The sequence below is a fragment of the Thermobia domestica genome, chromosome 16 (genome assembly GCF_964235325.1).
Source record: "Thermobia domestica chromosome 16, izTheDome1.hap1.1, whole genome shotgun sequence".
In the NCBI taxonomy this organism is placed as follows: domain Eukaryota; kingdom Metazoa; phylum Arthropoda; class Insecta; order Zygentoma; family Lepismatidae; genus Thermobia; species Thermobia domestica.
In genome coordinates this window covers 100,913,742-100,985,830 of record NC_137469.1, presented here as the reverse complement: position 1 = coordinate 100,985,830, position 72,089 = coordinate 100,913,742, and positions in this window count along the sequence as shown.

Below are 72,089 nucleotides of genomic sequence, written 5' to 3'. Positions count from 1 at the left end.
CCAGCCCACTTACATACAACACAACAACTTAGGAAAGCTAAGTCAGAGCTGCGTACTTCAAAGCGGTTTCACACAGACCCTCTCCATGCTGTTGCTGCCATGAAATATGATACGTCTCTACGAAATGTGATACATCAAATTGGCTTGTGTAACATGCTTGGCTTCTAGTAAATTTTGTAAATTTGACGGAAGCCAGCACAGGTTAAATAGTTAATATCGTGTGAAGTATATACGATTTGAAAATTAACAAATTTATTAACAAGAAAATTTTGCTTTTTTTTTTTTACACGTTGAGTAACAAATAGTGAATTCGTAACGAGTAACAACAAGTAATATATATATTTTAGTGCAATACCGAATTAGTAATTTAAATATAGTTTCATTCAAATATTTCTTTACCATAAATCCTTGAATACTCAATACTAGTAACAACTTGTAAAGAAGATAAAAGTGAGCACAAATGATTCGTATGCAAATGGCCTCTTTGCAGGTTCATAATTTAGAAGGTTTAAATCTCCAAAAATATATTTAAATGAAGCCTTTTTATGCCAGGATGATACCATAAGACTTCCTTTCCCATTTACATCGAATCTAAAAGTAACTGGTATCTTACATTATATAAATTCTAACCTGTTATAGACGCAAGCTTAATTCTAACTCTACGTCTTACCTGCTAGATCCAAAGTGAGGCAAATTCGTAACGGCCAGGCTTAGTTCCCGACCTGGTACCGAAATTGCCCACCAGATGGTAGCTCACTTCAGACATAGGCCTGTCAATTATAGACTATCTCTCCCTCTATGTAGTTTTTATCCTTTGCGCTCTTACAAATGTTCTATACAATATACATACAAAATACATTTATTGGGACTATTACGTTACATAATATATCCTACCCCTCTCTCTCTATAGGATACTAACCTTACTACAAAAGGAATAGTCCACAATAAATGGAATATGAATTGTTGACCAAAAATTTCCTACTTACAGTTTTCCAGAATCTTATAATAAACTACCCTCTTACATATTACATCTTATTGCCATGCCGGCTTTACAAAGTATTAGGAGGATATGGAATACTTCTCTCTGCAAAGAAAAAAATAATAAACCCACAGAAAATATCTAACAATGATTACAAGGTACATATACATATTAAAGTTCATTATTGTTATCAACATAAGGTTTAATATGATTTATGTGTCTTTTAATGATAACACTAGGTTGATCACATTTTCTTAACCAAAGAGTGTTTAACGTAGGTTTATTAATGACCTCAAATGGCCCATAAAATAAGGGGGATAACTTAGGCGTATAATGTTTAATTAATGAAGCCTTTTGAAACTTCCTAACCAAGACTTTCTGACCTTCCGAATAATTACAAGGTTCTCTATTTTTATTATAACATTTCTCCTTTCGACGCCAGGCTTTATCAATGTTGATGATGACTCTCCTCAACCTTTCTTCTTTATCCGGCGCCTTAGTTAACTCGTCGAAGTCTATTTCCCACAACACGTCCAAAGGTGTATAAAGTTTCCTTCCAAGAAACAATTCAGATGGCTCGTATCCCGTACTCTCACTCTTGCTGATATTTAAGGTGAATTGGATTCTATCCAACAGTTCAGCCCAATTATTCTGATGTTCATTACAATAAACACGGAGCATGTTCTTAAGCACTATATTCACTCTTTCACAAAGGTTACTGCTAGGATTGTACGGAGCTGTACTCACATCCTGGATACCTAAACTAAAGAGAAATTGTTTCATGTGATGACTACAGAACACCTGAGCACGATCATGAATGATTTTCTGAGGTTGTCCAACTAACATGAACAACTTCATTAAATGTTTGCATATAACCTTGGAATTCAAGGAACGCAAAGGTTGAAGCATGACGAATCGTGATGCTGCGTCCGTAATGACGAGGATATGACGATAAGGTCCAGAATTTGGAAGCTGGCCAACAGTGTCCAAATACCAACTGTTGTTTGGCGTAGTAACTTTCCTACTGTAGTAAATTCCTTGTTTTTTTCTGTTGGTGTCCTTGCAGAGTTGGCATCGCTGACATCCTTTCACGTATTCTCTGACGTCACGGTATAAGGTCTTCCAGGTACATCTAGAGGCTATCTTCGCTATCGTCTTGGAATATCCAGCGTGAAATCCGCCCATCTCATCACTGTGAAAATATTTCATTATAGGATATACCATTTCCTTAGGGATGACTATCCTCCAACCATGGTCTCTTCTGCCTCGGGTCTTCTTCATTAAGATTCCGTCCTTAAGACAGAATTCATCCGCCCTTTGACCTCGCCGCACTTCTTGGATAATATTCCGTACTTCAGGATCTTCCATTTGATGTTCCTTTAACGGTTTGCTAAACAAGGGTGAACTCCAAAAATTGGCGAAACTAAGGTTGACTGGTTTCCCTTCGAATTCTTCAATTTCATTAACTGAAGGATCATTAGTATAGAATTCCACACCATTGTTCGTGCGCGAAATAAAATCAGCTAGAAAGTTCTGCTTACTGCGGAGAAAAACAACCTTGAAGGAATATTTAGATAGTTTTTCAATTAGTGTACCATACTTACGTTGACGCTTATGATTCCGTAACAACCACGTGACTGATGAATTATCACAAAAAACAGTAAATGGTTTTATAAGATACATTTCAAATTTTTCGATAGCTAGAAGAAGAGAACGTAGTTCAAGTTCGTATATGCTTTTAGACCAATCTACTGATGAAATATTCTTAGAGAAAAATGATACGGGTCTAAGAAGGCCGTCATCATCATATTGAGAAAGTATAGCGGAATGTTTCTTGTAAGTGCTATCTACATGAATGACAAAGGATTTATTCATGTCTGGTAATTGTAATACAGCATGTTCAACAAATGCTTGCTTAATATTATTATAGGCTTCATCTTCCCTCTCACCCCATTGAAATTTTATTTTATTAGACCTTAAACGGTGAAGAGGTTCCATGATTTCAGCATAATCTTTCACATATTTTCGGAAATAATTAAAATACCCACAAATACGATTTACTCCTTTTTTATTTTTGGGCCTAGGTAATTTAAGAATTGTGTCAATCCTTTCCGGATCAATTCTAGTTTCTCCCGCTTCAAATTCATAACCTAGAAATTTGATTTTAGTTTGGAAGAGTTGTGTTTTCCTTTTTGAAACTGTAATTCCCCATTTTCGAAAACGTTCAAGAATTTCCTCTAATACTTTTTTATATGTTTCAATATCTGAGGCATGAATAAGGAAGTCATCTTGAAAAATTTCAAGATTTTTTCCTACTAAATCCCCAAAGATTTTGTACATGAAACTAGTAAGAACATATGGGCTCAAACGAAATCCCATTGGGAGAACTAAATGTTCTAGTAAACGGTTAGATGTACAAAACGTAGTATATTTTCTACTACTCTCAGAGATAGGGAATTGATAGAAACTTTGCTTTATATCTAATCTTCCGAAGATGGTATCCTTTCCTAAATTCGCTATAGTTGCCTCTACATGCGGGGATGGATAACTATTAACCCTTACTTTCTTGTTAATTTCAGAGTATGCTATAACAAGTCTAGGAGTACCGTCCTTATTGTGAACTAAAAAGCACGGAGACGAATAAGGAGAGAAATCGACCTCACGAACCACTCCCTTGTCAATAAGCTGATTTATATAATTATCAAGAGCTTTAAGTTTAGGGCCTGTAATTTGATATGGGGGGAGACGTACTGGAGTTTCATCCTCCATTTCTATTTCATAAGTGAACCCCTTTATTGTCCCCAGTTGTTCAGTGATGACGTCACTGTATCTCTCACAAAGATTTTCAACATAACATGGTAAATCTGGGTATTGTTCTACAAGTTTAACTGAAAGAGAGGAAGTATTATCAAAATTACAATTGTCAGAATCACATTCATCATATGTGTCATTAAAGCTATTTGATTTATTGTGATAATAAACGAGGTATTCACTACCTGGTTTCTTTGTTGTGGCCTGGTCCTCCGGTCCACCGGAATCTGCTGCCAGAAAGGTACAGTGCTGTTTCTGCTGGGCACCTTGTTTATTTGTTTTTGGTTTCCAGTGTCCTTCCCGAACGATCCTTTGTCCATTGCGCCTCTCTCTAGAGTGACTCCGGACCGCATCGTAGACGCTGGAATGAGATATAGGACGAGTAGTTTCCATTGGAGACAAATAATCCCTCCAAAATAGAGGAACAGTAAGATTCTTCTGTTCAATTATAAATTGTTTGGCACTCAATTTGATATCAGCTTTCCATTTTAAAAGAAAGTTATTTCCTAACAGCAAATCAAAATGTGGAGAGTTTATGATGTAAAATGTTTCACTGAATTCACAACCTTGAATTGAAAATTTAATTTCTGTGTTTTCATGAAGTTCAACCAAATGACCATCAACAGTGGTAGTCACTAATTCTGCTGAAGTAGGTTTTATAGGAACACGACACATAATTTGGCGTAAATATTTTCTGCTTATCAAATTGATACTAGAAGCTGTGTCCAATAAACAAGAGTTTGTGATGCCCGCAATTAGCACAATGATATATAATATTTGTTTATCACGCTGCATATTAATTAGCGTTTTTGAAGGTGGCACTGATGTACGCATAGTTTTTCCACTAACACAGAACCGCTGAGTATGTCCATAACCAGCACATTTATAGCATCTAATAAGATTACGTTTTTCATTTTGCAAGCCAGAAACTTGTTTTCGAATTTTAAAATGATTTTGTGATTCTTCAAAAATGTTCGGTATATTTATAGCAGGTGGCATTGTTTTAAGTGACATATAATCTCTTTGATATTTAACAAAATGATCGTAAGTTTGCGCTATGGTCAACAATTCAGAAACTGAAGATGGTATGGCTTCCCCAAAACAATTTTGGTATATTTCTGGTAAAACCAGACTAGTTACAATATTACAAAATATTTGTTCCGTGTATGTCATCCCAAGAACATTGGCAACACTGATTTTCTCTTGGAAAAATGTTCCAAGTTCTTCCCCATCATTCATTAATCGGTAGAAGAATTTTCGTACATATTGTGTACGCCCTACTGTGGATATATATTTACATAGCAAATTAGTACATATTTCCTCCCAATCATTACAACGTGTAAGGAAAGAATGAAAGGTTCTGTTAAATTCACCCCTAGTTTGGGTTAAACTTGCTACCAATATAGCTTCCTGTTCTAAGTCATACCTCCTTATAAGCTCATCTAACCTAACCAGAAAGATGAAACAAGAATGGCTATCTGTGCCATCTACTATAGATAATGACGTAATTTGCTGTTCCAATGAACGGAAAACACTTTGCCCTAGCAATTTATCAAAATTGCATTGAATAGTAGGACGTGCCATATTTGGCTGCATTAAATTCATCTGTGCCTGTGAAGGCGGAATTCTACTTTCATTATTAATGTACTGTTTACACTGCGTTTCATTTTCATTCCTATAAGACACAGTTCGTTCATTTTTCATGAACTGATCCTGCCTACCCTGTACATTGGGAGTACCTTTATTATGTTTTGAAAAATAAATGTTACGCTGATGTTCATCTGTGCCTTGTTCCAGATTATTTTGGCCTACAGACTGTACATTCACACCACGTCGCATCGGAACCTTAGTCCAAGATACCTTTGATTGACCTACATAAGGTTTACCTGCACCACTAATATTGCCACAACGTGGACATGGGTACCTAATTGTCTGTGAAAAATGTTCACTATTAAATGGCTCACTCGGAGCTTGTACATTTTGTTCAGAGCAGTATTGTTCTCTAAATGAGTGTGCATTAAATTCTGCACCATATAACCCACTCGCTCTTTGTGCAGTTTGTTCAGCACGAAATGGCTCCCGTGAACCTCGTGCATTAAACTCAACATTAAGTGGCTCTTTAAAAACCTGGGCGTTTGGGTAACCCACACCAACTTCACTTTCAGTTTCAATAGTTTGATTAAATTCACCTTTATCACTTACATTACTCTCAATTAAATCTTCATTATCAGAGAAAGAAATTAAATTATGTTCACTCATGTTTTACACTTAATAAAATCTCTAAAGTGCTCACAACTTTCAATGATTTTTTTTCCCCACACGATATCTCATCAAGAAGACAGCTGTAATTTTTGTGCTTGCCCACTTGATGGACTTTGGATCTAGCAGCCTTATATTTTATGTAACATGCTTGGCTTCTAGTAAATTTTGTAAATTTGACGGAAGCCAGCACAGGTTAAATAGTTAATATCGTGTGAAGTATATACGATTTGAAAATTAACAAATTTATTAACAAGAAAATGTTGCTTTTTTTTTACACGTTGAGTAACAAATAGTGAATTCGTAACGAGTAACAACAAGTAATATATATATTTTAGTGCAATACCGAAATAGTAATTTAAATATAGTTTCATTCAAATATTTCTTTACCATAAATCCTTGAATACTCAATACTAGTAACAACTTGTAAAGAAGATAAAAGTGAGCACAAATGATTCGTATGCAAATGGCCTCTTTGCAGGTTCATAATTTAGAAGGTTTAAATCTCCAAAAATATATTTAAATGAAGCCTTTTTATGCCAGGATGATACCATAAGACTTCCTTTCCCATTTACATCGAATCTAAAAGTAATTGGTATCTTACATTATATAAATTCTAACCTGTTATAGACGCAAGCTTAATTCTAACTCTACGTCTTACCTGCTAGATCCAAAGTGAGGCAAATTCGTAACGGCCAGGCTTAGTTCCCGACCTGGTACCGAAATTGCCCACCAGATGGTAGCTCACTTCAGACATAGGCCTGTCAATTATAGACTATCTCTCCCTCTATGTAGTTTTTATCCTTTGCGCTCTTACAAATGTTCTATACAATATACATACAAAATACATTTATTGGGACTATTACGTTACACTTGGCAGATCCATTTGTTCATTACTGGAGTGAAGAACAAGTGGACATTTGGAACAATCTGAAGGCATTTTACAAATTGATACAACTGGCTCTCTTTGTCGGAGACTAGATCTTCCAAATGGACAAAAATCATCCCGCATATTCCTCTACCAAGGTGTAGTGAATGATTCTGGAACACAATATCCCATGTTACAAATGATTTCCTCTCGTCACGACACAAATTGTACTTCATTTTGGCTTTCAGAGTGGGTTCGGACCGGAGCTACATTACCAAAGGTGGTAGTAGTAGATTTTTCACTTGCAATTCTTGGAGGATGTGCAAGAACATGTGCTTTATGTAGTAGTCTGCAGGATTATGTGCGCATTTGTGCTGATATATTGTTTGAAACTAACTGCGTGCTAGAGAATCCCTCGTGTTATATTCGAGTGGATACTGCTCACATTATGAAATTGTTTTCTCGTCTCGAGTGCTTAAGAAAAAAAGGTGGTCGTACAAAAAGGTTTTATCTTATGTGCATCGGATTGATTATGCAATGTGAAACAATTTATGAATTGAAGGAACTTTTACTTGCAGTGGCAATAGTTTCAGTGAGTGAGTCAGATGGTCATAATATTGGTGAGACTAGTGAAACTGCCTGTCTTAGACGGAAAAATGGCTAAAAATGAAAATGTCAAGGGAAGAAAGTTTGCTTGACATGGAAAACATAAATAATGAAGATCAAGAAGAAATGAGAGATTTAGTCGAAACAAAAGATGCAAACTTATTTGATGAATGGTTTTCCGGTATTATTGATAGAGCTAACCAGGAGATAGGAAATGATAATGGCGCAGAAGATAATGCACAATTTTTACCAGATTTTGTAGAGATCCTAAGAGGATTTGTGTCATATCTGCCTCTTTGGACAGCAATAATGTTACCGAAGTTCGATAGTGGTCGAAAAATTATGTCAACTAGTGATGCTGAGGGAAGCTTTAATGATCTTAAGCATCGAATTTTGCGTAATTTTTAATTGCCTCTCAGCATACATGAATTTCTCTCAGTCCATATTGATTCCTTATCAGGAACTTTAAAATTAGCAGCTGTCAAACAGCAAACGTTGCAGCAGAAGAAGGCAAAAGATAAAAGACCAAGTAAGGAAAGAATCTGTGAAACGGGAAATGAGAAGATGGAGAAAGCTAATGATTTAACACAGAAGAATTACCACGCAGTACATAATATGTCAACAAGTACATTTAATGCTGACACAGATGAAGTAACAAATACGTGCCCTGTGTGTGAAGGTGGAAATTATCCGGAAGGTGCACATCAATGTAAATTCTGTGACATAGCCGTGCATGCACTGGAGCCTTGTTCGTTTGCATTAAGTAACGACAAAAACAGCGAGGGCTACAGAAGTAGGAGGATCTGCGACTACTGCTACCATAAGCAACAAAAATCTCAGCAGAAGGAAAAAGGTTAAGGACAAAACAAGGAAAGAATACGCGAAACGTGGAATCAGAATATAGATAAAGCTAATGATTCAACGCAGAAGAATTACCGCAAAGTACATAATAATAAAATAAATACCTTTAATACTGACACAGAGGAAGAAACAAATACGTGCCCCGTGTGTAAAGATGGGAATTACCCGGAAGGCGCACATCGATGCAAATTCTGTGACACATCGATGCAAATTCTGTGACAGAGCTGTGCATACACTTGGGCCATGTTCGTTTGCATTAAGTAATGAAGAAAACAGCGAGGTCTACGGAAGTAGGAGGATCTGCAACTACTGCCACCACAATGCTAGACGTGAAAATTATACAGCTGAATTCTCAATTAAATATGCATTTCCGGAGAATGAATGTAGAACGAATTCTCAGCATGCTACTTCAGTACCTGAAGCTAACCTTTGTCAATCGAAAAAGAGAAAAATAGAACTTGTAATATATGAAAACAAATCATTTGAGAATTGTAGAGGAAGAGGAAATTCAGTATCAAAGACCTAAAAGACTCGTTATACGTATTTAGCCAAGCGACCAGAGTTTGAGACGTTGGACCTAACAGAGTCAAGCAAATCCATACCCATATTATTATTGAAAAATGGATCAGGCTCTGGATCCAAACCAATAAATATAAATAATGAGAAGTTAATGCTGGCAAACACCTGTGCTTTTGATTCGTTTTGTCAAGGTATCGCAGTCACCTATGTTGACTCTGAAATCTACCGTAATTTTATTGGTGTACATGCAAGTAAGTCGCAATTTTTTTTTCTCTGGTAAGGCAGATATGTTCCAAGTCTTTGAATCCTTCAGTGTACAGAAAAAGAGAGCTTTGTTTGACGCAGTTTTGTAAAACTCAAATTATGCCGAATAATTTAAAATTAATGATGTGTGAAACAACAGTGTCATATTTAGCTCAACATATTATGCATGATTTTCCAAGTCTTGTCGAAACTACAATTTGTGACTCCGAATTCTGTGAACAAAGCCCCACACATACACAAAGTGTACTTTTATCTACCGATCTTTATGAACTTAGAAATGGAATTGTTAACCTAGAAAAATCCATCCTTAATTGTATTGACAGAACACAAGACGTATTTAAATGTCCATATCCTATTACAAGGACGGAAACAATTCCAAGATCTGCTTGGATTTATGATGCTTCGCTTTCCAAGGAAAACGTCCTCTGTAGGGGATGGAGAAAAGTTTCTTCTTGTACAACAAATGAACATTTATTAATTCCATTTGGTGTCACCAATCATCTAACTCCCGATTCTCAAAGAACGATACAAGGGCAAGATTTTTAACCGTTATATTCAATACCATTAAATGAGGTTCCTATTCAAGTTGAAGTTTGAAACAAGACTTATATGCTGCCGTGTGTGGTTGTTTTTATTCCTCCTAAGACTCACTTAGAATCTCTAGGACATTATGTTTCGTACTGCAGAAGAAGAAATGGTATTTGTGAATTATATAACGACTTGTCAAGAAGAAAATTTGTAACAGAAGCTGTTTCTAGCTCAACAAATATTTGCCAAACCTCCTTTATTACACTGTATAAAGTAACATTTTATGCATTACGTGTTTGCGTTGTTCATTGTTCTTTAAAGATATTTATATTATTTTGGAAATTGTAATTATAAATATCTTTCAAGATATTACTGTTCTTTGAGGTCATGTGTGTCAAGGCTATAGTAATATAGTGAGTTGTGGCCTACTCAACGTAACTAATTCTATAAAATTAAAGAAGTATGAATATAAGAGGATCGATATTTTTAAACTTCAATATAATTGTCATAATTTGTATTTATGAGTGTCTGTACATACACTATGAAGTAGTTATGTACCTAACGAAGCAGAAAGTCTCAATGTATAAAATTATTGATCTCCGTACAATTATCTATCATAAACAAATATTTGCCACAAATCATCATTTCTCACTTTCCCCGTTCTGGGTATAGCACAAATTCTAAAACTTGCGGCACAAATCAGCACAAATTGAGCACTAAATATTGGCATACAGTAGGTTTGAATCGAATCCGACTTGATGGGGGGGGGGGGGCAACTTCACACTTCCACCAAATCATCGTTTCTCATTTCCCCCGTTCTGGGTATAGCACAAATTCTAAAACTTGCGGCACAAATCAGCACAAATTGAGCACTAAATATTGGCATAGGTTTAAATCGAATCCGACTTGGTGGGAGGGCCAAGTTCACACTTCTCCCAATTCATCGTTTCTCATTTCCCCCGTTCTGGGTATAGCACAAATTCTAAAACTTGCGGCACAAATCAGCACAAATTGAGCACTAAATATTGGCATAGGTTTGAATCGAATCCGACTTGGTGGGAGGGGGGGCAATTCACACCTCCCCCAAATCATCGTTTCTCATTTTCCCCGTTCTGGGTATAGCACAAATTCTAAAACTTGCGGCACAAATCAGCACAAATTGAGCACTAAATATTGGCATAGGTTTGAATCGAATCCGACTTGGTGGGGGGGCCAACTTCACACTTCCCCCAAATCATCGTTTTTCATTTCCCCCGTTCTGGGTATAGCACAAATTCTAAAACTTGCGGCACAAATCAGCACAAATTGAGCACTAAATATTGGCATAGGTTTGAATCGAATCCAACTTGGTGGGGGGGCCAACTTCACACTTCCCCCAAATCATCGTTTCTCATTTCCCCCGTTCTGGGTATAGCACAAATTCTAAAACTTGCGGCACAAATCAGCACAAATTGAGCACTAAATATTGGCATAGGTTTGAATCGAATCCGACTTGGTGGGGAGGCCAACTTCACACTTCCCCCAAATCATCGTTTCTCATTTCCCCCGTTCCGGGTATAGCACAAATTCTAAAACTTGCGGCACAAATCAGCACAAATTGAGCACTAAATATTGGCATAGGTTTGAATCGAATCCGACTTGGTGGGGGGGCCAACTTCACACTTCCCCCAAATCATCATTTCTCATTTCCCCCGTTCTGGGTATAGCACAAATTCTAAAACTTGCGGCACAAATCAGCACAAATTGAGCACTAAATATTAGTATTGGTTTGAATCCAGTTTGAGTTAGTGGGGGGGCTAGTGTGAAGTTAGCCCCCCCACCATTGTCGTCAAATTCCGTTGTTGGTAATGGAGCACAAATTCTAAATTTTACGGCACAAATTAGCACAAATTAAGCACTAATTTTTGATAGTATTCGCAATCTTTTATTGAGAGGTGGGGGGGGGCGAACTTCACGCACCCGTCTGGATGTACCCTATGGCATAAAAACTATAGTGCAAAAAGTACGAACCAACCTGTGTCCACATAAAAGCACAAACACTATCTAACCGAGTCAGAGACGCTCGAAAGTGTACGAGTGCATTTGAAGCAGAAATGTGCGTCTACGCGTAAAAAAGATAGTTTACGTTTACGTGTCAACAATGCGTAGACAATGTAAACAACGTAGACTATGTAGAATATGTCAACATCACGTAATTTAATATGGCGTCGTGGACAATAAAGGAGCTTTCTTTTGTCGTTACCTTGCCAAATTGCGTACAAAATAAAACGCCTAGACCAGCGAATAGTAACTTTCGAATACTTAGTTTCGTCTTGATGAAGGAAAATAACAAATGTTATGCATTTTGTAAAATATACAAGAAAAAATTGGCAAATACAGCAGCTTCAAGACTGAAAGCCCACAGGTGAGAATTAGTTCCGTACGTTTCATTATAAAAGCAGTGTTTGAAGTGGAAAATCTAAGGAAGTGGTATGCACAGACAAAGGATATAGGATTCATTCTTCTACCTTTCTTAAACACTACAGCAGCATCGACAGCGCAACTTCAGCGTTGTCATCCGTATCACTTTCAGATTAGATAATTCCCTCTACTTTTTATATGTTAGTCGTTTCCCTAATCTTTCGCTGCATCGAAGCAAAACAACTGAATGAGGAAATATGAACAAACGAACAACGAAATTCTTCCTTACATTTGATCGTGGTTGTCTACAAAGTCTACACGAGAAAAGGTGTAATGTAGATTACGTATAGATTACAGTAGATAATCGCGTAGACGTAAAATTATAGTTTACGGCACATCACTGATTTGAAGGGAGCTGACGCGTCAGCGGTGGAGGATGTGAAAGCCCAACCCCCCCTTTTTTTTTAATGATACGATTTCCAATAAAACTTCCCATGGTTTCACACTAGTAACGCTACACTTGTAAACATAAAATACAGCTGTTTTACTTAGTATTTAATTCTACAACCTGCAGAAAATTGTTCCTTATAAACACGCTTTTTCATGCAGAATGTTGAATTTTATTTGTAAATTTTGGAAAATGTTACTTGACCAATACCAATAACAATAGCTCTAATAAAGCAGCCCGGCACTGGTCCAGTGGTTAGTTCGTATTAGGGATGGCCAAAATTTTCCGGAATCCGGATTCCGGAAATTTTGTTTTCCGGAATCGGAAAATTTACTTTCCGAAATTCGGAAAAATTCCGTATTTCGGAAAAAATCCGGAATTCGGAAAAATTCCGGAATTCGGAAAAATTCCGGAATTCAGAAAAAATCCGGAATTCGGAAAAATTCCGGAATTCAGAAAAATTCCGGAATTCGGAAAAATTCCGGATTTCGGAAAAATTCCGGAATTCAGAAAAAATCCGGAATTCGGAAAAATTCCGGATTTCAGATAAATTCCGACATTCAGAAAAAATCCCGGAATTTAGAAAAATTCGGAATTTTTCCGATTTTACTTTCCGGATTCCGGAAAGTAAAAATTCTGGAATTGGCCATCCCTAGCTAGTAGCTGTTAAAAGAGAAACACAATAATGAATATATATACTGTATTAGTTTCTTGTAGTTGGATATGTCTTTATCACTTACGTAGACAATTGCTACTGCAGTTATTTACTGCTTTATGAGGAAGGTCTTATTTTCACACACAAAAAAGTCGCCGGTGTCTCAAACATTATCGCGTTTCCACCTGCAGCTGCTCCAAAGCACTGCAAACTACTTTTTAACCAGGCGAAAGGCAGTGAAGGAAAATAAATCTCAACAAATATTCTAATAACATTCGCTTATTGTCAACATACCTACAGTGAACGCAGAAAGTGTTCGTACACCGTGCATACTTTATATTGGAAACAGCTAGCATGAGAACGGGAGGTGGAAAATATATATATAACCAGAATTAAGACTACACATTTATACATTTTATTTCTATATACAAGAGAAAGGCCAAACAAAGACAATCACTGTTTTGTTCAGAAGAAAAGAGAGAATTCCTTTTTTGTAAACGCAAAAAGTCACCGTACACTTATGATTGAATTAATGCTTATAAAGTATATTACGTTATTTAATATTTTGTGGGATTACCCTGTGCGTTAATGATTGTCTGTAGTCTTCGTGGCATTGATTTCACCTGTAGTAGTTCGTAGTTCTGTAGCTTCGGGACTGATTATGTCCCATTCTTCTTGAATAGCTTTTCTTAGGCCTTCTTTGGTAGAGAAGCTGTGCCTTCTGATTCTTGTCTCCAGAACAGACCATAGATGTTATATGGGGTTCATGTCTGGGGATTGGGAAGATGTGCGAAGCTGTTTCAAGGTATTATAGAGTAGCCACAATCGAGTATTTTCCGCTGTATGTTTGGAGTTGTTGCCTTGCTGAACAATAAATTGTTTTCTGCGCACTAGTATGGAGATTTTCCTTTAATATGTTAATATACACTTTGTGGATCATCACTCCATCGATAAAGTGGAGACGACCCACTCCTGAGCAGGGGCGGATCCAGGACCGACTTCTGGGGGGGGCGGTAGGTTGTCATACTGTTACTTTTAAGGGCTCCAAACTATGGGATGGGTTTAATTTATATATATAAAATAAGAAAGTTTCCTCTTCTGGGGGGGGTGATCGCCCCGATCGCCCCCCCTGGATCCGCCCCTGCTCCTGAGGCACTCATACAACCCCAGGCGAGCACGGACCCTCCTCCGTGTCTTACTTTAGGGACGAGATTTTGAGGATTCATCTATGTATTCACCTTGCGCCATACCATACGCCTCCCATTGGATTCGATAAGATTAAATTTACTTTCGTCCGAAAATATGACCCTATTCCAGAAAGAAGCCTGATCCCTTATCTTTATACTCTTTTTCAAACTTTAGTATCTTTATACGATTTGTCTTGTTTACCCATAACATTTTCCTGGCTATCCGACCATGATACCCTGCAAATATTCCGCACTGTACTGGCTGATACTTTAACACCGCGTGTTTCCAGATCCATTGCCAATTGCACAGCACTACTTTTCGGAACCTTTTTTCTTTCCCTAATAATGTAACGTTTATCTTGTTCACTCAACACTCTTGGTCTTCCAGTTTTTTTTTTTTCGCACAGTGATAGAAACATTATGCATCGCAATTATTGTTTGTACTGTTGAACGAGGCCTGTCTGCATGGTTTGCTATCTTTCTCAAAGACTTACCTTTCTTATGCAATTTAATAATTACTTTTCTTGTCTCCTCATTTGTTTCTGTTCGGTTGCTTCCATTTTGACAGCCCACCGTGCAGTTTTTTCACTCCTATTCACAACCTAACTCATTCTGTTATTCGTCATGCTATACAGAGGTGTATACTCCGGTGAATACTAGTGAATCCCAGTTGTGGTATCTTTGTTTCGTATTCGTACGTCAGGTGTACGATCTTTGCGTCTACTCTATACACTTTCTACGGGATTTATTTACTTTCTGACCATTAAACTTGTCTTTGTGGTTCTTTATTGATATATTCATAAAGCTTAGTTTTCATTATTCATATTGTGTGTGTTATTACACTTCTTAAATTTTCTGTTTCTTTTTCGCAGGCATTCTCGTTTCAACAACATAGGTGTACGAACACTTTCTGCGCTCACTGTATGTACAGTAAATACAAATTTACAATTTTTGACTTTACGAAGTATACAATGTAATTGTTCAATAATTAACATAAGCAGGCATTCATTAATATATATTAATATAATAATTAATAAAACTAATAAGCGGGTGATTGATGACTCAGTGGTAGAGTTTTCATCTATGGAATTCTAACCCAGGACATGTGGGTTTTTGATGGCTAATTTTGTGTTCGAAAATTTTTCCGGTGGTGGACCTACTCTTGGTTCCCTTTCTTATATTTGTTCCATCATCACTCATTAACGAATTTAGCTTATCAAAACTCTATAGCCATATATTCATTCTGTCCGTCAGTGAAACAAACAGTCTCAAGAACTATCTGATAGATTACCATCAATTTTGGCCACGATGTACAGAGTCAATAGTTAAGAATCGAGTTCCCTGATGAATGTAATATTCAAACCGGAAGCGGTACAAATCAACCATTTCCGGTTTTAACGTTAATCATTATATAGTAAATATGGTAGTAGATAGCGAGAAGCGGTTTCCAGTAATCGACATATATAACATTCATGTAGATAGAATGTTACCCAATTTGTGCATCTGCTGAAAATAATGAGTTTTGGTATTTAGAGAGCATTTTCCGCTTTAGAAAATGTGTGCTTGGTAAAGAATGTAGAGAATTAGCTGAGTCAGGAACGTAGCTAGAATATGGTAATAGGAAGGGGGGGTCTGTCACGAAATACTGTGGTTATTTCCAGGGGCTCAATCATTCTAAACTATTTTATTGGCAACATATATTGTTTCGTTTAGCCAAGATTTCTAATGGAGGGATGATATGAAATACTGTGGTTACACACCACTAGGGATGGTATCGAGACGAGACGAGACGAGACTTTGTAAAGTCTCGGTCTCGTCTCGATTGATAAATAACGGTCTCGGTCTCGGTCTCGTCTCGAGTAAAAAATCACCGTCTCGGTCTCGGTCTCGTCTCGGTCAACAGATGCTTGTCTCGATCTCGGTCTCGGTCTCGAGTACCAAGTCTCGGTCTCGTCTCGAAAGTCTCGAAATAAATAGTGTGAAATTAAAATAGTGAAAGTATTATCCTCGTACAGTCTGTCGTTTCCGCTTATTTTTTCCTTTCATTTTGACTTAGAATTACGGTATGGTGTACCTCTTCATACCTAATTTGCAAGTGCTAATGCTTTCCATGCGGGTATTCCAGGTTCAATGATCAGTGGGTATATCACCCTAAAACCCTAATAGAACCCATATTTCACTTTCAGCAATACACTTTGTTTCATATAGCCTCAGAACTGCCTATACAATTAAACTCTATTAAATTAACTCCAGTACTATACAGTAGTATATTTTCTTCATTTGAATCAGAATTGTTCAATACCTCCTAACGGATAACGCAACACATAGCAGCACGAATGTATTTAATCGTTCCGAAATTGAAACTTTACAATTTCTCGTTTATTACTCAATACATTCTGCTTTGACTGTCATTTTAAAAACAGAATGTTCATTATCTTAACAAGTAGGGTAAATTATTAATAGGGTAAATTATTACGGGACCCGGACAAATCTGCCAATTACCAAATGCGCCAAACGCGAAAATGACCAAATGTGCCAATTGTGAAAATGGACAAATCAGCCAATGGACAAATCTGCCAATGGACAAATCTGCCAATTGACAAATCTGCCAATTGACAAATCTGCCAATTACCAAATCTGCCAATTACCAAATGCGCCAAACGCGAAAATGACCAAATGCGCCAATCGCGAGAATGGACAAATCTGCCAATGACAAATCTGCCAATTGACAAATCCGCCAACTACCAAACCTGCCAATTACCAAATCTGCCAATTACCAAATCTGCCAAACGCGAAAATGACCAAATGCGCCAATCGTGAGAATGGACAAATGAGCCAATTACCAAATCTGCCAATGGACAAATCTGCCAATTGACAAATCCGCCAATTACCAAACCTGCCAATTACCAAATCTGCCAATAACCAAATCTGCCAATTACCAAATCTGCCAATTACCAAATGCGCCAATCGTGAAAATGGACAAATCTTCCAATTGACAATTCTACCAAACGGAAAACACCCAACTCTGTTTGTATTATCATCAAATAACTGGATAATCTAGTAAAAACATAAAGAAAGAAAGTATTTATGAATAGCAAGCAAGAAACTAAGAGTAATTAAGAGAAAGTAATCAAATCATCGCCCAAATATTTGAGGATTTGAACGAGGTAACCATTTACAATAGCATTAACATTTACTTATTGGGGGAGATCGGGGCTGGTTGACGAACTGCATATAACTCCTTCATTAATTAACATAATGAGCTGTTGCTACTGTCATAAAAGAGCGACCTATGGATGCAGCTGCCACCTTTATATGGAATTTGTAACTTGCGGATTATGGTGTCTATTAGATAAAGAGTATTTTTGTCAGTCTGAAGTATTTTTTTCAGTTCTCTGTTACAACATCACAGAATCGTCACTACTTGGGGTACAGAGGTAAGTAATATAGCATTAGTTAGATCTGAACTTTGTTTTTATGGATATATAAACAATAAAACGTAAATGACAAACAATTGCTGAGTAATTACGACTTTGTTGCACAAAATGGGCTTGGGGTTAGTTGGCGTATAGCATTTGTGGTTGGTTGGCAAGTGCGCCAAACAACCTCATGTGAAATTTTATTTCATTTTATTTTTATTGTTACATTGTTTGTTTTATTGTTATATAGTTTACAGTTCTACCAATCTTTTACTTCAATGTTATAGAATAGCATGCAGGTATTGGATTGCTGTCAAAATTTAGAAATCGAGATAAGACTGTATGCCGGGCTCTGAATTTTCTGAATAGGCCTAATTCTCAGGATCAAGAATATTTTGCATGTACTCTTTTGTTACAAAAATAGAGGCCTAGCTATTGCTTTTTCTTTCTTTGTGGAAAGTAGGAAATAAATTGCATTTCTCGATGATTCAGCTAAAACATATCTTAGTTTCTCTTAGCTACTTTGTGAACAGCGGGAAATAAACTACCTTTCTTGATAGTTCAGTTATTTTAATTACATTTTGAAATAATATGAAGAATTAACCTACACCAAATCATATTAAAACTGATGTGGTTTGATAATCTTGTAGCTTTCAATGTCATGACAACCAAGCTAGAATGAAAGAAAGAAGTTTTCATATTTCATAATGCTGATTCTTTTAAATGTTGTGAATAAAAGTAATTTCAAACTTCAAATAGCCTACTTCATTGCAATATATATAATAGAATTCAGAAAAATAACGTATATTTCTAATAAATCCAATTTTTTGTGTGCTTTGCTATATTTAAAAAGAATGCCAACTAGCCCCACGCTATCAGCCAACCAGACCCTCAGTAGGGGTCGGTTGGCATACTCCATTTTAAAAGAAAGAAAAATTATTTCTCGAAAACTGTAAGCAACAAAACAAAAACAAAAATGGAATTTATTAGAGGAAACCTTGGTCTGTCCGTACACATCCATTACATTGCAATACAGTGCACAATCTGCTCATAAAAAAAAAATAATAAAGAATGAAAAGTACGCCAACCAGCCCCGGTCTCCCCTATATGTTTAAAAAGTTGGTTATTTTGTGAAGACCGGAGAGACATATGATGTAAAAGTTCAATAAATCGTACATGCTCTAAGGTAATGAGAGATAATTTGCTTGTAATTATGTGTTAATTTTGATGAATTTATAGGGTATAACTGTTAAAAATGAATGTTTTTGTTATTTGCTGAAGTGATTGGCCACTTTCTGCACTGAGGTTATATTTTGGGGCGCTCGACCTCTTGGACATTACTAGTGATGGGCAGTGGGAATATTCCCAGTGGGAAGGGATTTTAAAAAAATAGGAATATTCCCGTTTTTTTCCCTGGCCTATAAATTCCCGGGAAGGAATTTATATCCATTTTTTACTTTATCTTCCAAATTATAAGAACCGTATGACTAATTACATTATTTTAATATATTATGATCTACTTCTAGATTTTAAAGAATTTGGAGGTTAAAAAAATTAAATTTTTTTGACTCTACTTGACATAATTAATAATATGAGTTTTTAAGTACCATTTCCATTTGCATTAAAAGGTAGGGTAATTGTTTAGTATTGGGGGCCCAAAACTAGCAAAAAGTAGGACGATTTACGGAACAAATGAGTTGATAGTGGTGTTCAAGTAGTCAAGAAAGTATTGAACACAATTTTGTTTAGGGTAGTAGGGGATTTGTACAAACCGTAAAGGTAAGTGGAAGTGATTTATGTGAGAAAAGAAAGTGAATTGTTGGTAACGAAGATAGAAAACAACGTGCCCTGCGGGGCTCTACCCCGCCTTCACTCGCTAACTCTCGCTCGTCAATGCTGTCTGAATTTAATGTTGGTAACGTAATTTAACGTATGAAACCATAAAACAACCGCATCGGAATAGAATATCGCAAAAAAAGTAGGTGCAAAATCTGGACCCACCAAACTAAACAATAGCCAAAAGTAGCAAAGTACTAATTTGCAAATGATGAAAAGAATCCATTTTGTAAAGTAATGTAGAATTATGTAGAAATAGAGATGAAGTACTATTAATAAACCCTGAACCACCGTTAGTAATAGACGTCGGTCTGTCTCCTGTCTCTGACTCGAATTTCTGAAGAGGTACTCGGACTTCTCTTACATATGAATTAAAACATGAAATTTCGAGAAATGGGCAGGAAAAAATGTCGTGTATGGCAATATTACATGCAAAATTATAAAGATAAGAAAGTATCTTGCAATCGCAAATGTTGACAAAATGGTGGGACATGTGTCTTCTGGCAGTTACCCAACCTAATTTGTTTATAACACTTAAACATTTAATATGTTTATATCAGTAGTAGAGTCAAGTTCAGATAATCCACTTACATGTAAATTTAAACTTTTTAGCGGTTTAAAAGTATGTGGACTTACTATACCAATTTTGAAACATATTTACTTTCGTAGAACATATTGTAAATAAATATAGATTTATGCGTACTCTCTAAATGTAATAAAATATTAGTAAAATAACATAGTTCAGAATATACATTTTAAAGGCTTCGCTGGGAACAAGAGTAATAATATACTGTGATATAAAAACGAATTTAACTTTGAAATCATAATATAGTAATAGAATGCAATTTTATATGTGATTGTAGATAAATTCCCGGAAAATTCCCATTTTCGGGAATCTTCCCGGGACTATTCCCAGGGAATATTCCGGAAAAATATCTTCCCGGGAATTTACCCATCACTAGACATCATATATACATGTTACAGTTGGCAATAGGCCTACTTTTTAAAATGACGCAGTTGCAAGAAATTTATAAAGCGATCGTTGCTTGTTTTCGCACCTTTGATACTTGACCAACAGTTTTTGGTAGTTGTGATTACCACATATTCTCCTAATTTCACGACTTTTAGTAGTATTGCCAACTTTAACATTCATTATCATATCTCCTAAACGGTGTAAAATATCAAATTGCTGTAAACGGCATTATGATCATTACATCTTTTGAAACTAATCTACGTAATTAGATGTGATATTTATCTCAGCTCTTTTTCGAAATAAAGCCCTTTGCAAGAAGTCAAGTTTTGAATTCCTTGTAGCTTTTTTCTTCTGTTTGATAGAAATACATCATATGCTGACCATAGTATTCGACATTAAGGTGTTTTCGATGTGCGATGCACCATCCGTCTCACTGTTATAGAGACCTCCAAAATTGGGAAGTTTCTGGATTTTTGTGATATTATAGCATAATTAGTTTGCAACACTGAACAATAAAAGTGGTATTGTTTGTTTTCGATTTGTATGTAGACTTAAAATTTGTAATAACTTAACGTAGTGCTATTCAAAAAATACAACTTTGTGTTGAGTTGGCAACATTTTACATCCGGTGATATTAACCAATACGTGGCTAGGTGTCCCCCTTCCTACAGTTGCTTCATGCAAGGTTTCGCTTCTTTCCCTCTTTTTGTTTTTCTCTGGTCACAATGGGAGAAACGTCGAGGGGAAACGGGCAGCGGTAATTTTGTCACCGGAAACTTCGTCACCGGAAAGTTCGTCACGGTAATTTCGTCACTGGTAATTTTGTCACCAAAATATTACCATATAGGTAATTTTGTCACCGAAAATTTTGTCACGATAATATCATCACCAGTGTCTTTTAGAACATAGTACAAGTACAATGAATGAATCGGAAAAGTTTTTGAAATTGCTTTCTTTAATCTTCAACTGAAACAAATCGAAATATAATAATAATAATAATAATAATAATAATAATAATAATAATAATAATAATAATAATAATAATAATAATAATAATAATAATAATAATTATTATTATTATTATTATTATTATTATTATTATTATTATTATTATTATTATTATTATTATTATTATTATTAAATAAATTATTATTATTGTTATTATTACATATTTCAGATATCGTATTTGAGGGGATACGGCTGTTTCGGTGTAGGATGTTTTGATGTAGGACGTTTTGGTGCTGGGCGTTTCGGTGTAGGACGTTTTGGTGCACGGATGTCTCGGTGTAAGGACGTTTAGGTGTGAGGCTGGTTCGGTGTAAAAGTTCCAATGTTTACATCGAAATGTCCACTCTTCAAAATGAAAATTATTCGTTACGGAGAAATAAATTCATGAAGTAGAAAATATAAATTAATAAATAAAAAAATTAAGTGCTGCTGTAATTGACAGGGGTTACTTATTTATAGTGGGTCCCCTCGCTTCACTCTATGTCAGAACTTCTTATATCCTCAAATGTTATAATTATGAATTGATTGGAAAAACGTTTTACGGTAATGATATATAGTAAAAAAAAAAAGTGTGTGATGTATAAACATTGTGTACACCACACACACCTTATTACGGCAATAACTGTGCACAAATCGCAAAATGCTGCACAATCTTTGAAAGGAAATTTTCAAACACAGGAGGTTTTTCTTCAAAATAACCGCTTTTATATCATGCATACCGAATAAGATTAGCAAATCTGGGAGAAGAAAACGATTATGAATCAGTGTTGGGATCTTAATTATATTATTACGGAGATGTAAATTGATGTTAAAGTTGTAGAGAAGGACAGTGTCAGAAAAATGTCTCAAGAAATTTTTTTAATGGCCTAAAGAGCACAAGAAGAGCCTGAATCCTACCAGTCGTTCCCGCAGAAATGTTTTATATTATGAGTTACTCTTTTGTTCTTAAAATAGGTTCAAAGTTGATGAAATGTGACCACTCCACGAAGCTAATAACAAAATGGACTTTGGATTAGACGCTTGAAGAAAAATCTCTTGGAACCATGATCTCACAAGACTTGATGTTAATTTTTCCGGATTTGATGCTTTTACAAGGATGTTTACAAATTTAAAGAGGTTGTGTTGGACTACAAGACCAAATGTTCCATTGTTTTCCTACAAAACAATTAACAGTGGTGATAACAAAACACTATTTACAGAAATTATAGGCTGTATGATGTAGCTATGAGTCATAGAATTTACTGACTGCGCCACACTTTCTACTGTTTGTGTCCCTATAAACACTAGAGTACGTCCCGTCTGTATTTAAAAATTAAACCATATTGATCAGAGTTATAAATATTTTCTTTTCCAATAACATGTGTTGCTTCTTCTTCGCGACAAATGCATTGGTACTGGCTTCTAACTTTTTGGGCTATAGATTTAATCAAACGTCCTGTTAAAATAAGTACAGAAAGGGGTTTCACGTCAGTGTGCACCTTCTCTCAGTAGTCCCTGCCAATTATAATTGTTCTTGGCTAACTGCAGAACATTTCAAACCAGAAGACTATTTGTAATAGTAATCATCATATTGGATCCGCCAATTTGAATTTTGTAATTTTAACGTCAGGTTCTGAATCACCTGTCCTAAAACCCCCTTGGCAGTAAGCTGGCCGTATCATTAAATCTTCTATTTTAATGATTATTTCCTGTTTATGCTTGGAGGCCACCTCTAACGTTCAAAGGGTGGTTTCTACCCTTAAATCCGCACCATTGCCAAAATAAAAAAAAATACGTGACGATTATTTTTTGATATTCTACAAGTTTGCAAAGTTTCATTCAAATCAGTAAATTACACTTCCGTAAGTCTCCTTGTTAGTGCTGTTCAAATGGAACACATAAGTTAATTGGCGGACATGAAGTCAGAAAAAAGAAAAAAATACGCTAATGTTACGAAGAGACTGAGCAATAACAATGAGACTCAATTACAATATTAATCAGTTTACGCTATTGCAGAGTGGCTACAATATGACACTCCATGACTGTTCATTACAAGCATATGATTAATGCAATCAAATATTAGGCTATACACCGAAACGTCCTTTACAGCCAAGCGTCCTTACACCGAAACGTCCTTACACCGTAACGTCCGTACACCGAAACATCCGTACAACGAAACGTCCAGCACCGAAACATCCTACACCGAAACACCCTACACCGAAATGTCCTACACCGAAACATCCTAGACCCATATTTGAGATAAGAGATAAAAGTTTCCAGTAATTCTATCACAGAAATATTATCAACTCGTGTACAGCATTGCTTTTTTTTCACCTGACTCACTCAACATGGAGAAAGGTTCAAGAGATTGGATTCACAGAACGGTGCAAGAGCAATGACTATTATGGGAGAAAATGAACGGATTGGCATTTCTTCTCGCAACAGATGTGCATCAGGAATACAAGAGGCTTCGGAGGAAGAGCTGGAACTTCTGGACTATTTTGATAGTACTTAATTCAACAAGTTGAAGAAACGGTTTCAACTGAGCTACATCAAGATGCTGTGGGTCAACCACCAAAAAAGAAACTAAAAGAGTGTTTCAGATTTTGCAGAAACGGCTCCAGTCTTTGTGCATAACGTATAACACTGGAACTAAATGTTTGAAAAAAAAAATTGCTTGTTGTTTCCTATCATGTTATAATAGTAGAAAATCAACCTGTACAACACTTATTGCATTATAACAAGTTATATTTTTTTCTATTTTCTGTTCTGAAATTTTGAAAACTTAATATTTGTAAATAGTGATATATAAATCCATTAGCTACACGTTTTGCCTGTGCTTTTAACATTTTCTGAAGCTGACATTATGTTCTTTTATTATTGTTTGTTCTTGCGTCAAGTATCCGAAACTTCGATTTTCCAGAGTCGAACACCAACTGAATTGTTTTCCAAGTTTGATTAAGATAAGATTAGCTGTTTTGGTCGTTTACTTTGCCTCTACTTAGTTCAACAAAGGTGAAAAAATGGCCATGACAAAATTTCCTACATTCTAATATTTTGGTGACAAAATTACAGGTGACGAAATTACTATGTCAAAATTTCCGGTGACGAAATAACCTATATGCTAATATTGTGGTGACGAAATTACCGATAACGAAATTACCGTGACGAAAATTCCGGTGGCGAAATTTCCGGTGACGAAATTACCTAAGTTCAGAGGAAACACCTTGGCATATTTCTTCCTCGTTGGCAGCAACACGGTCGCATTACTAGGTGAAAGTCATATGGTGCGAGGATGTTTCCTCTCGACGTTTCTCCCATTATACGCTTGTTTCAATGGAGGCACAACCAACTCCTGTTTCCATTTCAAATTTTGCAGATGACCCCCGTTGGAGATATTCACGATACGCCACTGGTGTCGCTACTATTTTTATTGCATTCCACACATATGATTTAGTAGTTCATTTTTTTGTTTGACGGCTCTATGTGCATTATTAGCTGAGATAAAGGCCTGCTACGGGTACTCAGATACAAGTCTGCAACAACGCCTCTAGCGGTTAAATGGGAAGGGATATAACAAAGTTTGTCCTCTAAAAGTTGCATGGCATTTAATGTCCTTTTGAACGATTTCAACAGTTATACCACTTTGCATTGCAAATTTCGAAGTTGCTCTCCGTTGGAGGTATTCACGAGAAACCACTGGTCACGCTACTATTTTTATTGCATTCTACACATACGATTTGGTAAGGCTCTACGTGCAATATTAGCTGCGATATAGGCCTGGTACATTCTTATTGAATCAGTGTCTAGTAGTAGTAAACCAGAAGGAGACTCGCACGCTGAGAATTAGTCGACAACGTATGGAACCGGCTGGGCTAGCCACTTATGTCCTATCCGTACCTCCTAGTGGTGCAGACTGGTAACTTCCTGTCCACGCTAAAACTTACAGGTTTCCCTAATGATAGGAAGGCGAACATGGAGGGCTATCACCAACATGCCTGGTAGGCACGGTGATTTTTGCCAAATACTGTACCTTCAACTTGTCTAAACAATCATGATAGGACACAATAAGCCAAGAAGACCTTTATTCTCCGAAAGCCGAATTGTGTCTGGGCAAGGCAACGTTCAGAATCACATGCAGGCAGAGGGTGCTAAGAATCCCCGGAGTTACGGACTAGGTTGCTATTTAAAACTGACCATGGCTACATACAATGCAAAATCCCTGGCTTCAGAAGCAAGACTCCAGGAGCTGGAAGAAGAGCTACAGAAAGTCAACTGGGACATCGTCGGATTGAGCGAAGTAAGAAGAAAAGGAGAAGAATTAATCGAATTGAAGAAATGACACTTATTCTACTACAGAGGATCAGAATGTGGCAAGACTGTCGGAGTGGGATTTCTTATCAACGAAAAATTGAAAAACAAGGTCCTTGAGGTAGATAGTATATCTAGTCGAGTAGCAAGGCTTGAAGTCAAACTCTCCCAGAGATATACACTACAAGTGATTCAAGTGTATGCACCTACTACAAGCCATTCAGAAGAGGAAATGGAAGTGAAATCTTTAAGTTTTACGTCCCACGGTTATGCCGGTTAGGCTAAGGAGACGGTGATAATGAGAAATTAGTGAAATGGTGGAATGAAGAAAGTGGGAGGAAACGGGAGAACCCCGAGAATACCTACGAGCACGGTGTTTGTCCACCACAAAGTCCACACGGCGCGAGCTGGGATCGAACCAGGGACCCCAAGCACCGGAGGTGAACGCTCTACCACTGAGCCACCGCGCCCCCTAAGTGGAAATGGAAGATAGGTTGTTGCGGAAAAGAGTTGGAAAGACCTTCACCCAGCAGTGTATTGACAATGGTTGACTATATATCCAGTGAAACTTGTAGAAACCGGAACTTGAATAAAACGGAAATCTGTCTATAACGGAAACTCCTCACAGTCCTTATCGCTGTTATTCCTTCGAGTAAAATTCGGACCCACCGCCTTCTGTTTTATACAAGTTTCACTATATATATTAGCTAAAATGATAGTTCTTCGCACAGTATGACGAAGTTTGTGCAAAATATTTGAATCCCCCAACTCCCCATATAATGCTCATTTCAAAGATTGATTACCCGGTTTATTTCGACTGAATCTATTCTTTGTTCATGTCATACTCATCATGACTTTTTAACTCCCCCCTCACTTTCCATACCAGTGGAGGCAGTATTTTACGGTAATGGCATTGGGAGTCACCATTCATCTCCGTGACCCCGAACACTAACATAAGAATTTGACACTAATACCAGTCATTTTCGATCAATCATTGTTCCAGTTCAGAAGAAAAGCAACAAAACAGATTTTATAATTATCGAGGCATTTCTCTTCTGTCAACATCCAATAAATCCTCTTAAACATTGTATTAGCAAGATTGACTCCATACGCAGATGAAATTATTGGAGATTATCATAACGGATTTAGGTAAAATCTATCAACTATCGACCAGATATTTACCATTCGACTAATACTTGAAAAGAAATGAGAGAATACAACATTCTGGCACATAAATCATTGACTTTAGACTCTGGTAGGAGGGAAACATTGTACAACATGCTTACAGAATTTGCAATACCGAAAAAGTAGATTAATTAAGATATGTTTAAATGAATCCCAAAGTAAGGTTCGAGTAGAGAAATTCTTGTTTACAAGCTTTCACGTTGAGAATGACCTGAAACAAGGAGTGCGTTGTCGTCATTATTACTTAACTTTGTTCTGGAGAAACGATAAGGAAAATCAAAGACAGCAATCAGATCCTAGAACTGAATTGTATTTGCCAGGTTATGGCGTATGCTGATGATGTAGAATAATAGAAAGGAATGCAGAAATCTAATTACCGCTTGCAGGGATATAGGCTTAAAAGTAAATGCAGAGAAAACTAAATAAATGGAAATTTGTCGAGATCGTAATACTGCATTTTATGGATGCGTTGAAATACCAAATAATATTTTCTTTCGACAAAGTGGATACTTTCAAATATCTAGGATCATTATCAACAGACCAAAACCATAATCACTAAAAAAATTGATGTCAACTGAAAGCAGGGATTTCATGCATTATTCAGTTAAAAACCAACCAACCAACAACTAACTGGAAATCCAGTTACAGCTTTATAAAAATTCAGCGTAGCATAAGAACAAAATCTGCTTGTCTCATATGAGAGTAGGGATAGACCGTGTAGCCTAGATGTTGAAGTAGAAAATGTAGTAGGCGAGGATGATAAAGAATTTAGTATTCTTCGGGATGAGTTTGAAAAAGCTATATCCGAGATTAGGAATGGAAAGGCAACCGGAATAAATAACATACCAATCGAATTCATTAAAAATATAGGAGACAAGGGAAAGAAAGAATTGTTCCGACTATGCAATGAAATATATGAAACAGGAGAATGGCCAAAATACTTTCTGAAAACGATCATGATACCGATGGCTAAGAAATCGAACCCAAAGAGATGTGAGGATTATAGAACTATTAGTCTCATATCTCATACAGCTAAAATTCTGCTCCAAATACTGAAAAGAAGGTTATATGAAAGAACAAATAAAGATGTTGAGGAGGAGCAGTTCGGGTTCAGAAGAGGCAAGGGCACAAGAGATGCTATTGGATTATTAAGGGCGATCGGTGAAAGATTTATAGAAAAAGGGAAAGAGGTGTATGTTGTATTTATTGATCTACAGTAGAAAAGGCTTTTGACCGCGTGAATTGGGAATTGCTGTTGAGAGTTCTAACAAAGATAGGGTTGGAATGGAAAGATAGAAGACTCATAAGAAACTTACACATGAACCAACAAGTAAGTGTTAGGATAGGGGAAGAACTGACGGAAGAGAGTGCAATTGGAAGGGGAGTTCGACAAGGATGCTGCCTCTCGCCAACACTATTTAATGTCTCTCTAGAAGAGATAGTGAAAAAGAGCCTACATGAAGATGATGGTATTTCGGTAGGAGGTAGAATGATTACATTAGGGATGCGCACGAGACAAGATTTGAGACTGTCTCGACTCGAAAATGTGCTGTAAAAGTGATGTCTCGACTCGAAAAATATTTATTTTTCTATTGGAAGAGCTGTGTCTCGACTCGAATTTTGTCAGGAAAATTCTGTCTCGACTCGACTCGAACGCATCCCTAGATTAGATGCATAAGATTTGCAGATGATATAACGCTTGTTGCAGAATCTGAAAAGAAAATCAATAAAATGTTACAAAAAAAGAGAAAGGGCTTTGAAGAATATGGGATGAAAATAAATGTTAGAAAGACAAAAGCCATGGTGATTGGAACGAAGGGGTCTGTGTCAAATATAAAAGTAGGAGGGGAGAAAATAGAACAAGTGAATAGTTTTCGATATCTGGGTAGTATTATTAATAATAACATGAAGTGCGAACGTGAAATAAAAGCAAGGATAGGGATGGCGAAGGAAGCCTTTAGGAAGAAGAAAAGTCTGTTTTGTGGGACCTTGAAGAAAGAGTTAAGGAAAAGACTCATAAAATGTTTTGTGTGGAGTGTTGTATTGTATGGGGCGGAAACGTGGACACTACGTAAAAATGATGAAAAACGACTGGAAGCCTTCGAAATGTGGGTGTGGAGAAGAATGGAAAGAATTAGTTGGGTCGAGCGCAAAATGAATGAGAGAGTGTTAGAAATGGTGGGTGAGAAAAGAACACTTTTAGATATTATTAGGAAGAGGAATCATGCCTGTTGTGCTGTATGGTTGCGAAACATGGTCACTGACTCTGAGGTAATATCGCAGACTGAAAGTATTTGAAAACAAGATTCTTAAACCAATATTTGAACTCCAAAAGGAACGGGAATGGGGAAAGGCGGAAATTTCATAAAGAGGAACTGCATAATTTTATACCGTTTACCAAACATTGTTAGGGTCATCAAGTCTAGGAGGCTCAAATGGTCAGGTTATGTAGCCAGAATGGAAGAAATTAGAAACGCTTTCGAAGTTGTAACTGGAAATCCAAATAGGAAAATGACCGTTAGGAAGACCGAGGCGCAGATGGGAGGACAATATTAAAATGGTTCTCGGAGAGATTCAAATATAAGGTAGAAATCAATGGAGAGCTTTTGTAAACGCGGCAATGAGCCTCCTGCGTCCATAGGCGTGCTATATTAAGTTGTTGATACATTTAGCTTCTTTTTATTTGACAGAAATGTTATTGCAGGAACTAAAAAGTTTTTCTGTAGTAAAGAGGATCTTGATTCGAGATTAACTATTTACGTTAATACTAAAACAAATTTGGTGGTGATTTTGATATAAAATGGCACCCATACTTTCTTTCAAAGTCTCTCTCTCTCTCTATATATATATATATATATATATTCCCGTTTGTATGGGTGCCCTTTTAGTAGACTTGTCCACCGCCCTCATTAGTATCCCAGCACGGCCCTGGTTCATACATACGTATTTTTTTTTATATACAGTACATCCATGTTTATCCAGACTATCTGGGACCAAAGGCAATCTGGAAAATCGAAAATCCGAATAATCCTGATAATATGGATAATAAGCAAAACAAATCCTGAGTCAATTCACTTCAACGTCTTGTGAGTAAAGCTTTCTAAAACTCGATAAGAATCATTTTATGTACAGTATTACCATAATTTACTGTGAAATCTATACACGAACTGTACATTTAATCAAAACAAAAAGAAAATGTTTGTCGTACTTATGGTTACGTTCTTGCTATCATAGTTAAAAATTATTATCTATGTGAACATTAAATTTTAAAAAGTTTCTACAAATCCGGTTTGGATTATCCGGAGATCCGGGTGAACGAGGGCCGGATAAACGAGGTTGTACTGTACGTAGATTAAAAACTTCAAACTTTTTAAGGCATTATCTATACATATAAAAAGGATGTATGTATGTATGTATGTACGTTCGAGCATAACTCTTGAATGCTTAGAGTAATTTCAACCAAACTTGGTACAAGTATTACTTACAGTGAGGAAGCAAACACTATGGGCGAAAAATACCCCTTTCATCCCTAGGAGGGTCGCAGGAGGATGATATGTAAAAAAAAAAATAATGTATGTAGGTGTGTCTGTATGTATCTATATATTGTCTAGCATACCTCCGGAACGCCCGGAGCAATTTTAACGAAATTTGGTACACATATTACTTATAACCAACACAAAATGTTGTAGGGGTGAGATATACCTACCATCCCCAAGAGGTCACAGGGAGATGACATATACAAATAATCGAAAATGACAGGTATTAGTGTCGATTTCTCAGTTTTCGGGGTCACGGCGATAAATGGTGACAATCCAGATAGCGTTTCAGTCTCAGTGGAGGTCAGATACCCCTACCATCTCTAGGGGGGTCACAGGGGAAATGACGTACAAATAATCGAAAATGAGCGATATTTGTTTGGAATCCATGGTTTTCGGGGTTGTGGAGATGAATGGTGCCAAACCCGATGGCGTTTCTGTCCAAATGTGGCTAATAAACCCCTATCAAACCTTCGGGATCACATGGGGGATGACATGTATAGTCGGTATGAACCGTAATCAATTATTGAAATGTATATTGTTAGGGTAGTTGGGAGTTCAAATATTTTTATAAACCTGATCTCTCCGTTCGAAGGACGGGCATTTCAGCTAGTTTAACCAATAAAATACAAACCAGGGACATACACAGGCGATAGGTTCTGGTGGTCCGGACTCAGATCCCCCCCCCAAAGCTGATTTTCTGTGAATTTAGTCTAATTTTAGGAGCGATTTTACAAATTTTAAAATTCTTTATTCTCAAATTGAAATTGGACCCCCCTCTAGAAAGAAATTGCTGTGTATGCGCCTGATAAAAACAGTAGAGGGAAAGTGGGTTGGATTGATTGTAACTCTCGTTTTAAGAGTGATTCGTGCAATTAAATAGGGATATTCATTGGTTAACCTCAATTTAGGTGACAATCATTTTCTCCTCTGCATCGATCGGCATCAGAGTGATAAATTTCGGAATAAATTCCAGCGAAAAATTCTACGGGTGCTGAACGCCTATCAAAAATCCTCTATAAATGTTTGATCCTAGAAGCACCCATCTAATTAGTTAATTATTAGTGTTTAGCGTTTCTTTCCAGCACCGAGGCTATATATAAAACTTGGACCTACAGTTTGAGATGGGATCCGAACCACCGCAATGCGCTTAAACTTAAAATCTCTCCCACTGGGAATCGAACCCAGGACTTCCTGTGTGGCAGATATATCCTAGGCACTAGACCTGTCTCAAATCCAGTCTCATGTGTAATTATAATATGCGCTTATCCTAGACACTTTTGTCTGATTATCAAATGAAAACCATCGGTTAAGTTGAAAATTACGTATGTGTATACAGTTACTGTAAGCAGTAATGAAAGTGATGTTTAATTTTGTATAGGTGAAAATTCTTTGTATCTCCTTAACATGTACAACGATATGCTCAAAACATATTTCTAACGTTAAATAAACCACCTGTAGACCTTTTAAACATATTTTATATTTAACTCAATAGTCGTAACAAGGTACAACACTTTTTAGTAAAAACACTGTATACGATGTGAAGTTTCAATACTATAACAGTATCTTCATCAGACTTAAACAAAGCTATCTAGTGTTTTTTTTTTTTTTTGGGGGGGGGAAGACCCTGCTATGATCCAAGCTTCCAGCAAGTGCGCCTTGTGGACAAACATCGTGTAGTTTTCTCTAGTTATTTCCGGCTCCTCTCACTTTCTTCATTTCACTATTATCGTCTTTTTTCTTAAATTTGTTACATAACAGTGTTGGGCAAATTTCAATTGAATTAACAATTAACAATTAATCTGTAAATTTAATTGTTAATTGCAATTGACAATTGAAGTAAGTAATGGTTAATTGTTAATTGCAGTTGGCCATTAATAATGGAGAATCAATTGCAATTAATCAATTGATTGAAAGTAATTGCAGTGGAAAGTAATTGCAATTGAATTCAGTCATTCAATTGCAATTGAAATCAATTGGCAATTAATTCAATTGCAATTGATTTCCACAGCAATTACTTTCAATTGATTGATCAATTGCAATTGATTTTCACTGATTAATTTTCAACACTGTAGTTCAGAGAGGACGTGGAACAATGAAAACTTTAGCCACGACCAATTGACTCACCACCCATCGTGACCCACGACCCGCCGTGACCTACTCCGACCCACCACCCACCATAAACCACTCTCACCCACTGTGACCCACAGACCCACCAAAAGCTATTGTCATCAACTCTGACCCATGATTCACGCCCTCTTCTCTACTGACTAAAGAGTTTAAACTTGTAATAAAACAAACCTATGAAATTATCACTCATCAGAGTTTGAATTTCTACAATCAATCGCTCAAGCACCTCTCTATTACAATAACGGCGGATCTGACCTTTCTAATATAAATAAAATAAAGAGTTTGTTTGCGTCTGTCTGTCTATCTTTGTGCGGCCTGTGGACCAGATGAGTGGACCGAATCTTTTCAAAATTTAGTCACGGGCAGCTTGGTCTAGACCCCAGATCAAGATGAAGAGTTTTTTTTTCAAATTTTGAACTAGGGGGTCTCAGGGGGACATTTACCGGGTCCGGCCTCGGGACCAGACAAGTTGACCGAGAGTAACCAAGTTTTGGTCACGGGCACCTTGGTCCAGGTTCCACACCAAGGAAAAGCGTTTTTGACAAAATTCGAACCAGGGGGTCTCAGGGAGGCGTTTACCGAGACATGTAAAAGTAGTAGAAAATGACCGATATTAGTGTCGTTGTCATAGTTTTCGCGGTCGCTGAGATCAATGGTGAAACTCCGATCGCATTAACTTCCAAATTCACCCTATTCGGCTGCGGGATGGGGGTCAACGGAGAGGGGAGAGGGATACTGAAACGTAAAAGTAATCCAAAATGACCGATATTAGTATCAAATCCATAGTTTTCACGGTCGCTGAGATCAATGGTGACACTACCATTAGCGATGACTTTCAAATTCTTCCACCGTTGTATGCGGGTCTTAGATCACCAGAGGGGAGAATCCTGAGACATGTAAAAATAATTGAAAATGATCGATATTAATGTCAAATTCGTAGTTTTCGGGGTCGCTGAGCTCAATGGTGAAACTCAAGACCGCGTTTACTTTCACAGTTAGCTCTCATTAGCTAAGGAACGGAGGCATTATAAAGGGGATCAAGAGACATGTAAAAATAATCCTTAATGACTGATATTAGTGTCAAATCCGTAGTTTTCGCTGTCGCTGAGATGAATGGTGATACTTCCACAGGCGTTGACTTCTAAATGCAGCCCCCATCGGCTGCGGGCCAAAGGCGTTTTTTTTTTTTAAAAATTGGAACCAGAGGATAATAGGGGCTTTACCGGGATATGTAAAAAGTAGTAGAAAATGGCAGATGTTAGTGTCACATTCATAGTTTTCGCGGTATCGGCTGGGGGCCAGAGAAGATTTTTTTCACAATTTGAACCAAGGGGGTCTGAGAGGGCGCTCACCGGGACATGTAAAAGTAGTAGAAAATTACCAATATTTGTGTCGAATGCATATTTATCAAGGTTGCTCAGATGTATAGTGACATCCTCAATAGTGTTTACGTTCAAATTCAGCCCCCATCGGCCTTCCCAATGAAAACACATGTACGTTGTTGGATATATATTCACACAAAATATATCCAATTTTAGAAATGTTTCTTAATTGTTCTCTCGTTGTTCAGTTTGTTTACGTTGATATTTTATCTGATCCGTGAGAAGAACGGGCATAATAGCTAGTGCGAAATGATAAAGTGTTTGTCATGGACCAAATTACAATAAATTCAATTATATAGTTAATTATTATAATTATCATTGATAATTATTTCCTTGCTACCGTTTTCTAAGCCTATTTCCACGTTTTTTGAATCAATGGTAGTGGGTCAAAATGGGCATTCAATGTGGTAAGAAAAATGACCCACTATCCCACCAATATCCCACAGTCGCTTTTTTCTCATTGTTTAGTGCATGTTTTGTACCGTTTCTGTGCATATTTTCACGTTTTGTACGCCACCGAAACTGGGTCAAAGAGGACCTAAAATGGCAGAAAAAGACATATCCATCCCACATTCAAGGACCATTTTGACCCACTTCCACTGATGCACAAAACGTCGAAATAGGCGCACAAAAAAGTACGCAATGTGAAATTAACGACCTCGAAATTCGATAGTGGCGGAACTGAAAATGAAATTAAATCTTTAAGTTTTACGTTTCTCGGTTATGTCGGTTAGGCTAAAGGAGACGGTGTTGATGAGAGATGAGTGAAATGAAGAAAGTGGGAGGAAATGGGAGAACCCCGGAAAACCCACGAGCACGGTGTTTGTCCACCACAAAGTTTACACGGCGCGATTTGGGATCGAACCAGGGACCCCAAGCACCGGAGGTAAAAGCTCTACCACTGAGCCACCGCGCCCCCAGTGGCGGAACTGTCATTTTCGTCTGATCTTGGAAGCCCATTTTGACCCACTTTCGGTGACGCACAAAACGTGGAAATAGGGGCACGAAACGACACGAAACATTCACTAGTCGATGCGAAAGGAAGGACCTCGAAATTCGGTAGTGGCGGAGCAGTGGGTCATTTTCGTCCTACCTTCGAGGCCCATTTTGACCCTCTTCAAGTTACGCACAAAACGTCGAAATAGGCGCACAAAAGGGTACGTGATGTGAAATTAACGACCTCGAAATTCGATAGTAGCGGAACTCTTGCTCATTTTCGTCCCATGTTGGAAGCCCATTTTGACCCACTTCCGGTGACGCACAAAACGTGAAAATACGCGCTCAAAACGGCAAGAAGCTGGCACTAAACGATGCGAAAGAAGCAACCTCGAAATTCGTTAGTGACGGAACAGTGATTCATTTTCGTCCCACCTTGGAGACTCATTATAACCCACTTCCCATGACACACAAAACGTGGAAGTATACACACAAAACGGCACAAAACGATGTGAAGGCAACGACCTCGAAATTCATTGGTGGCGGAACAGCAATAACTTGTTCCGCCATATTGGTAGGCCCATTTTGACCCACTTCCGGTGACGCACAAAATGTAGGAATAGGCTCACAAAGGTACACAAAACACGCACAAAAGATGCAAAACAATGTACCTCAAAATTCGTTGGTGGCGGAACAAGTTAATGACGCCGTGAGCACCAATATAAGTATACCATCAAGGCTGAGAACTGCACGGTCTAATTTTTTTGGCCAAAGTAGAAGCTCAACCGGAATAGTGATGTCCGGCTATACTCTGACTCCCTATTGTATACATGACGGGCATATAGAGTTCTTTCGAGGGGGATAGAATAATAAACATAATCCGCCTTATGCATAGTCGTTTTGACAAATGATTAGCGTCATGCTAAACGCCCGACTTTTGCAGGAAGCATATGTAAGTCGAACGCTTTAGTATGGCACTAATCACACGTCAGAAGGACTCTGCATATGGCCCAAGATATTTAAAAAATGCTTAGTTTCACGGCTTTCTTTCCGGGGGGGAGAAGGGATGGTAGTTATCCAGCATTTCTTATAAGTACCTTTTTTGAAATATGTAAAACAGTAACAAGTGGACAACACAATATACACATATCTTCTTATCTTCAGTTTTAATTGCTGATTTCAATTGCAATTAACAATTACAAGTTTCAATTGTCAATTGCAATTAACAATTAAATGTTTCAATTGCGCTCTTTGCGATTGACAATTAACAATTAAAAGTTTCAATTGCCTGGTGACCAATTAACAATTAACAATTGACGAAAAATTAATTGCAAATTTTATGATTGAATTCAATTGCAATTGAAATTAATTGTCAATTACAAATTGAAATCAATTGCAATTGAAATCAATTGCAATTGATTTTCAGAGCAATTACTTTCAATTGATTGATCAATTGCAATTGATTTCAATTGATTTTGCCCAACACTGTTACATAATCACTGGAAAAAAAATCAAAATGTTGTTTCTACTCTTTCTACATCCCGTGGTGTAGGCCAATGTTGTGGTTGCAATGAGGTACCTAAAAGAACACCAAAAGCGATTCTACTAATGTAATGTCGTATAATGCATTGCCCTTCTTCCTAAGGTGCCTCTATTGGCATGCAATAGGTTGTAATTACTTTATCAAGAACGTGGTATATATAAGCTTTAATGTATGACATTTTAAGGAACATACGTAAGACACTATAATATTTATACATGTCATTAAAGTATGTAATTGTGACTCTATATTATGTTTGCAATTGTAAAAAAAAAGTACATTATATATCTAAAACAAGGTGACTGAATGAGAAATGGAAGAAGAATACATGTTGATTTCGAAGTTACGACTGCTTACTTTATAAATTTATAGTTTATATCTATTCTCAGGTTATCGAAATGACTAATGAAAAATATATAACTACAGTAGTTATGCAAATCAAAGAAATATGAGTCGAAATGTTAAGTTTTGTGTAAATAAGTTTATAGTTATAAATAAATTTATAAGTACAGAAAAAGGAACATGTCATACGAATAGTTATTTTAGAGAACCTAACCTATTCATTGAAAACCATAAAGTGAAAATTGTAAGAGAATAACACTCACCCGAATAATAAGAGAATATATATACTGTATTATAAGTAGGCAACTTGTGATACTTTTATTGAAGTTATAGCATTTGTTCCAAAGGACGAAACTGAACATGCCCATGAATATATTATAATGAAAGAAATACAAGAGAATATGAAGATAAATATGTGAGTAATTTTCGTCGGCCACATGGCAGAGGGGCGTAAGTTGCATTTTTAATTTTGTACAGGAGAGAAGAGAAAAGATTTTGCTTGATTTGAATCTCTCGGTACTCTCTCAGATTAGAAGCAAACTCAAAACTTTTTTGTTATTTTGATATTTGAGGTCAAAGTTTATTTATTATGCCTTTTATCATGTGCATTTTCATACATAACATTTTTATTGAATTTCTACATGTTAGTGTCGTACATACGCCCTTATGTTATAAACAATTTATTTCCAACAAAGTACTTAAATGAATTTCTACATACCGCTGTTGTTTACTTACGCAATAATAAAACAGTACACACAATGATACAGTATACACAATGAATTAAAAACACAATTATAACAGTAGTCCTTTCCGTCAGTACTTTTTTCTATCAGAGGAATAGTAATTTTTCTAGATTGGACTTTACCACGTTCTGTTTACACAACCAAGATAACGATATTCAATATTTTTTTTCATACATAGAGATGCAATAGTGAGATTCAATAGTGCTAATTAATTTTTACCCATAACAAGATTAATTCCAATCTTCATTAGCTATTTCAGATTACGCACAAGTACTTTTACTGAGTGCCCGAGTAGGAAATCTCTAAGTAGTCCTTAGCGTAATCGAATGTAACAAGATTTATGGAAAAGCTGTGATACTCTTACAGGATTACTTTAGTGTTACAGAGTTTCATTAAATCATTCTTCATTTCCTTGGAAATTGGTAGCAGTCCTGAGTACAGATGAAAAGGATTGTATTTCTTTCTAGGTGTTGGAAGGATCTTGAATGTGAGGATTCTCTGAAAGGCTCTGTCATCCTTTCCTTGAAGAGAATCTTATTTTCGTATTTTGTGAATCTCAGCCATCTTAACTTTTGCCATGGAAAAGTAACACCGTTCTGATCTTCGAATGTAGCTAACTTATAATAGCTTTTTGCTGCATCAAAATTATAGAAATCTTCTGTTGTCATCGAATGTTCCGTGAATGGCTACAGCTTTCGTCTTGCCATCTTAGCAACTATACACCAATCAGAAGGTGTATAATTATCTATGTTCTTCTTTGCGCGTTCTATAACTCTATGCATGGAATCAGCTTCCATCTGAGTGTGTTCTGGTTCAAGAAACTTGTGGTCAATACAGGTTACACTTGTATTATGGCTGCATACATACACATTGTTGCATTTTCCTTGTTCAAATTCTGTCCACTACAACAGTCTGAATACATCGTCACTTGTTTACTCCAGGAGGTAAATTTCGCAAGTAGAGTAGAATGCAGGAGGCAATTTCATCAGGGCCTCTCTTACCCCTTGTTTCATCCCATATGTAACAAAACCCTTCGCGCGTGGCTAGATTGTAGATGGTGAGGTTGTAAACATTAAGTTTACGAACATAATACATAACACCCGTTTTACGTGAGGCGTTGTCAAGACTTGTTTGAGATCAAAACAGATAGCTATATGAGTATCGTCTTTTGTTGCTTTTTCTTTGTCTTTTTGCTCTTCTTACCTTGCTTCTTTTCTTTTCAAATGTTATTCATAAACCAATTTCTCTCTTTCTTTTTCCTCAGAAGACAAATTTTTAAAACTGACAAGTTTTATATTGATCTTTCTTCGGCTTGTGTATCTTGATATTCATTTCTTTCAGAATTTTCCAGTATGAAGTAAGCCCCATCACATTTCCAGGTGAGACTTTCTTCTCCTTGCAGTATTCCTTATAAAGGTTGTAAAGCTTCACATAAGACAGTCCTGCCTCAACATAATAATAGCAGGTTAAGATCGACAATAATGAGAGTCAACTCGGGACATCGATACCACATGCTCTTTTACAATATTTTTGACTGCTGATGTTAAACTGTGTTTCGGTTTGTGTTTCCCTCGAAGCTCGTGACCTGTACTTCCCGAAGAAAGCCCTTTCTGCAAAACGAAACGACACACTTTATCACTAACGTCAAGAGTACAAAGAAAAAACTGCTTGCAAACTTGTATCATTTTCCCATCGATAGTTAAATAATAGTCAACTGTGTATTGCCTTCTGGAAGTGGTGATATATTTTCCGCGTAACTTTAACCTTCGCTTCATGTGACGCAGAAGATAATCTCTCTGTCTATGTATATCTCCTAGTTTCCAGTATAAATGATGCACAAATTTCCAGTTTTTTTTTTTTTTTTTTGATAATTTGTTACCAACTGTACACGCATCTACATGAAAAGTGGGTACTCTGCGCGAATCACGAATTTTGCCAGCACTGGTAACATATTTCTTACACAAATTACGATTCAGTTTGGCTTTCTTCTTCTTCCAGTTCATGGGATTCGTATGTCCCTTGCTTTGGATGCATGTGACGATTTTGTGGCCACATTTATTTCTATTAGCATTTCATCATTTGAAGTACTTTCACCTTTGTTCACCTCAAAATCCAAGTCGGCATCGCTATCGTACGATAGTCTAATATCAGTAACGGAGTGTCCAGAGTCGTCTGTCTCCAAAAGCCTGGATATTTCCTAATCCAATAGCGAAACACCGTCCATCCTGATCACTCTCTTCATCTCAACTACAAGATCCATACACACAGTAAAACTTAAGAAAGGCCAATAATGCCATAAACTGCAACATTATTTAGTTTACTTATTCACCGCCTACAATAAAGCATTGGAGAAAAAATATATAACGTAATGTGGCTTATTTTGAAGTCGCAATTGCTTTAATACGGATCTGAATTCAACTTACGCCCATCCATTGTATGTACGCTCAGATTTACGTTTCCTGCAATGTGAATATATTTCTGACATAAATTTGTAAGTGAACATAAACCTTCCTGTCATGAACAACTTTGTGAAACATGTCTTCCAAACTTTGAACTGAAAATCCGTTTTTATTGGGAATTAACTTACATCAATTTGCCAGGTGCAAGAATGTAACTTAAGTGATTCAATGAGCGAAAAAAATGCATTTTTAAAAAATGTCACGGTAGAGACGATTATTTAATCTTAAAAAGAATGTAAATGTATGTCGAGGAAATATTATCTTGTAAAGGACAAACTGCGTTTCTTTACTAATATGACCACAAAGGGTGTAACCGTAGCAAATATTGTTGGACAAGTCTTTTGGAAGCCAGTTTATTTCTTTTCTTTATTTTGTTTATTCAGTTATGAGTATTTCAAGTTTGAAGTTACCGACGAAGTGCCTGTGGTGCACCATCATGTAAGTAGCCCACTATGAGAGGGATACACTTTACACAAAAGCTCTTTCAATTTTTAAAGGGCCGGTGACACTTCCATAATGTATCTGGGTCACAACAACCGATTTTGATGAATCTTGGTAGACTAATAGAACACTTAGCAAAACTACTGTAACTAGCAGGAATTTGTCGAAAAAACTGTAGTTTCTGAGATACAGTCGATTCATTAAAGACGAAATTTGTCGTGATATCTCGAGAACGAATCCACGGAAAACAAGCAAACTTTGCAAGCCATAGTAGATACATGATAGCTTTTAAAAAAAATAAAACGAATTGTTTGCACCTGCGCAAAACTGCGCATAATGCGAAAATAATTGTGCGCATTCGCATATCTCGAAAACGTGAAGACTGCGATATATTTTTCTCTTGCTTAGTTTGAACTACATGACAAGTATAACATAATGCAAGAAAAAACTAGACTCAAAGGTGAGCGTTTTCAACCAATTCAGGTGAGAAGATGTTAGGGTGGTCTGGTCCCGGACACCCGTCTCTACTTACGCACTTTGTCTGGCTTCTCAGTCATACATTTCCATTACACCTGTGTAGAAGTCGTATAGTTAACATTAATAGTCGCCATATTCGGGTGTAGTGATATCAAGTACTGTAAGTCTTCAATGTTACACTACAGTAACACAGTATTAAGAGAGCGTAAGGAAACACTTTCAGGCCTATAGACGCAGTCTATTCGAACAAATCAGTGTGATGCAGGCATCAATGCTTCAAAGAAAAGTGTCAAAATCATAGGTCACAGGGTTTACTTATATATAGTTAGTATGGCCATGAGACGAAACCTTTGGTGTTGTCTCATCTCGTCGCGTGAAACAGTCTCGTCGCAAACATGAGATGCTGGTGTCGTCTCGTGTCTTTGTCTCGAAGCCTGTGCCTGGTGTCGTGTCGTCTCGTAGAGCATTACGAGACAAAACTCATGATAAAATTGAAGGGAAAACCGACTATATGCTAGTCGTGACCCGAACAAGCCTGCGTAACTACCGTCGCGGATCTCTTACATCAGTCTTTGCTTTATACAACTGGGTAGTATTGCTACGAGACGAGGCGGGATATTGGGGCTGTCGCATTTTGTCTCCTTACAACACTCTCGCGTGTCTCGTCTTTCAAATAATAGACAGGTTTCGTCTCGAAGTGTTTGCTCGTTGTCGAGACGAGACGAGACATGAAAAAGGTTTCGTTTCGTGGCAACATTAACTATATATAGGTAACCCTATGGGCTATGATTTTGGCATGTTTCTTTGATGCATAGATGCCTGCATCACCCTGATGTGTTCCAATAGACCGCGATCATAGGCCTTATAGTGTATCCTTACGCTCTGCGCAGGTGCAGACAATTCGTTTTAATTTCATTTCAAAGGTATCATGTATCTACTATGGCTTGCAAAGTTTGCTTGTTCTCGGTGGAACCTTTCCCGAGATATCACGACAAATGTCATTTTTAATGAATCGACTGGCTCTGAATCGAATCTCAAAAACTACAGCTTTTTCGACAAATTCCTGCTAGTTACATTAGTTTTGCAAAGTGTCCTATTAATCTACCAAGTTTCATCAAAACCGAGGGTTGTGGCCCAGACACCTTATGGATGTGTCACAGGCCCTTTAAAAGTAGTGGAAGAAATAATAAAAAAGGACTTGAACCATATAAATATTGTTACTTTACTATTTCAACAAAAACAAAGTTACAACTGTGCTGACGACCTTTACGGTGATGGAGATTTCACAAGTTTGGTTGGACCTCTCATAGAATTTGTGTAAAAGACCATAAAATCTACGAGCAGCCCTGTCTATGGCTGACCTAATTCATTAAGCGGATGTCAGCTTCTTTTTTTTATATTTTCGAAATAAACCAATATATGTATTCCTTATTATAATAGAAGAATGCAGCTGGTAATCAGTTAATAATAAAAAGTCTTCAATGAGAAGCTATAATCTTTAACAGAAAATGGATAAGGAAAGTAAGAAGAAATGTAATTATTATAGCAATAATAACATCGTTAATAAGTAAGCAGTAGTTAGTATAATCATGACTTGTTTACAAACACGTATCTTGAGATCTTTTTTGAGTACTATATTTAGAAAGTTTAGAATATTTAGTTATTTTTCGTATACACTGTAAAAAATTTAGCCTTCAATTTACTGACCGATTACCGTCAACTCTCGCTGCCATCCGATTACCCTAAATTTTACGGACCACCGTTTTTTCATAAAAACGGCAGACCGTATATTTAGAAGCAAAATAATATTGACCGTGTTTAGAAACAAATTTGGTACCGTATATTTTACGGTAATATAATAACACACCTGTTTTTTTTTTTTAAAAAAAAGCACAGGTGTGTTATTACCGTACAAGATTTACGGTAATTATCACACCGATTCCCTATCTAGAGGTCCTTGCCGGTCCAACGTGCCCTCTTGCTAGATCCAGTAAGAATTCTTGCTGGGCAATATATATTGACCCAAGTTTCATCGAATTGCTGGAAACTGTATCAGTACACACACTAGCTAGCAATATTTTTTCCTGGATGGATGCAACTAGAGTGCACGCTGGTCCACTGGTGTTAAAGACTACTTAACTAAAGAAAACACAAAAGTGAATGAAAGAAGCGTTGCACCTACGACGTGCATAATATCCATAATTGAATAAATGCATAAAATTGAAATTAATTCTTAGTTTGTAATATCGAACCCTTGTTCTGATATCATCTTGAACATATATTGCTTTTTCTTTTCAAAATTACCAATTTTATCATGTATTGAACAAAACACCAGAAGAGGATTCGATATTACATACAAAAAAAAAAAAAAAAAAAAAATACTTCTTGAATTTTATAGCTGAGTTTTCGCACGCTTTGAAAATGTAGTTGGAATAAACATCCATGTCCTTTTAAGATATTCATAAATCGATATTCTGTTGCAGTGTTAAGACTAGCTTTATCGCATGTATTTTCGCTATGAGTACCAGTAGACTAATAGACCTCAAATATTCTAATCAGCGATTCATTCGATTAGTCGCATTATTACGGTTTCAGATAACCAAGCAGGCACCCGACAACATAGCTTAGAATGGCCAGAACCATGACTAAACAAGTGTAAAACCATATGACTTCTCACAACATTGCCTAAAGTATCCAGTATCCGCTATCCAAAATTAAAAAATACCTGTTTGCATAATTATGTAACAGTGGCATCAATGCTCAAAACAGAAAAAAGTCACCAAACTTCCAGAGTATCGAACTTTTGCATGTTTATTAAACGCTCAAATGTATTAACAAGACACCGGATCAGATTATAGGTACTCAGAACAAAATTAAAGATAAAAATATTTACAGAAATATTTTTCAAATCTAACAATTCATTTATCCAGAAAAAATAATGACAGCATGGGCGCCCGATGAAAATTTTCTAGGGAACTCATCTCCCTGGTTACTATATACCCTATTACATTTGATATTTTTTATTTGTATTAAGAAATTTAATACGTTTACGTTAACTAGGGGAGCGACCCCCTGCCCCTCCTTCGGGCACACATGAGTGACAGTATACTTTTATTTCTGTAACATGAAAAATTCCAGTTGATGCAACACAATTTATGGAATGCTGTACTAAGTACGGTAAACTACGAAGCACTTTTCCTAATTTTTTCTTTTTTTAAAAAAAAAAGAAGAAAGAATTTCAACATTGTGATTCTAATTCTAGCTTCACCACCACTCGTAGTTGGCTACATTATCATAAGACGTTAGTTTATACATCCAGCAGCTTCTTTAGTTCACTGAGAGTCAGCTTTGCTGGGTTCTTAGACTGTAGGAAGTTTGCCCATGTTACAAGTAACTGTTGTCCTCGACCTGATTTACAGTCGTGAAATTTAAAACCGAAAGTTATAATAGAAGAAATTGTTTTACAACTATAAATTTTGGTATTTATTTTTTGTATGACCTTGTACTTAGTGAGAAATTCTAATTTGTAATTGTGAAAGTTGTGAATATTTGAAAGAATGTGAATAAATATTTTTATAGCCTTGTAAATAATAAATAAAGTAAATATTTTAAGTAAACGCTTTTGTAATTTTCTTTAAAAAGATTCTAAAGTGACAGCTTTTTTTTTTTTTTTTTTTTTTTTTTGATGTCCCTATTCAAATTACCCGTCCCGAAAACAGGTTCGGATTCATTTTAACCAATTTGAAAATACTTATTACCAAGACTTCTTCATTAACTTGATTGTTATTACCTACGATTACAACTAGCATGTTCGAAAACGTATATGTGTGTCACCTTACGAAAAGACAAGCAAGCTGCTAGTTCGCTACTACCAGGACAATGAATGAAAGCTGTCACTGATTATTGGCAACGAAAGATTCAGTTGTTAGTGCAGCATATTTTTTTAAAAAATAAACTAAACATGTAAACTTGTACTCGAGCATCTCATTTTAATTGGTTCGATGTGATTTATTGATTTATACATATATAATGTGTTTGACATATATATATATTATTTTTAAAGGAAGAAAATCAATCAACATTCTGGACTATATTTCATTAACTGAGTAATGTAGTCTTAGAATTGGTGTAATAAAGATCTTAATGACAGCGACGACGACTTCTATATAACTTTGGAGAGGCATTGAAATATGTGTAGTTCTTTGTCACAAATTCGAATAAAGATATCTACATCCAGGGAGGCCGATCCCCAAGATCAGCGCGCATGGTTAATGACGATATAATTCAGTTTCACTTTTATATCAGTAAGTAGCTGTAACAAAGCATCAATTTTCATATCTACGAATAGGATGTTTTAGTACATGTTCTAGAAAAGTTTACACGGGTTTTTACATGACATTTTGTTTACCTCAATATTATCAATGGAATGATATATGTCAATGGAAAAAAAAAAGTGGACTGCTACTTATTCAATTCAAATATTCCTTGAAATGTTCATCACTGAGCCACACTCTGAAGAACTAAAGGTTCCACAACTTCTCGTACCTTACTCCAGTGTTTTACCCGATGAGGAACAAAAGGAGAACAATGTCGACCCACATTGTCAAATTCTGCTGCAGATTCATCGTCTTCTAACGATCCTAACCTCACAAAACCAAAATATCATTATCTATTCACTATATGATACTCAACCTGAATTAAATTACCTGGGGTTTTCAAAAAGTGGCGCAGAACTGCTGGCATCCAAACTCAAGAAGTGGGGTGCTTATTCTGAAGATCTAAAAATGTTCGTGTTTTGAACAGGTCAGAATCTCCAAACAGTATTTTCAGTGGAAAGTGACATATTACGTTGTAACTATGAAGGCATAACTGGTCTTATGAGTAAACTTAACATAGACGATAATCTCAATGAAAGGCGGCTATTCATAGACGCATCAAAACATTCTTCAAATATATTCTGCGTAAACTTCCACAAATTGCTAAAACTAAAATCAGGTATGAATCCTTATTGGCACTCAAATTCGCCTCCTCAATTCAACTCCTCAATGATCCTGAATTTGATGCAGTGTTAGAAAATGAAGAGAGGATTGCATGAGATTCTTTCCGAAAAGTGGTGACGAATGTTTTGGAAAACGAGCGGTCTCAGAACTATAAGAAAGTAGAGTTGCACCTAATACCTTCTACCAAGCAATAGGGTGTAATGTATCACTAAAAATACATATGTTGCACTCCCACATAGATTTCTTCCCAGAAAATTGCGGAGCAGTCATTGATGAACATGGGAAACATTTCTACCAAGTTATATTTATGATGGAGAAACGATATCAGGGCTACTGGAGCAACTCTGCTCTTGCCGATTGTTGTTGGACGGAAAATTCCCAATTTTACCCTAATTTCCCCTTTTCTTGTAACACACACACACATATTATCATGATATCATTTGAAAGCTTGTTTTATTCTGAAGAGAATGACGTATAAGTCATCATACTTAAATAAATAATAAGGCCGCGGTGGCTCAGTGGTGGAGCGTTCACCTCTGGTGCTTGGGGTCCTGGGTTCGATCCCAGTCCCCGCCAAGTGAACTTTGTGGTGGACAAACACCGTGTGCGTGAGTTTCCTCGGGTTTCTCCCGTTTCCTCCCACTTTCTTCATTCTACCATTTTTTTCATTACTCATCATCACCGTCTCCTTTAGCCTTACCGCCATAACCGTTGGACGTAAAACTCAGATTTCATTTCATTTCAAATAATAATACTGTTCGGATTAATTTGATTTTATAGTTATCTCACTTTCTTCCTATATGAAATTTGGTATTGTCTAGCAGAACTGAGAAATATTTTTTCCGTCACAACTATTGTAGCTATTACAATGAAACTTGGCACATATATTATTTATAAACTATAGTAGTTTTAAAGGTTTATTATATTTGGGTGCCTTTAGTTGGGGCCGTACCAGGGGGTGCTACATTTGAACAAAGGGACTTTTGGACGGGAAATTCCCAATTTTACCTTGAATTTCCTTCTTCCTATACATCATGTACACATGCGCATAGTACCATTTGCAAGCTTGGTTTATTCTGAAGTGAATGGCATATGAACCAAGATAATCGGATGAACAGAATTGAAGCAATAGCTACTTAAGTGAAAGACCAAATAGGCTTGTTGGCTATCCAATAATTACAACAAACATTAGTCTTTTCGGGATCGATTCCCAGTGAGAGGGCATTAAAAATCAAATGTGTTACGTCACGTCTCATATAACCTAAGTACAGCAATGGGATACTAAACTCCAAAAACCAACATCAGTAAACATTCATTTTGAAACATAATTGCGAATTTATAAAAGTAACACACATTAAAATTAAAATACCCTTTTCCGCTCTTTCATAAATTCTCCTTCCTCTTCTTCTTTGTAATACTGTGGGACGATGATTGAAGAATACATCTAAAGTAAAATGATAGTTCGGTGACTTATCCATTGGCAGATTTGTCCATTGGCAGATTTGGTAATTGGCGGATTTGTCAATTGGCAGATTTGTCCATTTTCACAATTGGCGCATTTGGTAATTGGCAGATTTGGTAATTGGCAGATTTGGTAATTGGCGGATTTGTCAATTGGCAGATTTGTCCATTCTCACGATTGGCGCATTTGGTCATTTTCGCGTTTGGCGCATTTGGTAATTGGCAGATTTGGTAATTGGCAGATATGGTAGTTGGCAGATTTGGTAATTGGCAGATTTGTCAATTGGCTGATTTGTCCATTTTCGCAATTGGCGCATTTGGTCATTTTTGCGTTTGGCGCATTTGGTAATTGGCAGATTTGGTAATTGGCAGATTTGTCCATTTTCACAATTGGCGCATTTGGTCATTTTCGCGTTTGGCGCATTTGGTAATTGGCAGATTTGTCCATTGGCGGATTTGTCAATTGGCAGATTTGTCCATTTTCACGATTGGCGCATTTGGTCATTGGCAGATTTGTCCTAGGCCCATTATTACTACAATCAGGGCCGGCGCGAGGGGGGGTCGAGCCGTGCCACCGCCCAGGGCGGCACGTCTAGTGGGCGGCAAAATTTGAAAAAGAAAAGAATACTATTAAAATATAATGTTTCGTAATAGGCCCACATGGAAAAATAAAATTGTGTTCCCTGAGAATGTAATTAAACTTACTTCACTCACATTCAGGAAATTACTCACTCAGGAAATTCAGAGCATTCCGTCTCATTTTCAATTTCAAACTACTAGCCACAGGTATCTCGTTGAAGATTTCCCTTGCAGCAGCGTAGATAAGATTTTCAGTTAGGGTGGATGAGATTGTGAAGTGTCTTTTATATTTTTTTCTATTCAACAATATTTAGTAAGCGGTTAGCATATGCGCCTTCGGCGTGGGAGACCCGGGTTCGATTCCCGGCGGGAGCTCATGTTCGGATTCCACGTTAATCAGTAGGTCCACGTCTCATATAGCCTCGCTGCTGAAAGGGACGCTAAACTAGAATCAACTCAACTCAGCTCTAACGCTTCACTCTAAGTACGCAAAAGGTACACTCCCACTTGAGACAGGCCGTTCTAGCCTACAGCACCTAGAGACATTTAGGTTCTAGCAGCGAGTTTTTAACCAATTTACATATTGTTCATTATTACATTAAAAGAACCATGGGAGGGCAAAATAAATACCACCATTACTAAGGAAAAGGTGTCCAAAAAAATTGTATTCCTATTCTTAGTGAGTAAATTGAAAGTAAAATACTGTTTTTGTTGAGAGCTGCAACATATTATACTTTAGTGCTAGACTGTACACCAGATATTTCTCGTACAGAGCAAAGGATCGTTCGTTTTGTACAAATTACATACAGTAATGGAGAATGGCTTATAAAAAATTGCAAACACTTTCTTGGTTTCGTATCAGTAAAAGACATCACTGGTCTAGCTAGAACTGACAGAAGTAATAATTAAAGAGCTATTAGAAATGAACTTCTATCGAAGGTATGAAGGGCCAAAGATATGACAATAGTTCCAATATGAAAAGCAAAAATAAATTCCCAAGCCTTCTATGTTCCTTCACAAAACTTTGTCGTTAACGATGCAGCCACAATATCTCAGTCCACCGTTTCATTTTTTATTTTTTTATTTGTTGTATAGTTAAAAAAGTTTATGACTTCTTTTCTGCGTCAGTTGAACGTTGGGCCATACTAATGGAACATATTAGCAGCCTCACTTTAAAACCATTCAGCACTACAAGATGGGAGAGTCGAATTGATGCTCTGACTCCACTTAGATATCAAATAGAGGTTTATGATATCTTACTTCGAATAAGTAACGACAATATAATAGATAGAATGATCGTCCATGATGCTCTGTGTATAGCAAACCAGCTGCGTGGCTTTACTTTCTTTACTCACTCGTTATGTGGTATGACTTTTCACTCCACATGAACGTAGTAAACAAAAGTATCCAAAGTATTGAGTCTTATGTGTTTGATGCAGTAGGATTTCTCTAAAACAAATCTGAGAACTTTCAGAGGAGTAGAAATGATGCAGTTTCAATCTTACTTAGTTGATGCAATGGAGTTGGCATCAGCATTAGATATGGATGATCCATGGATAGGTAATAAAGTGCAAACTCGAAGTCGAAAGAAGAGACAGTTTCAATAGAGGGCAGAAGATGAAGCTATTTAAGAACCACAAACAAGATACAAGATCGATTTTTATTACAAACTTCTAGACGTGATTGTGTTAGATTTAAGAGAAAGGTTTGAGCAACTTAAACATCACAGCGAGTATTTCGATTTTCTTTACGATATAAGTAATCTGAACGATATGCCACCTGAACTTTTGTCTGAAAAGTGCCTGCATTTTAATACGCGAAGAATCGAAAGATATTAACCCCAGTGATTTGAAAGACGAACTGAAACTATTAACCGCTATAATTAAGCCTAAAAGTTCACCAAAAGAGACTAACATTAATTAAGGAATATTACTTTGCTCCCTATGTCAGTGTTGCATTTATGATTTTGTTTACCTTACCAGTAACCGCGGCAAGTAGAGAAAGAAATTTTTCGAAACTTACTCTAAGCTTATTAAAAACTATCTACGTTCTTTCATATCTCAAACACGTTTAAGTGGTCTAGTGATGATATCAATGGAACATTAATTGGCTGAAACATTGGACTACGCGAATGTAATAAAGGAATTTTCTCATATCAAGAAAAGTTTTTTTCAATTAAAGTATGTTAAATTTGTGTATTTCTATTGTGTTTTAATCAGGGGCGTCATTTCAGACTTCGCTTGAGGGGGGCAAGAGCGCCACTGACATAAGACTTTCTCGTCTTGTACTAGTATATTAGTAGACAATCGATTAAAGTATATGTATTCCTCAAACTCTTCGGGGGGCAATTGCCCCCTCCTGCCCTTCCTAAATGACGCCCCTAGTTTTAATACATTATAAGTCTTAAGCTAATTATTTACTTTTGCCGTAATATTTGATTCACTATATTATCTTTTTGCTCCCTACTCTATTGGAAATACCTTTTGATATAAAATAAGCTTAAAAATAAAAATTCTTAGTCGGACTAAAGCATATATTTTTTTAAAAAATGTATACCCTGCTGTGTATCACGTACAGCGAAATCGAGCATATTGAATATTGTGTCATGTATGGAGTTGTTTAAATATTACATAAGCATTCGAGAGAGGTAGTTCAATTTTTTGTTTACTTTTCCTTTTCATACATCTTTTTAAATATGGTAGCTTACTTTTTCTTAATACCTGAACGTCTTCTGTCAAAATAAGGTTTGTGAATTAAAGGGGCGGCATTTGAAAGTACCGCCCAGGGCGGCAAAACTGCTAGCGCCGGCCCTGACTACAATATACGTATTTTGTTTGAAATTGATGAAATGCTTTATTACCATTTCACATCTCCGTGTTTAATTGACAGTTTATAACACGAACGTCCTGAACCTTGTGGTGGGAGCTACTACACTCATCTTTGCTATGTGAGGTCTCGAGTTGGATCACAAAACAAGTTAGATTCAAAGTCCGATGTTTCGCATAGTTCGCGTCTCATTTTAAGTGTATTCTGTTTCTTATACAAGTTCATAAAGTCGTAATGCATTACGTAAGCACATATCCAGTGCCGTAACATAGATTAATCTTATTCCTGAGCTCTCAACAGCGCATGCAATATCTATTCGAGAAAACTAATCTTGTGTTCATTACGTTGAAATTTTACATTGATTAAACATTACTTGCGAAACATGGACATACATATAGGTAATTCGAGTTATAGGTAATTCGAGTTATCTTTATCTATTTTTTTTTTTCACTCGCCAAAACAAGTGATTCTTAACTTTCTAGTTTTCTTTTGTATTAATTTTCGTAGTTTCGCAGCTACATGATGGATTGAATAGTCAAAAATACTTTTTTCGCTCTATGACTTTCATTAAATTTTGGATTCATTTTTACCCTACCTTACCTAGTAAAAGTTATATATATAGTCTTAGTTGAGGAACCAGTATTTCGCTTCTATAAAATTACGAAATTATGACTTGGTTTAGTTTACCTCCGGTATTTAGATAGGCCTATAGTAAAATCATCACCATCATCATAATCAACCATTATCAATCCATTACTGGATGAAAGTCTTTCCAAGTCTACACAACTATCTAACTTGGGCAATTCTTTTCCAGGTTACTCCTCAGTGGCTCTTGATTTCATCACCCCTTCTTGTATGCGGAGGTTTCCTAGGCTGTTTTTGTCTTGTGGTGTCCAGTCTAGAATTGTTTTAATCCGTCGATCATAATTTCTTCTTGCAATACGTCCAGCACACTTTCCAGCTCATATTAAATTATTTCATTAGCATCATCAGTATTCAATTCTATATAATTGGGCTACAAATAGTTCGAATTCGCTACTTCGGATCTGGCAACACTGACTGAATGATTTAAAACAACATAATGTGAGAAGCTCCATTTGGTCTAGCGGCTAGCACTCTTGATTTCGGTTCGCGCGGTCTCGAGTTCGATTTCCGGTAGGGGTAAAGTTGAACGACGAAGTGGTTCGGATTCCACTATAATCATTAGCTCCACGTCTCCTTTAGCCGCCCTAGCGTAACTGTGGGACGTTAAACTAAAATAAAACAAAACAAAAGTGAACACTGTGTTTTACTAACTGTAAGTCCTTGAATAATTGCATATAGCTATATGGTATGGATCGAGTTTGATGTGATCGGTGGTCAAACTAAAGCAAACGAAATGTAATTAGTGTGTAATTAGAACTTTTAATCAAGCACGGTCTTAATCTAAAGCAGCGTTTCCCAACCTTCTTCAACTTGCGGCACACTACGGGTATAACTTGAATTCTCGCGGCACACTTATAGACATTATTATTTGTAAACATAAAGCACAGTGGTATTTTTTCTGTGATTACTTATCTCCTTCTCACAGAGAAGAAAGCTCGATCACTAGTTTTCCCCAGTGGTAAATCATTATGCTTATTCTTCATTCTAATTTAAAAATAGAAAACAATTGCAATGAAATATTGGACTCAGGTTTTTAAAAATACGCTTTCTTTTTCGAAAACTGTATCCAACCTTTCACTAAGAAGGAAGATCACTAAATAATGAACGAACAAACAAACCTCTTTTACTTTTAAAACATAATTTATATACATGTTTGTTTCGTCGAAGAGACTGAATGATATTGTAAATTTTCAAGTTACGAAATAGTCTGCAACAATAAAGAAGCAATAATGGTCATAACAATGATAAATACTTTTTTCAACATTAAAAATGTACAAAAAGTAACACGGTATGAAACTTAAAATTGTAGATTCATAGTAGTGTGAAATAGAAATGTACATTTTCCCCTACGTTTTGTAATTTTATTGCTATAGAATTAATAATTTAGTTTCGATTTCCTCGCGGCACACCAGTGTGCCGCGGCACACCGGTTGGGAAACGCTGATCTAAAGTGTACACCAGGCCTATGGCTTAGGGGGAACAACTAGTGTTACTGAAAATGTATCAGTTACATTTAATTTCAGGTACAATTTGCATTTACATGTATTGCTGGAACGAATACTTAACATTAACATCATAAGTAGCCCAAAGACTATGAAAAACGTCTTCTCTTGAAAGCATTCTTGCACCATAAAACAAATTACGAGTAATTTTAAAATATTTTGCAGTTTATCTACGTTATTTGCACATATTTAGAATAATATTTAGCAATTTATTTAAGTGGGCAACGCTGCTTAAAATAATGTAACTGCGACTTGTAATTAAAACCAACAAAAACTATTGTTGTAATGTTATAGAAGTAAAGGAAAGCAATAATCATTATAAAAATTTAACACAAATACGTCATTTTAAGCAGTATACAATCACTACTAATGTGTTTGGATCTCTAAAATGATTTGAAATAACAATTGTTGTAAATGGCGTTATAAGCATTTAAGTCTTTTGGAAGCATCTGCATGATGAGACGTGACATGTCAGCGTGTTTTCGAAGTAAAGTGTTGAGAAACATTTACATTTTCCGTTTCTTGTAACTTTGTTCCCTCATTCATTCGAAATACAGTTGATGTGCATTGCACCGTCCATGCCATTTGGGTTATTAGAGATTTCCGTATATATATCGCAGATCATAGGGAAGGGCTATAGGGACTATAGCCCCCCTTAACGCTCAGGTATACACTGGATAAAATGGGTTTCAATCCTACTTTATTTACACTGGATAAAGCGGCAAACCATGGTTTAGCCCCTCCCTTGATCATATACTGGGTCCGCGGCTATATATATATATATATATATATATATATATATATATATATATATATATATATACAGGATGACCCATTTTAATCTTTCCACGGATATATATCTCGAAAACGGTTGAATATAAATGAACCGAGCAAAAACTCAAATAGGAAATGTCATAGGGCGCACTGAATGGTGTTGTCGCGGCGCCTCCCTGGACCGCCCTTCGTGGGGTACCAGGGCCTAGCTTTAAAATTTTAAATGGAAACATAGGGCGAGTAATATCTCGTTCCATAGCTCTTTAAAAAGTAAAAAGCGTTGTGGAAAAAGATTTTTCATATTGGTCACCGTATTCAAGATGACCGCCATAACATGGTGCCTGTATCTGATAAAACATCCAGTACCACTAATATGAAAACAGTTGGAGATAAACGAACAGTCAGAAAGTGAAACAGGAAAGGTATGGGGCGCGACGAGTGATGTTCTCGTAGTGATCTACGGCTGCCTTTCAAGGGGGCCAAAGAAATTTTGAACCAGAATATGGGTCAAGTGGTACGTTATTGGATAAATTTTGAAACACCAAACAGTATCGTATCAAAATATTTGTCATATGGGTCACCGTTTTCAAAATGGCCGCCAAGACATGGTGCCTGTATCAGATAAAACGTCCAGTACCACTAGACCCCTAATAGTTGGAGATAAATGAACAGAATAAAACTCGTATAGGAAAGCAAAGAGGGTATTTATCATTCCACGGCTCGAGTATAATAGAACAGAGAAAAAGATTACCGGTATTAAAGTATAATTGACATGATGCAAAAGAGGAAATGATAGAAAATTATCTTTCCGATCTCTGTCCGTAAGTGGGTGAAGCGGGAATGAATGGTAAAATCTCAAATGAGAACGTCACTTTTATTTGCAATAGATATGGTTTGTCTGAAACACTTGTGTGTACAAATGACTGGTACTATAATGCATAAAAATAAAGTGAAATAAGGTGAATAAAAATAAGGTGAAATTCAAGTTTAACAACATTTTGCCCGCCCCTTCGCCCCTGATAATTTAACGCAATGCGTGCAAGATTTTTGGGACATATCTGCATCAGTATGTACCGTTTCGTTACTAAGGATCACAACTGAAATTGCCGTTGAAAGTTATTCGGAATGTAACTGTGGACATCTCGGTGAAACTCATATTCTATCACATGCAAGAAGATATAGAAGGAAAAGAAGCGAACCAATATCATGCAGACGACTGTTGAACAAAACCAACGTTTGTAAACATTGTTCTAAAATTGCATTGTTCGACAAAATGGTTTCGCATTTCAGTTGATTCATTTTTGCATCAAACCATTGCCTGCAATCAAAGTGGAAGGTACCATTTAACAAGAATTTTACATACTTTATCCCATTACAGAGACATTTATCTCTTATAAAAACACATTTCAAATAACTTTGTTCGTAGATGCTATTTGCAAAAACTAAGGCTCTCATTTGCAATTTCACCGATCCTTCCCGCTTCACTCACTTACGGAGTGAGGTTAGGATAAATTTCTAGGAGTTAGATTTCTTCCTTTCCATTATGGCACTTTCACTCTAATCATCTTTTTTACTGTTGCAACATTCCCGAGCTATAGAATGATAAATACCCTCTGTGATTTCCTATTCGAATATTTGTTCTGGTGTTTTCATATTAGTGATACTGGACGTTTTACCTGATGTAGGTACCATGTCTTGGTGGTCATTTTGAAAACGGTGACCCATATGAACAATCTTTTGCAACAGCAGTATTTAGTTAAAGATATGTCGAATGAGGTATCACTCACCCCATGTTTCCATTTACAATTTTGAGGTTGCGCCCTGGGCCACCATGAAGGGTGGCCCTGGGACCCTCCGTGACAATATCAATCGATGTGCCACATGACATTTTCTATTTGAGTTTTTGTTCGGTTCATTTATGTTCAACAGTTTTCATATTACTGGTACTGCACGTTTTACTGTATCTGATAGAGGCAACATGTCTTGTCGACCATTTTGAATACAGTGCCCGATATGAAAGATCTTTTGCCACAACGCTTTTTAGTTTTTCAAGGTCTATCGAACGAGGTACCACTCACCCCTTGCCTCCATTTAAAATTAAAATTGGGCCCGGGAACCTATGCAGGGCAGACCTGGGTGGCACCGCGACCATATATATATATATATATATATATATATATATATATATATATAGAGAGAGAGAGAGAGAGAGAGAGAGAGAGAGAGAGAGAGACAGAGAGAGAGAATTCTGTTTGCATCAGCAGTGGTTTTTGTTTCTGGAGAGGCTTCAGGAACGAGTAAGAAACATTTGCGTTGTACGTGCAATGCAAAAAATTATCACAAATTTATTTCGGGAGGGGTTTGAGCCCGATAACCACCCCCTAAATACGCCAATGTACATCAGTCAACCGTTCTCATATTATCTAACACAGCAACGAAACAAGTTTTGAGTGAAGGCAATTTTAGTATTTATCAATATCAATATTCGAGACGAGACCGAGACTTCCGAGACTGACCTAAGTCTCGTCTCGGTCTCGTCTCGATTTATAGAGGTCTGTCTCGGTCTCGGTCTCGTCTCGGTATTTAAAAGTCCGTCTCGGTCTCGGTCTCGTCTCGGTATATAAAAGTCCGTCTCGGTCTCGGTACCATCCCTACGACACCAGAGGCTCGATCAATCTAAATATTTTACTGACAACATACCCATATTGATTGGTTAGGACAATAAAATGAGGATATATTAGTAAGTATTTTAATAAGAAGCTATGAAGAAATCTCGAGTAAAAAATATAAAAAAGTATTGAAAAAGATATAGTCTTCCGAGGTCATTCGAACGATGTCTAGAATTTTGCGTCTGGGAAATTTGCGCCCTACCTCAAGAACAGGGAAAATTGCGCCTGCGATGTACCTCCACCGGGAAGTTTGAGCCCTGCGAAATAAAAGAACCTATTGGAGCTTACGCATTTGCTCGGAGGGGCTGACATTATAGCATAAACAATCCTCCCCCCACAACCATGCCATTTGTGATTTATTTTCATTGTGGCTATATAAGGGGAGAATAAACTTCAATATAAGCCAAAAGAACACAACGGATCAACGCAATCACTGCTTCTTCCAGAAATGATTTTGGGGGAACACTGGCCTCCCCAGAGCTCTCAGAGTGCCCCCTCGGAGGAGACCAAAATAATACGTCTATAATATAATAATAAATAGAATAGTACCAGCAGTGACCCTCTCCGGAATACTAAGTGTGGCTCCCGGAATATTTTTTCTGAAAGAACGACTGAACGCAATTGTGTGTTTGAAGTGTAATTCCAGCAAGTAAACACACTGTACATAGTTTTCTTGATAATGTTACTGAACTGATTTTACATTCACTTTACATTTTCTTTTCTATATTTTGTGTTCTAAAAAGCCAAACAACTCGCAAGGATTGTGAACAGAGATATCTGGGTAGAGCCAAACAGCCTTTTGTAAATTAAATTATACTCTTTGATTATATTAATAAATAATTATATATCAGTCATTTATACTTTTATTGTAAATTTTGTAGTATAATGAAAAATTTTATTTGTATGGATTGCCTTTTAGTGAACTAAAATTGTATTTTTTTCATTTGTTCGGAATATTATAACGGATGGAGTAACTCACTGAGACGATGAGAGGCAAGCCTAGTTCAAGTGTGAGTGGAAGTTACTTTACACAATACAAAAATAAGTTGAATTGTAGGGCGCTAACATCCCAGTGCAAATATATAGCCGGCACATTTTCCCCTCTTTTTGCGGTAGGGCGCAAACATCCCAGTGCAAATATATTGCAAGCGCATTTTTTCCTATTTTTTTGGTAGGGCGCAAATTTCCCGGGCGCAAAATTCTCGCATTCAAGGAAAATATAATGTCCGTGAAGTTGACAAGCCACTTATGTCAGACTCCAATTTCGACTTTAAACGTCGCTAGTGCTATGTTAGTGTTCGATAGTGACGTTAGTGTTCGATAGCGACAAATCGTTAGTACTCCACAGATAACGTGTGCTTTTTAAATAATGGATATGTCTTCTAACTGTATGCCAACACGCACGCTTCTAAGAATCATCTCAAAAATTAGGTTAACCGTTAGAGCAAGTAAGTGCTCATTAGTGCCATTAACATTAGCGTTAATACCTCCATCGTATGGCCCTTTGAGTATCTTTGCTAGAGTCTCAATGCGTCCTTATATTCTCGCGAACATTCTGACATGCCCAAGTTAGTTACTTTTTATTTTTTTGCAACTATTGTTTATCTGTTATTGTTTATTGTTTATTGCTAGTCTGCAGAGTAGTCCTTACATTAATATGCCATTGTCCTTGATAATCATTGCGTATTTACAAGCAGTTTGTTATTACTGTTAGAAGATATCAAAAAACAACAGATAAAATCTACTACTTAACGGTTCATATTTTTCTTTTACAGTACATAAACGATTAATAATAATAATAATAATAATAATAATAATAATAATAATAATAATAATAATAATAATAATAATAATAATAATAATAATAATAATAATAATAATAATAATACTATTCCAGCATAAAAGTTATCAATTGCATCACATTGGCAACAAGCGACACATATTTTAACTTCATAAAAATTCGTTTCTCACGATTTTCTGGAAAACTACGTATGATAACATCTTCATTATGTCAAGTTGTTTATCTCAGTGTGATATATGTATTACCTCTGGACAATATCACAGTAAAACAAAAATTAAATATTAGGAGTACATCGTACTTTTGGACTACATCTCATTAACCATGGGAAGATTGAGTAGTGTATACTTTAGGATGTAAGTTTCAGCTTAACTTGCATCATACATTCTTAGGATTACAAAAAGGAAATGTGTTCGTTTGCATTTGAACAAAATTCTTAGGATTACAAAAAGAAAAAATAATTTTTCCGAATTCCGGACTTTTTCTGAATTCCGGAATTTTTCCGAAATCCGGAATTTTTCTGAATTCTGGAATTTTTCCGAAATCCGGATTTGTTCCGAATTCCGGGTTTTTTTTCCGAAATCCGGAATTTTTCCGAATTCCGGAATTTTTCCGAAATCCGGAATTTTTCTGAATTCCGGATTTTTTCCGAAATCCGGAATTTTTCCGAATTCCGGAATTTTCCGATTTTACTTTCCGGATTCCGGAAAGTAAAAATTCCGGAATTGGCCATCCCTAGTTCGTATGCCTTTTGTGCACGTAAATCCGAGTTCGATCTCGGTGGGGACCCTTAAAGTTTGAACATTCGGATTCCATTTTAAATTATAGGACCACATTTTTTATAATCTTGGTACTAAAAGAAGTCGCCAAACTTCAGGAAGGAAACAAATGATAATAATAAAGTAGTAATGCTGTCCCTCAGTAATCTATTGATGTAGGAAATACTAATTTCTATCTATGGACCAGTGAGCTGGATTCCAGTTTATGCCTGGTGGTGTAGCTGCATTTTAGTTGTCTTGAGTTCCTTTCTTCCCATTTTTTTCTACAATGTCAAGATTATTCCTTAATTGACAAGAATAAGCAGAAATTATTATTTTTTAATTGTTCTAATTTATTTGTTTTAAACATGGAGTTTTCTCTTAATTTAGGAGAATAATATTCCAGAGCATCAAAATTTCAAATTCTGTACGTCAATTTTATTATTGTTCAACATTGTTTTGATTGGTTCTAGTTTACTACATTCGGCAACTATCGAGTATCTTCGTAACAATCGAACTATTAAAATCATTGTTTACGATATTGTTTTGTTCGCTTTATTCAAGAAGAAGCTATAATCGAGTGATGTAGTGCAATTATTTTTTTCGTGTTGAAGCAGAAAAGTGACCGCGTATACAGAAAATGTCTACAAGAAAGGTAAGTCCTTTGTAATTAGTTTCAGTTTTGAATTTTAGACTTACTAGGGCAATTGATTGTTAAATGTAGTAAAAAAATGTCTAAATGCTGACGGAATATGAATTGTATGTAAGTTTAGGCCTATTACAGTTTTCGAACAATGCAGCTATTTAGCTTTTGTGATTATAATTATTCAATTCAGCTATTTTATCTTTGAGTATGGACGTTATTTTACATTGATCCTATAACATTTACTATTCGGTTTCTTCACATACAGAGTATGAAAAGAAAAGCTAAAATCGGACGAAGAGACTTATCGAATTATTTGATATGTAGATGTATTAATTTTCTTCTTTGATTTAATTGCCATATTTTCATAGTTTTAGTGGAAGATGAATTTTATCGAGAAAAATTCTGAGAAAATAGAGACGAATATTCAAATTGTTAGCACAGGTGAAATGGTTTAAAACAAATGAAATGTAAACTTCTAGCTGAGAGGCCAAGTGCTGTTATATACTAGCCAAATTGTTAAGTCTAAAATTCAATCTTGAAACTTCGCCTTTCTGGACTGTTGACTTAAAATCGCTTATTAGTTTGTAGTCCCTGTTTCTCAGTGCATATAATGAGTTTTTTATTTTCAGTCAAAGACAACTCCTACCAGTATATTCTATCTGATAATGATTGTTTTGTTTGATAGTAGAATTATCCTTGTACTGGGATAAAATTGAGAATAATGACGTAGTTATAGATCTATTAGTGTAGAAGCAAATGTAAGTTGAAATGTTAATATTATTATTTGTAGCTTAAATCAGTTATTAGTTAGTTGTAGTTGTTGACTGTTACCTTGTGGACATGGTGAAGACGATCTATGTACTGAGAAACTGCTGTCAATGTAGTTCTTGGGTTCTACATTTGGCAGTAGTTCCAGTACTTATTAGGTGGAATGATCCTTGCAGAGGGCAATGGTATTTTATATTTATTTATTTTATTTTATTTATTTATTGTTATTGATATTATTATCACCGGTATATGTGTGTTTGTGCGTGTATAGTATCTCACTGTAGCCCACCTCCATACCGGATACTAGAGACTACAGAAATTAGAATATTTTTTTTCGAATATCATAAGAAGCACATACGGTATAGTAAGCTTAGTTATACAGGGTGGCCACGAAGTCCCGTTAACCCTGAAAATAAGTAACATAACGTACTAAATAACTGAATAACCTGAACAAGAATGCTTTCGAGAAGTTTTTATTGAGATAAGAAACATTAAGTGTCCAAAGGATCAGTCTGTTGACTATCATCCTCATGACAAAGGATAATACGCCGCCAGGTTCTATGAGACATTTTGCGACGCATTGCAGGTGTTACTTGAGTGAAAGCTTATTTCACAGCTTCTGTCAGTTCGGCAGTGTTAGCGTAACGGTTTTCTGCAACGATACCCTTTATGAACCCCCATAGCGCATTATCACAGGTAGTAAGGTCTCGGCTTCGTAGTGGACGGGCAAGTGGTGCAGACTACCACGACCAATGCAACGCCCAAGAAAGACTTCCGTAAGATATTCGCGTACGGCGAGAGCATAATGTGCAGGTGTCCCATCATGCTGAAACCAACATGTCTGTTTGATTCCGTGCTCTCCATGGACGAAGCGTCGAAACTATATATTTCTGCTCGTGTGAATGGTCTGCCACTTCTTTCCTTATCCTTCACACTTCCTGTGGCGAATAATTTGTTTCCATCGGAAAGTTTTTTTTTTTGGGGGGGGAGAGGATCTCATTGAAACCTTACCCGACAGTGCCTTACCTGTGTGGTTTCTCTCATGCACCCAACTTGGAATAACACGTTTTTCAACACTGTAACTGGAAGTATCAACCATCGTTCACACAATCTGAAACAATGGAAAGTGTTACATCACCATTTATCAAGGGCTAACGGGAAAACTTACATTAGCATTTATCAAGAGGTAACGGGACTTTGTAGCCACCCTGTATGTCTGTTAGGCATTATAAATATGTTCCTTGTGGATAGGGCAAAAAAGCTATTTGTAGCACTACGAATTTACTGTTAATAGAACTTCCATTATATATTAGATCAGATTTTCCTGAATTTAGTGAACTGTAAACAAAATGAACGTGAGATAGCTATCTGTGAAAGGACAAGATTTATAGTTTAGTTTTTACCCAATGTTTCCAGTGATTATGCGTAATTACAGAAAAAAATGATTACAGTACAATGTTAGTGAAGTAAAAAGTACATGAGTTGCTGAATGAACCGATATACTATAGATTTCCTATTACAACGTCGGCTTGTGTTTCTGTTTTAAGTGTGTCATGTTAGTAGGTATTAATGAGAAATGAAGGTCGATTGTTCTTATGTAGTTGCAACTACATACATATATTTATTTGCAATAAAAAAAAAAAAGAAAGGATAGAACTATTACGGTAGTGAAAACTGTTTTCGCAAACACTTTTAAATTTCCAAATTTGCTGTTTCAGTTACAACGAAATCAAGACCTTATAAATGTTATATTATTATTATTATTATTATTATTATTATTATTATTATTATTATTATTATTATTATTATTATTAGTAGTAGTAGTAGTAGTAGTAGTAGTAGTAGTAGTAGTAGTAGTAGTAGTAGTAGTAGTAGTAGTAGTAGTAGTAGTAGTAGTACAGACGGGCTATAGTGAAGTAGAATGTAACTTTGAATTACGCTAGATAGTGCTTTCTTGTGGACAAGGTGAAAACCATCTCAGTAACACTGAATAACTATTGTCAGTGTTTCCACATTTGGTAATGGTTGAAGGTATGCTTGGTGGGGCAATCCTTGCAGATGAAACACATAGTATTGTAGATTTGGATATAAAAATGTATGTGTGTGCTATACATGTTTTTTTTTTTCATTGTTTTGTTTGATTTGTTCCTTGTGGACAAGGTGAAGACCATATGTGTGATAGTGGGAATTAACAGTGATTTCACTGCTTGTGGGATGGAATGATCCTTGCAGAGGGAACGTAAGGTGATATGCACAGGCGAACTTTATTTTATGTGATTATCTATCAACAGCATTCCATACCGTAACTGAAATTTTAAACATGTAGTCATAACATTACTCAGATTCCTCTGAATTCAGAAAGATCAGATTATAGAGCCTCAAAGAGAAATCTAAAGAAAGTAATATATGTTACTAAATTAACGAGGTTGACCTACTCATTTCCAGGAGCGTATTAAGTCCCTTACAGGCTCTAAACACCAAAAAGATTTTTGTGTCTCATTCATAGGGTACAGTATGCAACTCAAAATACTGTATAAAAATGATAAAACATAAAGTGAAATTACCTTTATTGTTATATTTTCCCTATATTTCCAATGTTCTGTTTGAGCATTCTTCTTCAGGACCAAAAGGATAAGGTCGTTTGTGCCCAGAATTCCAGTGGCTGTGACAGCAGCCAGTCTTCCACTGTGTCCTTCAGTTCGCCGTCCGAATCGAAGCACTTCCCTTTGCGATTTTTTTTAGCGGACCAAACAGATGGAAGTCGCAGGGTGGCATATCCGGGCTGTAGAGCGGATGCTCAAGCTGCTTTCACTTGATCTCGTACTCTTTGTGTGACCTGGGAGACGTGTGGACGAGGGTTATCATGGAGCGGAATCACTCCCTCCGTGAGCAACCCAGGCCTTTTGCTCTTGATGGACTTGCGTGGGCTACGGAGTGTCTCACAGTACATATTACTATTAGTGTGTTTTCCGTGCTCGAGGAATTCGATGAGTATCGTACGCTGAGCATCACCGTACCTCCTGAGAGCACAGCTTTGAATTTTTTATGGGGAGGTGATAACGCATGCTTCCATTACATACTGTCTCACTTTGTCTCTGCCTCGAAATTTTGGTACTACCTCTCGTCACCGGTGACGATCCGCTCCATGAATGTCGGGTGTTCATGATACCGGAACAGGTGTTGCAGTGATTCACCTCTGCTCATATAAAGAGCTAGTACGAATTATCCAGCTGTGTTTAAGAAGTTTAACGTCGCTTTCCAGCAACGAAGCTATTAGAAACGTGACCCTATAGTTTAAGGCGAGACCCAAGCTGCAATTACTCACACCAAGAATTGAACCTAAATTCCCCGTACTACAAAACAAATGATCCGCGAAAGTCTACATTCAACATCAGAAATTTCTGTTGCCATTACGTTACACTGAATAGTGATCCTACTGAATGCTAATACTTCTATACATAAACTAACATAAATAACGTTTAAACAAATTGTATGCTGTGTAAGAAGTGTACATCTGGAATATCGTTCGTCATCGCTTCGACAATAACGTGACTCCATTATACGAGGTGTGTTCCAATTCCAAATTCTCCTATATTTTATTTCACAAGCTCAGGAAGTTGAAACTCGTATCAGTTGTTAACATAATCTTCCTCTAGAAGTAGATATTTTTCGCATCAACTCCATGATTCTTTGGCCGCGCAAAACGCTTCTCTAGAAGTGTATTTTGACCATTGGAGAATTGCTGAGACAAGAGAATCTAAATGGAAAATAAAGGTCCACAATGTTTTTCATTGTCCGGAAGAGCCAAAATTCGCTGGAACGAGATCAAATAAGTAGAAACGATGAGACACGACTTCATGATGTTATTGAAAACAATCCTAGTTAGGAGTGCCAGAGGAGCAGGAGCATTGTCTTGATGCAAAAACATGTGAGGAACCTTCTCGGAAAGCGCTTTCTTTAAAAGATGTTTGTAAGATATAGCCATCGTTGTAGTGCCCTCTGGAACACAATGAGTAAGGATTGCGCTTTCGCTGTCCCAAAATGCGACCACCATCAGTCTTGGAGCACTGGCAATAGTTCGAAATTTCTTTGCTGGCCGGGAATCTGGGTGCTTCCGTTCTGATGATGACTGTTGCTTCGTTTCAGAATTAAAAAAAGTCTCATTCATTGTGACAATTGGCTGAAAGAAAGAGTCATTCATTACGTCGTTACGTTTTAACATTGATTGACATATACCTACCTGCGAAGTCTTCTGGTCAACAGTAAGCATTCAAGAAACTTTTCGCAATTTCAGGTCTTCATGCTGACTAGTCTCAACAGATTCCATGCAAATGATAAGTCTAGTGGGGATATCAGTACACTTAATCAGCGATCTTCGATAACAAATTCCTCTACTCACACAGTCATGCTGTCGGTCCGGCTTGTTCACCGCCGAGGCTGCATGGATTCTTTATCACTAGACCTCGATCACTGCTCACTCCAGCGGCGGTTGTAGGAACTATGAGATCTGCAGGGTGCTCACTTCTATGTTAACAAATTCACAAAGAGTGTCTGCATATTTAAGATAAAATGCATCCTTTCGTATGCTTGCAGGACCTGGAGACTTGGAACTTGAACACATCTCGTAAATAACCGAGGTCATATCGTTTCACTCGGGATGGCTCTGTAGTATTTATGTTTAATCATTACTCGTTTTTGACAATTCTGACTGCATGGTATTGTGGACTGGAACATAACATGCGAATAGTCTTGCAATCACACGTTGTGTAGGAGGCTTTTTCCTGCAGGGCCATTCAGAGCAACTTCCGAGCTATAGGTGGAATCACTGCAGTACACGCTCGCTTTCTACTCCCCTTGCTGGGTGAACGTAGTGCTGGAACGTCGTGGTGTTTATGCCAATTAATTACGTTCTAGATGGTCGTTGACCCCAATGCACATTCATTTTCTTTACACTTTTTTTTTTTTTTTTTTAATCTGTCTCAGGAAAACTTGATGTGCAGAAAAGTGTTATGGCGTAGCCTTCCCAAAACAGAATCATCTTGGGAGCCATGATGCACACACCACATACGCGTGGTGCAATACTAGAGGTTTTTGACTTTCTACTGCTGTTTGAATCATTCGGATCGGTAGATCCTAGAGTAGGGGCGGAGGTTTAAACCCAGGCATATATTGACGAATCTACCCTCTGTATTTTCTTTATGTTTCTTAGTGGACAAGGTGAGTTTCATCCGAAGCAGTGAGTTTCACTCGTATAGTAGTACAATCGCATAATGTATGAGTGCGCGACAATGACACGGCATTCGTATGTTAATGAACAGCCACTTTTAATTCCTATGTTACTGATTGAAGAAATAAACTGGAAAGCGTCATGCGGGATTTATTTCAAGGATGACATATTTATCTTCGTACATACTGTGCTATCAAGTATTGCATAATTAAAACTAGTTACAGTGCTGTTTGGAAACGTAAACTAGTCGCGTGTTTTGTGTACAACTATTTGAACTTCATGCTCGAAGACGTATTGTTTCGTTTGTCACCCGATGTACAAAGCAAATTTCCACTTCTGAAACACTACACAATTGCTAACAATGTTCAAATTACATTGCACTATATTGAATATTGGTTACAAGTACTTTCCCAGATGGTACGAATCTTGCAGCGCGTAGATATTTAGTATTACGCCATCTGCTTAAAGTCTATTTGAAATATCATATGTAAAATTATTTTATTTTATATGTTAACTTTATAGATTTTATTTTCAGGTTAGTTTAAGTACGTAATATGTACTTGTATATATTTTCTCATTCTTTCCAGGTTACATTTAGTATCTTTTCTTTAAAATAAAGTTAAATTCTTTACTTTTTATTATATTTTTTTAAATGTTTGTTTAAACGTTAAATTTTATTAAATTTTAATTCGTTTCGTTATTTGTTTCAATACTAAATAATTATTTTGATTTATTTCCTTATCTTTTCATTTATTATAAATATTTTTTATTTGTTTTAATTTTGCTTCTATATTTTGATAATTACATTATTTATACATACTTATACATGTGATATACTTTTAATCTTTTTAGTTTAGTTTTTGCTCCTCGCATTTTTTCTTATATATTTTATTAAACATATTTAGTTGAATAATTTTGAATTTAATTTGCACTTTCTTTTTTAATTTGGATTTTCTGTTTGAAGTATTGTGCTTTTTCTTCTGGTTGTTTTATTTACTTTTTTTTAGATTTTATTACGTTATCATAACATAGTAATGTTATATTTTTGTTTTTTCTGTTTCTATATTAATTTTGAATACTTTATATTTTATTTTTATATTAATTTTGTGTTATTTCATGTTTACATTTTTGTAGTATAGCATTTTAAATTTTGTTGTTTTCGTGTTTTATAGTTTTTTTTCTTTTTCAGATGCTCTAAGATATGTTTTGTCTGTGTCTCATTTAGAATATTTACTTATTTTTTCTTAATTTTATTATATTTTTAAAAATATTTTCTTCATGTCATATTGCTATTATGTATTTCATAATGTTTTGCAAATACTTTTTAATTTTATAAAATTAAAAAAAAAAACTGTTTGTATTAGATAAAGAAGGTTTAGGTTGGCGAACTCTGTAAAAGAAGAAAAAAAAAAGACATTTTTGACAAAAATTGGGTGAATGTCTGCAATGAATGATTTAGTGGTAAGCATTTTTATTATAAACCTGTACCTTCAAGTAGCGTACGCTATGCCATAGTAGTTGTAGACAAGGTTTCTCTATATCCAGCGTTAAGATTGAAATAGATATCTTCTTCTTTCTCACCTCAACCATAAGTTGGTGGGCAACATGGAAATTTTAAAACTTTTCTCTCGCTTGGGAGAGCTGTTTTATTCTTTGATAAGGTCTGTTTTTCGTAATGGTATCTAGATATTATATCCTTGGTCTTCCTCTTCCTGGTTTTCCTTCTGCCTTTCCTCTATCAGCACGATGATCCAATCAGTGTGCCGAATAAGATGGCCAAGCATGCTGTTTCTTCTTTTTCCTATTATCTTCATGATCTGTCGTCCTTCATTAGCTTCCTTTAATACGTCTTCATTCCTTTTCCTTTCGGTCCATGATATGCACAACATTCTGCGCCAATACCACATTTCAAATGCTTCTAGCTTGGATATTTCAGCTTTTCTCAATGTCCACGTCTCTTATCCATAAAGTGCCAGGCTCCATACCAGAGTCTTAATAAATCGCTTTCAAACGTCCAACGACACAGTTCTTGATGTTAGCAGTCCTCTTTTCCTTTTGAATGCTCGTTAAGTGGGCTGGCAACGCTGGTCTGGGATTAGCTGTCTGTATTGCCGGTACTCGACGTGTTATTGTCCTCCATTCTGTTACTCCCGTATCCGAAGAGTGCGTGACGTGTGCCTTTTTGTACATATGCCGCTACTTACGATATGAGGCGGAGGGTCCAGTAAAAAATTAACCGTCCAGGGCCCACCACGAAATTCTCCAATTTCCCGCCTGGCCAGCACGGCCCTGGATTCAGGAGATATTCAACATTATAATTGATTCGAACAGTTGGATATTTTCAGTAAAATGGATATTTTTTAAAGATATGTAGTAGTATTTTGTCCAGGGGCGTAACTACTATGGCGCCAAACCGTGCAATGCGGGGGGGTCCGACACTTCCCAGGAACCCTTCACCCTAGCCTCCTAATAGGTCGAATCAACATGCTTTTCAGTTTTGTATTAGTCAGCAATGTTCTTCCACCCTCCCCTTTTTCGGCTATCTTTGGGAGGTTTTACGTGTAGGTCAAGCACCACGAAGAAAACAGAGGGAATGTCAGTCCGGTCGGCTTTTATAGGCTATATATATATAGGTTTTATAGACTAAATAAGGACCCAAAATTTCCTGATTTGGTTCCATATTTCCAGGAATATATATGGAACCAAATCAGGAAATTTCGGATTCTTATTTAGGTGCAAACGATTCGGAAAGGTCAAACGTTATTTTGATGAGTTGTGTGAAGATAGTCGTCTCAGTGACAGGGAATCAAACTTTACAATTAACATGTATATTAAACTATTAAGTATTTGACATACTAAATTCAATTACATTGTTGTTTACATCTTTGCGTGATACAGTATCCAAATTTTACTTTTTGTTTCCTGCTAATATAATTCATCTTACCGATGATGAAATTCTAAGAAGGACACAGATACTTCAAACAACTTACAGTTGTGATATTGCTCCTTTGTTCCCGATGGAAGTAATTTGCTTTGTGAAACAGCTGAAATCTGAAATAAGTGTTCAGAATTCTCTGACCTAACAAGACTTTTAATTGTGAAATATAAGTCATTGGCGTCTAGCTTTTCAGAATTTATTATCGCGTATTTGTTGTTTTTGAAGCTACCTGTCTGTGTGAGTTCTGCGAAGAGGTCGTTCTCAAAATTGAAATTAATAAAAAGCTATGTGAGAAGCACAATCGGCCAAAATAAAGTAATCTAGCACTGCTTTCAATAAATGCGGATGAAGCTGAATAAAATGGATGTACGGGAGTTAGTAAAGGATTTTGCTGACAGGAAAGCAAGAAGGAAACCATTCAACTAATTCCTGCTACTCTTCATGAAGACTGAAGTCCTTGACTGCAAAGAGCTAAATCCATCTTCCATCCTGAAGCTTGTTGAATATATTATATGTATAACAAAGTGGTTTCCATTTATAAATATTTAGGCCTAATAGTTGCATGCACTTCTCATTATTCATAGGTACAGGGAAGTATGGTTATTTAGTATGTTATCTATCATTTCACAAAAAGGGTTGTTAAGATGGGGAGCCTGGGTATTCTCTCGCGGAGGGGGGGGGGGGCATGAAACGTAACTGATTTTGTCACAGCAATTGTTAATCTTTTTCCGTACATATGCATAAAAAATTAACACTAGTGATATTCACTGATCTTAGCCACGCGACACTCTTCTAACCACCTTTTAAATGGGCTCAAATATAGTAAACGAGCCATGCAATTCATGCTTTGTTGCTTATTAGCACAAACGGGTGTATCATTAACATATGTTTCCTTTATCTAAGGACAAGGAACTACATTCATAACCATATGTTAAATGATAATTTTAACAACACTGTTGATATCTATTTTCATCCTTAACGCTGGATAGAGGTAACAGTCATGTATTGCTAAAAAAATGATTATTATTAAGTACTTATTTATGGTTTATATAATTCAGTATTACTTCTTTTGTTGTTTCTTTGGTAATTGCTTTTTTTGATATTTTTTTTTATTTTGTATTTGATCCCTTTTCTATCACTGTTTTTACTTTTATTTATTTTTTAACACTTTTATACTTCTTTACTACACATTTAGTACTTTTTTGGTCACCTTTTAACATTTTGGAAATTTTTATGGTATTTTTTGTCTATTTTTTTTTACTTTTATTTATTTTTTAACACTTTTAAACTTTATTCCTCTAGTTAATAACACTTTTATACTTCTTTACTACACATTCAATCCTTTCTTTTTGGTCATTTTTTAAAATTTTGTAATTTTTATATATATATTTTTTTACAAATATTTATTTTTAATTTTATTTTAACACTTTTAAACTTTATTCCTCCAGTCAATAACACTTTTATACTTCTTTACTAAACATTCAGTCCCTTTTTCGTCCCATTTTAACATTTTGATAATTTTATAGTTTTTTTTTTTTTACAAATTTTTATTGTAAATTTATAATCATATAAAATAATAATTGTTTTTATAATTATTTTAATCCTTTTTTAAATCAATTTATTTTATATATTTTACTTATATTAAAATAATATATTTTATATATTTATTTTGTTTTCTAACCATTTACTTTTAATAATTACTTAAATTATTTAATCTCTCAATTAAGTACATTACTAATTTCCTCTCGTGCGTTCAAAACTAGTTAAAATTAAGGGTGGGGGGTATAGTCCGCGTCGCGAACTTCGAATCACGTTTCTTCGTCAAATGTTAGGTTGAGTCCATAGGTTGGAAAGAGGGGGTGGGGGGTTCATAAATAATTAAAGTCGTCGTTAACACCACAATTAATATATGCTTTGGCTTCATGTCATCAGAAGCCTTAACTTCTTCGAATGCCCATTAATATGTGACCAAACATCTACGAAATCAATGCTATTCCATCGAGGTATCTTGTCAGCTGATTGCCAGAACATCTTGGCATGCTTTCCTTCTGCTCCAATTCCACATATATATTTTGGCCTTGTAGTGTAGTTAAATAGAATATAGTTGACTCAGGTGTGCGGTTAATTTAAGTTATATTGTTAAACTTTTCGGGAACAAGCTGTAGTGAAAAAGAGAAGTGTTTTAGTTCCGAAAACTCTTTATAAGAGGTAGCCTGATGAATAAATTATATTTATTTCTATTTAAAATAAAATAAATTTTTACGTCTCACGTTTATTCCAACTAGGCTAAAGGAGACGGTGATGATGAAAAATGAATGAAATGGTGGAATGAAGAAAGTGGGGGGAAACGGGAGAACTCCGATAAAACCCACGCACACGGTGTTTGTCCACCACAAAGCTCATTTGTCGCGACCTGGGATCGATTCAAGGACCCCATACACCAGAGGTGAACGATCTACCACTGAGCCATCGCAGCCCCAATAGACAGACAACAGTTGAGACTTTATTATTATTATTATTATTATTATTATTATTATTATTATTATTATTATTATTATTATTATTATTATTATTATTATTATTATTATTATTATTATTATTCGATTTATAATAATTTGCTTCCTTTATTCTTTGTATGGCTGCATAAACTTTATTCTGAAGAATTAGAGTTGTTGATAAGATCTAAACCCTATAAGAACAAAAATTAATGTAAGAGCAGTCAATCTTGGATTGATGTATTCCATATATGAAACATAGGTAACGTGTTTCATACTACCCTAACGTAAAACGTAGCATTAAACTGCAACGTTACTATGAAATGTATTAGCTCTGAATTATTTCACTTTCATTGCAAATGAAAGCTACATTTTCATGTTTGTTGATTACAAATTGTTATTTTAAAGGAGGTATATGTCCTATAGAATTAAGCGTTAGAAAGAAACAAGAATGCTTGGATAAAACCCATGATGTGACATTTGTTCACACTTAACTTTGTGGCCTGGAATTGAACCTGCGTACCAGAGCTAAGTACTCTACCATGCAGCACTTAAATTTATTGCACATTGTGAGTCAAGTAGATGATGTTGCGAAACCTGCATTATTCAAAATTAACAAGAATGTTTTTTACGTGTAGCTGTAGGTAATGCAGGCTGTAGTAGGCGTACGTCCATTAGATACAACAAAGAATGTAACGTAGGTTAGAAATTAGATACATGGATGTAGCCTCTATACATGTTGATTAGTAGTCGAAATTAATAAAATAATATAAAAAAATATAACCGTTAGTAAAACGATACTATAGAACCTTGTACCATCTTCTATGATGACAGAGGCAACATAACATACTGTCATCGATTTCGAGTCCTAAATTGAAGTGATTACATAGTTATTTCTATGTGATAGAAAAAAAAGGTAGG